The sequence below is a fragment of the Elgaria multicarinata genome, chromosome 1, assembly GCF_023053635.1.
Source record: "Elgaria multicarinata webbii isolate HBS135686 ecotype San Diego chromosome 1, rElgMul1.1.pri, whole genome shotgun sequence".
NCBI classification, from domain to species: Eukaryota; Metazoa; Chordata; class Lepidosauria; order Squamata; family Anguidae; genus Elgaria; species Elgaria multicarinata.
In genome coordinates this window covers 80997802-81060608 of record NC_086171.1, presented here as the reverse complement: position 1 = coordinate 81060608, position 62807 = coordinate 80997802, and the positions used below count along the sequence as shown (strand labels likewise).

The window sequence follows — 62807 nt, the reverse complement described above, 5'->3', positions numbered from 1 at the left end:
ACAATCCTATTCATGTCTACTCAGAAGTAAGTCTAGTTGAGTTCAATGGTGCTTAACCCAAGTAAGTGAACATAGGACTGCAACCTTAGGAAAGTTTGTGGAAGGATAATAAATAAAATACACTACTTGCAACTTAATCTGTAATATATCTAACAGTAGGCTTTTAAACCCCTTTTTGAGAAGCTTGCACACCAACTGGTAAGAAAAAATATGGAAGACGCAGTGGGTAACCCACATGATTACTAATGGAAGACAACAATGTTTTGGAACTCCTGTAAAATTCTCTCTTTAAGCACGGCAATATCAGCAGCAAATAGACCAATCCTCCTACTACTTACAAGTTTGAAAATTCCAAGCACTAAGTGGAAAATTGGCACATGTTGCAGATTTCCAAGTATTGTTGGTACCTGTCTGAAACCCATGCAAGCAAAATATTTTTTTGAAGAGGTTGGTAAAAACTCGCTTTAAAAAAAACCCTTTTAGTATCATCTGGACATTGTTTTAAAGGTGCAGGAGACATAACAAGGGGGAAAAACTAACCGTGAAGGAAGCAAATGTCAAGGAAAAAGTAGGGCAAAGTGCTTTTCTCAGGTGTGTTGAATGCTAGACATGACATAAGAATGGGGACTGAGTAATGGCTGCTGATGTCACAAAGGCTCTGCCTTTTCTGTAGTTAACATGGGTCACAGAGGTTGGCAGCAAATGGAGTAGGACTGAAGAGAAGACTTTTCAAGACTTTTCTCCCAGGTATTTTAACAGCATATGCTGAGTTTTTAACTGACCTGAAAATAGTTGTTTAAAATGGATATTGGGGTTTTTTATATACTTTTGGTGGTTTTAAATTTTGTATATCTGGTTTTAATGTTTGTTGTTTTTAACTTTTGTAAACTGCCCAGAGAGCTTCGGCTATGGGGCGGTATATAAATATAATAAATAAGAGAGGAAGGAGGCAAGGATCAGACATAAGAAAGCAAGCAACGAACAGAATTAAGGGCCCCAAAGGAACAGAGAACGAGGAAGCCAGGCCAAAGTGAAGGAAAAGTGTGGCACAATCATGTGAGACTAGAAGCTGGCCTGGCACTCCCATACCATTATTATTTTACCATATTCACATTCCCATCGTTAGAACTTAAAGAATGCAGTATTAGATTTGAATGCAGAAAGTAATGTTCCTTAAAAATGTACTCCTACCCACAGTACACACCTTTTTCTTGTACTGGGGACTGACCCAGTACAATGATTCACCTGGAGTAGGATTCAGCATTGTCCCCACAATTAGCCAGCACTTCTGAACAAAGACACCGGGACAGGTTCCAACTTCCAGATCTGCCCACCCCTCCATTGTCCAATGATAACAGTTAACATGTTACAGCATTTCAGACCACTGATACATGAAGGGCGAATTCACAGCAGCTGCTTCCCTAGCCAGTATGGGCCCCAAACATTTTGTTGCCTGAGGTAGAGTAAATCGCACCCACACCGCTTGAAGTGGAATTCCCATAGTGCCAATACTTTAAAAGTGTATCTATCCCCCATTATGGTGGGCACTGCTGCTTGGCAGACCTGGCCATGGTGAACTAATGCCAGAAAACCCCCGGTTCAAATCTCCCTGCAGCTCATCATCTCTCAGCCTGAAAACACCTCACAGAGTTATTGTGAGGACAAAAGTGAGAACAATGAATTCTGCCTTGAGCTCAATATTGGAAAGATGGGATGAAAAGTACCTTTCCTCCATTGCACTGTCAGCAATGGTAATTGATACATGCCATATGCAATTACTGGGCTTGTGGTCCAGTTGCAATAGTGTGTTAAGGTGCACAGTGGTGCTTTACAAATCCGGACTTTGGATTCGAATAATCGAATCACAACATCCATTTTATGATGGATCTGCCATTTTAATGCAGAGCCCTAGGCCCCCATACAGCCTACAACTCCCAGCATGCAGTGCCTGGGAGGGCTGTACTTACCAGTGCCCAGGAACACTCGCCACCACCATCACCTTCTACTCCATGCCATCACCAGTTTCCTGGTGCTATCAGCTGCTGCTGCCACAGTCAAAAATACTCCATTGACCCTGGAGGGGTCCCCTCCCTTTGTAAGGGAGGCCTAGGGCTCTACATTAAAATGGTGGATCCGTCATAAAATGGTTGTCATGATTCCATTATTCAAATCCAAGGCCTGGGTTTGCACAGTACTATTGCATAGTGCTATGGGTACTATAGAGCAGGAGTGGGGAACCTTTTTAGAGCCAAGGGTTGGATAGTCATCCAACAAACCACCCAAAGGCTGCATACCAACAGTGGGAGTTGCCAGCGTCCATTCGCACATACCCTTCCACACCATTTTCTCTCCCCTTCAGTTTTGCCCACCCATCCTCCTCTGCTCATCCATGCAGATCAGCAGGGTGGGGGGCTTAGGCTTTGCCCTGCTCAGCACTGAGAACGGCTTTCTTTCTCATCACTGAGGAAGAAGCTCTCATTTCTAACCACAGCTTCTCTTTGCCTGGAGAGAGGGAGTGGGGCTTGGGGAAGAAGCTGGCAGGCTGGATATGGAACCCTTGTGGGGGCCCAAGAGTCAGAGGTTCCCCATACCTGCAATAACAGATGTGTTGCATTTCTTGCTTTGAATGTTCAGTTAAGTTGAAATCCTATACACATGTACCTGGGAGTAATTACATCTGAACTTGATGAGACGTAGCTCTGAGTAGACATGTGAAGGTTTGTATTCTTAGGGCATTAGCCTATGCATGTTTAGACACAACTGCCAACATTCCCCAGCCTGGGGAATCCTGGGTACTCTAGAACCTTTTTTTAAAATCTAAACATACATAGGATTACACCCTTAATGTTCTTTATACTTTGGTACTAAGTTGGTATGGACCTGCTAGATAAGTACAGGATATTGACTAAGTTATGTTATGAAAAGCAGAGGTTAATTTATTAAAACATTTGTATCCCATCTTTGGGACTTCTAACAAAAATTAAATGCCCACAACAGAAAAGTAAACCCATTTTTTTAAAAACAAAACACAAACATGAAAATGAAAATGCAACAAGAAACTGATAACTGCTTTACAGGTCACATTATAATAGTAAATCGGAGTTAATCACTATATACATTGTTTAGAAAAACAAAGTAAACATTTTTTCCTATCTTTAAAGAGGAATAGAAATTGCTATTCAGAGGAGAAAAGAAAAATACTTTGAATTTGAAGTGTTGTCAACAATTTTGAGTACAAATTGCAGCCAGTATAAACCAAAAACAATAACACATATTGCTATTTCTTCAACTTGCGCTGGTCATCTTCTTTAAGGGTCCCACTCTCAGTTAGGATCTTTATCACATTTTGAACATCCAATCCTTGATTAAAGAGAAAAGAGGAGAGAAGTTATTTTCTGTTCAAACACTAAATTAAAAATACTGGGTTGGATCCAGATGTAGTCATACTTAGAGTAGACCCACTGGGAACAAGGGGTACTCAGGACTTACCACTGATTTCCGTAGATCTACTCTAAGCATGACTAAATTGGGATCTAATAATTTGTTTCAAATGATTTGTATGCAATTTCAATGCTATACTGAATTTTGGCAGTTGGGAGGAAAGTAATGGAACTTGTGCAAAGGCACGGGCCAGGTGACCTATAGAGGCTGTTCCATAGGCAGCAGCTCATGGTTGTGCCAATTTACAAAACCACTGATGGTAACTAAGGGCTTGGACAGCTATAGCCATGGTTAAGGAATGGGCCAAGGGTTAGTGTGTGCCCTCACATGCCAATTCCCCTATCTATCGTCCACTGGCACTGTTGGTACTACCATTAACTTCAAGGAAATAACTGAGTTTGAAATCAATTTCAGAAAACTGGTTAAAAGAAACTATGATTAAATGGTGAACCAACATAACTCTTAATTATATTTAAAGTTAGTGTGGGGACTTCAGAGGAGTACACCGGGAAGGAGAGGAGTATACAATCCAACAGCAAATGCCTGATCCATTAACTAGGATTAATGGATCAGGCATTCCAATTATCTAGGAATTGCCTTGGCCTATTTAGCAAAATGCAAGAACTGGCTGTATACTAAATCTTATGGCTTATTCCTACAAAGGTGGGGAGGGAAAAAACCTCACACAAAATACAATTAGTGCAGAAAATCAGATTACCATGGAATGATGGGTTTGAGGCAGATATCTTGTGTAAAGTGGCAGCAATGTCATCAATGCTCATATTTCTTATACTGCTGAAAAACCTTGAAATGACATCATTTTCAGAAATCGATGGGCCAGGGAGACTGGTACTGGGTGCATCTGGCTGATTTTGAGAAGAAGAGCTTTTGTCTGATGGAGGATTTGGTAAGCACTCCTCAGAAGAGGGGGTATCTTGTATTTCCACATCTGAAAAGACATCTTCACTAGGTACTTCTTGAAACGTGGACACAAAAGTCCCAAGTTTTTTATTTTTAGCATTGTCATTTGCGTTCAGCTGTGATGCTTTTCGCTTAAATGGTGGATTGATATTCATCTTTGTTACCTTATCTTCACAGGAATGTTTAACGGGAGGGTGTTTTTCTGAAAAACCAGAGGGAGAAAGACAACTTGATAAAAAATAATTGGAGAAGGATACTTGAAAAGGTTCATTTCTCATGCCCCATATTAACAGAAGTGCTTTCTTTCCATGTAAGGGGCGGGGGGACACAAGCAAACAGCCCATGTTCCCTTAGAAATGATTTACCAATCCAAAGCAGATACATTAGGATGTCAAATGTCTTTAGCCACCAAATATAGTACAATGTTATCCCATTATACAAGATCTCTTTAAAGATCACATAGTTGTGTTGAGAATTTAGACCAAACTTCCCCTAAGCTGGTGTCTTCCAGATGTGTAGGACTACCTCCTAGCAACCCCCAGCCAGCCATGGGGGAAGGCTGGTCTAGACCAATTGTGGTCAAGGGGTGGGAGGAAAGTCTACCCTTAATGACTGCTTGAAATATTCTACTTGTACAAAAACAGCGCTCCTCCTTCTGTTCCTCTTTGTTGGTGTTGGGTCACTAGTACTGTCCGTGTTTTGACCTCAAAAATCCTTACAAAAGTGGTGTTATATCTGTATCTCATTCAGGTTCAAGTACCTATATTTTTAACTAGTGATTAATTATTTGAGTTTTGTACATCAAAGCTACTATTCTAAAAGCAAGGAAAGAGTGGCTCGCCTTGTCTTGCCAATATCTATATGTAGTTATAACATCATCCCAAAGTTCTCACATCAGAACTGCTGCTCTCAAGGCAGGCATTTGCAGGTGATGGGAAAAGGTGTGAGCTGCACATCCTCCTGATACAATGCTTTTACTTTGTCTCCTTCCTGAAATCCTGCTTCAAGATGGAAGGAGCGCAAAATGTCCCTGCTCCTTCAAAGGACAGCCTATCCCCTCAAACCTTTCCCCTCACCAGTCCTCTGCATTTACCACTTGATAAATGTGTCTAGTTTCTGTCAATGATAGCAATGTTCTCTGCCACAACATTTCTAAGCATTGGACCCTCCTTCACAGCCCAAGTCACCATCTGCTCATTTCCTCAACTGTTCTTATCTCTCCACTGCAATCTCTCTTACCCGTGTTATATTCATCAATTTTCACAAAGGTCATCATTGACTGCTTGGATTGATCAACTCTTTCATTTGGATTCAGCTCAGAAGAGTTCTAAAAACAATTGCACATGATATGTAAGTTATTTAAGTAAATCCATAAAATACAGTAGGAGAGCAAACCTACAGCCCCTAGACAGCATTTGGGGAGCTATAGGATTATTCGCCCCGTCCCTCCCGCTCAGAGTCGGCACAGAGAGAATCATGCTGGCTACTTCTCTGCACATGGAAACATGAGCACAGAGACAGGGAAAAGGGGGTGGTCCCAGAGGCGGGGCAGACACTGGGGAAGCTGCCCTTTGCAGCTTGCTATGCTAGCCTCACCCTCCTTCCTTCCCACTCAAAGCACCACAGCTAGACAGGCGAAATTGCCCGTCTAGCAAAAATGCAGGGCAAAAAGAACATAAAGGCAAAAATATTCCATCATTCCTCCAAGGAGCTCACAGTGGAGTATATTAGTTTCCCCCCACTTTATATCCTCATAAGAACTCTATGAGGTAGGCTAGACTGAGGGATGTTTCTTGGCTGCATGGGGATTTGAACCCAGGTTTCCCCAATCCTAACCACTACACTTCTAACAATTCAAAGCTCTGACCAGTAATACTGGATTAGGCCATACTGCAAAACAGAAGAACCCTGTCGAAAGGGGGATTTGCAAGTTACATTTTCTCCCACCTTGCATGCAAATAGTTCAGTGCTGTAATGACAATATTTGGAGGTTAATTCCAGCACAAGCAGTACAAACAATAAAAGAATTACATTTCTTTCTGAAACCTTCTGACGATATGACACCAACGAATTCGTAAGTTTCTGGGTAACTTTCAGTATAAAGGAAGCATCTTCTTCATCCACTATTTCAAAGGTTTTCTGAAGAGAGATGAAATACACCCAAAATTGTTTTTGCAAAAGACTTGAGAAAAATTCAACTTTTTAGAGTCCTACACATTCAGTGGCATATTTCTTGTTGTGAGCCAAACTTCTTTTTTAAAAAATCTCAAGCTCAAACTTTAGAAAGAGCCTAAGTAAAATGGTTTAGTTTTGTACCATTAAAATTATCAAGACCAAACTGGCTTGAATGTAAAATATGCCAACTTAAATATTTTTCTCTTCAGAAGCCAGAGGCACACTAGCCATACAAATCTGTGCTAGTTTATTTGTCTGCACCAAAAGAAAGTCATCCCTGTTGTTTACCTTGGTGTACTAGCACAGCACTTCAAGGAGATATACTTTATACAGAACATTACATTTGATCTTGATTCACAGCATAATTTAATACCTACCAAACACATCAAGGAGATATACTTTATTTATACAGAACATTACATTTGATCTTGATTCATAGCATAATTTAATACCTACCAAGTATTTTAGTAGCTCTTCATTGTTAGTGAATTCTTCTGAATCTGAGTCACTTAACAATGCATTTTCTAGTTGCTCTGTGTTCTATAAAACATAAATAGATCTCTTTTGAAATCTATGGTGTACACTATGAAAGAAGATTATTTTTCAATCTGCAGAGTATTTTGAGGACCACTTAAATCAGAGAAAAGGCTTTATTATTATAACTCTTCACGCTATTTTATTTTATTTGATGTAATGGAATACACAAGAGAACGTCCCAGGTCACACACCATTTTAAAGAACGAACAAGTAAAGCAGCCCATTAATTGCTGAAACCTTTGAATAAGTTCAATAATTACCTGATTCTGTTGCTCATTGTTTTTAAGTCTGCTGCCATCATCACACCTTATGAAATAGAAAGGAAATAATATCTATGAGCCAACATCCAACTGTCTCATGAGAAAACAGCGACTGTAGAAGTTATGAATCCTACAAATTTCAACCAATTCATCCAAGGAGGCTGAGCAGGCAAGGCAGAGCTAGCTGGGTCCCTACTGCTCCTCCATCAGAGAAGCAAAGGGGAGCTCAGCCTGTTTGGCTTTGCTCTGTATGAGATTACCCTGACCAGGAAAGCCCACAGCCAGGAAAGCTGCAGTGCAGGAGAATCCCCACTGTTCCCTCCACTCTGTTTTCAATGGCAATTCTTTCCACCTCCTCAACCCCTGGCAAAGTTGGTGCATATGGAGGGGGTAGGGTTGCAGTGCCAAGGGGTAGGGGAAGCCTCTGCAGGTCAGATGCAGAGCCTCCATGGGCCAGATGAGACCCACAGCCAGAGATTCTGCCTCCCTGTTGTATAGGAAATGCAGAAGACTAAGGAAGAGATAGACTGGGTTCAGACAACATGATAACCAACGATGGGTTAAATAATCAATGGTTAGATATTGTGTTGTCAGGACTTTTTCACACCATGACTGGTTATTCAGCTGAAATAACCAACGCAAATAACCAACATTGTGGATAGTTGATTATTTGAACAACCGTTGGTTATTGTGCCATGTTGGGCAATGTTGACTATTTTGTCGCACAGTTATTTTCAGAGACTACAGAGTCCCCTGGCAAGAGTGACCAAAGCAGCAGCTGCTGCTCTAATCCAGCTGGCAGAACTCACAATGGTTGATGGGATACCAGCGGGAAGACTGGGGGCGGGGGAAGAGGGCAGGAGATGTGTCAATTGACTAATAGTCAACTTAACACGGGCCTTAATCCACACCACAGTTGATTAGAAGAATGTTGTGGGGGCAGTACCTCCTCAATAATCAATTGTAGTGTTGACTATTAACCCACCATTGACTATTGTGCTTTCCGAATGCAGCCATAGAGTTGGAATATGATTGCTTTACCTAAAGCCCAAATCCATAGAGGCAGAGTATTTTTTTCTGAAATTTTTTATCTAGACAACTCAGTGATAAGATGCACTAGTTCCTCTTCCAACTGTTGAAATCTTTATTGGTGTTAACTAAAGGTCACAATGGAATGAATTCTCAACAATAACAAATTATAGGCCAGTACACAAATCATATAAAATATGCAAAACAAATGTAATAGTCACAATATCCTTCATCTTCTGCATGCATCCATACACTTTTGTCTTGATATTAATGTAAGTGAGGCTGCATTCTCTATAATAGACCAATCGAATTAGAAAGCAATAAATATATGACTTTTTGCTGACCTGACCAAATATCAAAATCAGGATGGAATTGAATAATTTAATTTTGACCTCAGTGTTAATATGGCAGCAAAATAAACAGTGAAGGATATCCTTCAGAATGCCTGAACCACAGATGGAATGTCTGACATCTCATGCAATAATTCATCTAACCGTTATAAAGGAGCAGAGACTACTAAACTGGCTTAAAGTACTCTCAAAGCAACAAGAGGAAAAACATCTGACACAGCTGTCTATATTGTTTTGATTTGGGATTGACTTGTGTTCTGTCTTTTGAACTAAATGGCATACACACAAAAACTGAGTCTGGGGGTGTCAGGACAGAGCTAAATTGTTTCCTATCAATCCTCCATGCGTCATTTAAAGAACTCCACTGATGCTGTGAAAGCTACAGGCACAAGAAATCATGTGTATGCCCCCACCACATACACTAGTAATTGAAGTCTCATATATTATGAACTCCCATTTAGATAGTCTTCTTTGGGAAATTTTTAAAGGATATTTTCAAACATCTGTCTAAAAACCTACTGAGCATTCGCATCCTTCCTGGTTTCTTCAGCTTTCTTGGCACCTTCAGCATTATCCTTTTTAGCGTCTTCTTTTTTCTTTTCTTCTATACCTACATCATCTAAAAATAAATTAAGCTTATTTAATAACTCTTCAAAAAGTTGGCATTTTCTTGGCATTTCTTATATTAAAATACAAAAAGTCAACAGAAAGCAATTAGAAGTAGGAAGTATTATCCAAGACACTGATGGCAAGTCCATGAACCTTCTAAGCTACCTGTGAAATTTGAGCTGTTCCAAAAATACTATCTTCAGACTGGAGAGATCAAAGTCTGAAGACTTGTTTGTAGCAGAGATGTCCAAGTAAACAACTTGGACTGTAATATAACTAGATTTAGATCCAGTAGGTCAGAGACAGGCAACATATAGTCTGCATGCAAAAAAAATTTACCGGTGCAGTGGCAACAACAAAAAAGCCACATTTTCACTTTAAACACGGTGCATGGGGAGAGTAATCCTTTTTTAAAAATGCAAATTCGTGCTCACAAGGGTTTTCCAGAAGTGCAATTATGCATTAAAACAAGGTGCATATTCCCTTTACATCTCACTTTAAAGTAAAAATATGCCTTTTTTTACCACTACTGAATTTTGACAGTGACCATTTCAATGCAGGGGTGCAGCTGATGGTGAGTTCTGGGAGTGTGAAATTGACCACCAGCCCCTCTGAAGTTGCTTGCACCTGCAATAGGTGAAGGGACACTCACACAGCAGCCCGATTACAGGCCTGGTCCATCACATTCAGTGCTAATGACTCATTCTTATGAGCCTCCCAAGGAAAAGTGGGGAACAACACTAGATCAATGATCCCAGTAACTTTAGGAAAGTCTGGACTACAGTGAAGAGAAGAGAAGTTGAGGCAAGAGAAGACACAGAATTATTTGAAAGGAATTTATATTTTCCAAGTCCCAATTTGTAGGCAAAATTAAAAAGTACTTCATGTTCCTGAAAGTGTTCAGAGATTAAGACAAAAGTTCAAAGGAGACCTGTTCTCTGTTGTATTTTTATCTCACTTTGTTTAATGCAAGGCTGTTTCACTTGGGACAAAGATCTGGCCATAGTACTCCACCCAACTCTGTCAAAGTTTATGCTTAAGGTACTGAGAGTAATCATAGGAACGTACATATATTATATCTACTTTCTGAATGCAACTGTCCGTCTTTTAATCTCCTTGAAAGCAGTAGTTCTCCCACACGGTTTCATTAATCTCAGGATATAGCCCATACAAATGTATGTCACAATAAATATTAGTATTCTAAAGAACTACAGAACACCATTTTTAGAAAGCTCTATCTAGTTTAAATTAGAATGTACGATCAAAATGTATAAAAGTAAACTGCAAATGTACCAGCCTGCAGTTCATTCCTCAGACCACACTTAAGAGTATTCGTCGAAGTTAAAGTTGAAAAGAAACTCCTTCTGGCAGCCAACAACATTCATGCCATTGACAAAACAAGGTATCCACTGCTAGTTGCTGTCCATCCAACTACCAGCTGCTAATTAAACACTGATCCCTCCTCTACATTTGTTGTCAACTAACATAGAATTTGTAGCCTGGTCCCTCTGGGTTGAATCCAAACTTAAGTCATGCCTAGAGTAGAGCAGGTAAGTCATGACTAATTTAAGTACAATTGATTTCAATGGTTACACTAGTAGGACTAAATTTGGATCCAACTTTTTGTCTGCTGTTGATCTGCAAGTTAATTGTCTTTTGCTCCTGCGGTTATCGTTGCCTATCACAATTCTGTTGCCTATCATCATTCAGAGGAAATGGAGAGTAGCCAGATGCAGCATTGGAAGGGTATGCACAAAGAGGACCAGACATGTCTGTAGAACATTTTGGAACATGAAACTTTATGTCTTCTGGCTTACATGAAAGAACATTCCTTCATTCATGTAGATGACATTATGAACTGATCAAATGTGATTCCTAAAATTTACATACATATACACACACACACACATCTCACACACACGTGTGTATGTGTATTCAGGTCAACTAAATCTAATGGTTTTGAATGTAGGGACTTTTTTCAGTCTAACAGCTCACCTTCAGAAAACCAAGTGACAAGAGAATCTGTGACCTGAACTGCATATCTGTCATCTGTAAAATTAAGAAAAAGATGTGAAAGGATAAGCTGGAGAATATTTATTTATTTATTTGCTTACATTCAAAATTTCTTTTCTGTGAAACACCTCTAAAGAAAGTACTTCTGTTCAATAGCGAATTGAAATTGTAGTACTATGTTATACCTACCATACCATTTTATATTTCAATTAAAATGCACCTCGAACTCTTAGGATGTTACAATTTCCAGAGGAGTAGCAGCGTTAGTCTGTTGCAAAAACAACAAAGAGTCTTTGGGCACCTTAGAGACTTACACAGTTATTCTGGCATATGCTTTCGTGGGCACTGTCCACTTGATGAAATGAACAGTGCATCTGGTTAAGTGGACAGTGTCTGTGACAGGTTATGCCAGAACAAATTAGTTAGTCTTTAAATTGCCAAAAAGCTTTGTTTTCTTAGGATGTTAATTACTTCCACTGAAGAGTGTTTGGTGTAATATTCCTTCGAAAACTTTGTGAATTAAACCGTAACACACTGAATACTATCCAGTTTATGAACCTCTAGCAAACTTTGCAAATGTTTTCTCTAGGATGATGAAGGCTAAATGAAAGCCCTCATTTTGTAAATGAAAACAGGACCCTCAAACCATGACCTTAAATCAAGCACATATGTTGGGAACTAAGTGCTACTGATACCAACAGCACTGCTTTCCAAAAAAATGTCTAAACGGGCAAGGGAAGAAAATAGGGAATTCTACTCTAATACCACATTATTTTTATGTGTGGTGTATGCATGCCTAACTGTAAAGTGAAATCATACACTGTGCCAACTTACCTTTCGGACCAGGGAAATCCATCGTAACCTAGAGAAAAGGGAGCTTTTAGTCAATGAATGTTTGATACAAGATATATTTTTATGTCCTGCAATCATTGTAACATGGATGAGCAACCTACTCCAGATGTTTTGGCCTACAATTCTCATCAACCCTACCAGCATAAGTGATGGTGAGGAATGATGGAAGTTGTAGGCCAACGCATCTAAAGGGCCACAGGCTCTCCCACACTAGAGGCATTCAAGAGGCAGCTGGACAACCAACTGTCAGGTATGCTTTAAGGTGGATTTCTGCATTGAGCAGGGGGTTGGACTCGATGCCTTGTAGGCCCCTTCCAACTCTACAATGATTGTATGACACTCTCACCATATTCCCAAAGGTTAGATGATGCAAAACTATGCTTTACATAGGTGCAGGACAATCTGGGTACACATACATGTCTATTAGCCCTTGATGACACATTGAAAGATTCATGATCAACTCTAGTGATAGTAACTCCAACAGCGAAGACAAAATAGGGTTCCTGCTATCACAGGGTTTGGAACCTAATGTCTCAGGTGTTGCACTACCATTCCTGTAGTAGCCCACCGTGTTTCCATGTTGGGCATGGAGGAGGATGCTTTGCTCTTCCCTGCCCAGTATAGAAATCAAGCAGGCTGTTGGCAGAGGATGTCACCCTCCGCTTCCCACTATATTTTCATACTGGGTACAAAGAATAAGAACATAAGAGCCATGCTGAATCAGACCAAAGCCAAATCTAGTCTAGCATTATTTTCCCAAAGAGGCCAAACCAGATGCCTTAGGGAAGCCTATAAGGAAGACATGAATGCAACAGGGGGCCCCTCTTACGTTCCCTTGCAACTGCTATTCAAAGGCATACTGCTCTGATATTGAAGGTGTTATACAGCCATCATGACTAGTAGCCATTGATCAGCTTGTCCTCCATGATTTTGTCTAATCTCCTTTTAAAAGCCACTCATGTTGGTGGCCATCAGTTAGCGAATCCCATGGTTTGACTATGTTCTGTGTGAAGTAGTACTTCCTTTTGTCCTGAATCTCCCCCCATACAACTTCTTTGGATGACTCTACTATTTTGAGAGAAGGATTTAGTGCTCCCTCTTACACATTCAACTAAGGGTGCATCCAAATGAAGCTTTCATTATGCCATCATCCCGCCTCATTCACATAATTGTGTGTGTGTGTGTGTTCCAGATGTCTTCCCTTCTAACCGTCCTGTGTTTTCGCACTGCTCATTCTATATTTTTTCTTACTGCAAAAAATCTGTTAAGGAAAAAAAAAGACGGAATAGCTGCACAATGCCTTCTAACCAGGAGCTAGTAATATGAGGGGCTAATATACAAGGCCAAAGGCGCTATTAAAAGAGATCAAATTTTCAATGAATTGGGAGATGTACAATTTTGGAGTTATCCATTTAATTTAACTTTTATCCATTTAATTTTATTTTGTTACGTTTCTATACCGCCCAATGCTGCTCTCTATACCACTCATTCTCCCAGTGGTTCACAACAGTCAAATCATAAAATACAACGATGGGACAAAACACAGCATCAAACTTTTAAAAGTTTAAAATGACAATATAAAACCAAAGTAAAAACCAGCAGCAGTGATGGATCTCCAATTCTATTCTCTATAGGATGAAGGTACTATGTGAAGCAGGATACCATGCATTGAATTGAACGTGGACATGTCTGTCCTCTAGGCTCAGTATTGAAATTCATGCAGTTCACGGAGCATCTCTTCTCCATGGAGAAGGAAGTAGGGAAAGTATACATGGGCCTCGTGGCCACTTTAAATCTCTCCCCAGAAAAGAGTCCCATCTTTACTTCAAGAAAACCCTCTGAATAATGGCCACACAATAAACGATTTTGACACATTTTTAAAAAATACCAAATTATGAAAAAAGCTTTGCATTTTCTTACCATTATTTTTTTTCTTCCTTCATCCTGTTCAACTTTTTTAGCAATCTCTTTAAGCTTTTTATTCAAATTTGAACCTCGACCTTTAACATCAGCCATTTCAGGGTAATGTCTTTTCTAGAAACAAAAAATACCATGTTCATCATCACCATCATCTGCTAAATCTGGCAATAGCTAGCTAAAACAAGAGAAAGTTAATATTGTCCATCCCTTCCACATGTATCAAGTTAACCAGGCCTTTAGCTAGGGTGAATGTCACCATTTCTTGTATATACATTCACTGTGCAGCTGGGAAGGACACTCTAGATCAGTGGAAGAGTACATGCTTTACATGTCGAAGATCCAAGTTCACTCCCTGGCATTTCCAGGTAGGACTGGGAAATACACATCTGAAAGCCTGGAGAGTTACTGTCAGCTAGTGTAGTCTGTATAAGGTTGTTTCCTATGTCCCAGTATTTGACTGTAAAGGTAGAGTGAACTTCATACACATATAACAATTGCTGCTCAATTATTCCTGCTTGGCTCCTCCTGCCAATGGGAGTGGCTAAACAATCCATGGTTTGTTGAGTGTGATAAAAAATGTGAACTCTGGTTCGTTGCTTTCCTAATAAGCTAGAGTTATAAGCAAAGAACAAACCCAAGCTTATGACTTTGGCTTGTTAGGTGAGGAACAAGCCAGGCTTCACATTAACAAACCAGATGGCAAATCTATGTTTCGCTTAGCCACTCCTGCTGGCAGGAGGAGCCAGGCAAGAGTGATTGAGCAGTGCATACTAGCTTGCTTACTCCTTCATGGGAAGCCTGGCTTATCAATACATGAGAAGTAGGCAATAGAGTCTTGCATCCAAAGTGAACACATGAAGCTGCTTTATATTGTTGGGCTATTGGTCCATCTAGCCCAGTATTATCTACTCTGACCAACCACAACACTGCAGGACCCCAAGCAGAGACCTTTCCCAGCCATGCTGGTTGAGATCCTTTTAAATGGAGTCTGGACCCAGGACCTTCTGCAAGCAAAGCATGCGCTCTATCACTGAGCTATGGCACTTCCTAGAACACCTTTGGCTGGGGGGCGGAGCTTGGCAGCCATGGCGGTGGCAGGTTTCTTCTGAGGCTCTGAGCGGCGTTGCCGGAAAAAGCAATTATCTATTTTCTAATGGGCATAAATCTTTGAGCAAACGACAGGAAATGATTATAAAAGCTATCGGAGCTGGAAAGTGTTGAGAAGAGCCGATGGGATGAGGTGAGCTTGACGGAATGTCTTTATAAACTGCAGAGGCGAAACCGAAAGTAACATGATTGATGTCGCAGTTTGAAAAGAAAGAACTTATGCTTGTTAGACGTTGATCTGATTTACAGCGATCCTCACTTCTCATCCTTTATCTTAAGTTGGAAAGATTGAAATACTGGCTTTGAAGTTGTTTGCTGTAATCTTTGTAAAGTGGAAAGTGGAAGCTGTTTGCGGTGTGCCGAGAAGGGGGGGGTGAAGGGGAAGAAACAGCATTCTGTGAGGGAGATGTGGGATTTTGAGAAACTGTGAATGATTGGATCTGATCCCCTCTAGTGAATGCTGTTGTGAACTGAATATATTTCCTCCCCCTCGGGAAGAAGGTGGTGTGTTTGGCACATAGAAGAGAAGCCAGTAAAAGTTGCTAAGGAAGTGGGGGCTCTAAGATTTATGCCCTACTCAGAAGGGTCCTATGTCCAACATTAAAAAAAAGATTAAGAAGTGGGAAAAGTTGAATATACAAAAAAAAGAAACCTTCAAATCATAATTTAACCCACCTCTCCCACCTGGAAGATACAGCCCCTGGAACAGACCAGGAAGACGAAGTTATAGACCCAGTCTCTTTGGATACAGTACCAAATAAAGAAAAGAATATGGCTGAAGGGGGAAAAGCAATGGACAGCAACTTTCCCTCCCTAGCAGAAATTAAGGCAGTTATTGTAGAGAATAATATCATCATTTTTAAAAAAATGGATCTGCAAATGAATGAATTTAGACAACAAATGTGTGTTCTTTCGGATAAGACCGCAGAAAACTCGGATAAGATCAAAGAGATAGAGGCAAAAGCGGAATTGGACCAGAAGAAGCAAGAGGCCTTTGAAAAATCAACAAATATTCAATTTAAGGAATGGGAATTACGTCTGATCGCCTTGGAAGACCAATCTCGTAGATCTTCAATTCGAATAAAGCAGCTGAAGCAGATACAAGGAGAAGATCTTAGAGAAATCATTCTGAACTGGTTCAAAGAGCTGATGCCTGACATACCAATAGATGGATCGGATCTGGACCGAGTCCACCGCGTGGGGGGGCAAAACTACAAAGGGACTAGAGATATTTTGGTGAAATTTGGTAACTATTATAAAAAAGAGCAAATCATGAAAGAATTGAGATCTTTGACCCAGTTACAATATAAAGGCAAAGCAGTGCAAATTTATAATGATCTTTCTCAACATACATTAAATTGGAGACGGAGTATTAAACCAATAACTGGAATGTTAATGCAGAACAAAATTCCATACGCATGGGGTTACCCGGTTTTCTTAAGATTTACATATGGGAGGAGGGAACACAGAGTAACCTCATTGGATCAAGGTAAAGAATTGCTGAAGAGGCTGGGTCTGGATGGGGAAGCATATGGGGCTGGAGTGGGTGGGGGAGGGAATGAGGCTAGGACATCTGGAGAGTAAGAGAATTGTTAATTATGTTTGGAGATAATTGCAAATAGAAATGCTAATATAGAAACCTGCCGGCCAGGCGCAGCACTGCCTCCCCCCCCCCTTTAAAGTAGATGGCTGGAGTACTAGACTCACGGGGATATGGGGGGGGATTAGAGTGGGGGGGTGGGGAGGGGGGGAAGGTAGGAGAGGAGGGATTGGGGTAGGAGGGTGGGGGTTTTATGTATGGAGTTTGTTTTTTTATGTAAGCAAGTTTGAACTGCTGAGCACAAGGGATCGGAAGAGATTTCAAAAGGGTGATTATGGATAAAAAGATAAAGGTATCAACACTCAATGTTAAAGGTTTGGGGGCAGTCGTGAAAAGGAAGAGAATAGAACAAATGCTTAATAAAGAGGGATCAGATATTATAATGGTCCAAGAGACACACCAAGGCTCCGAGAATTCGAATATGATAAAATTAAAGTGGTTAGCCTATTATGAAAAGTCATTAGGGACATCGAAAAAAAATGGAGTGGCCACTTTGATTTCAAAAAAAAGTGGGTTTATATTAGAAGAAGTAAAAAAGGATGATAAGGGCAGATATCTTATGTTAAAAGGTAAAATTGAGGGAAAGGTCTATACTTTGATTAATGTTTATGCCCCAAATGAGAGGCATAGAGAGTTTTTTATAAAGTTGTTTAAAGAAATAGAAGAATTTAAGGAGGGGTATGTTATATTAGCTGGGGATTTTAATATGGTTATGGATAATAAACGGGACAGGTCAAATCCCACTAATGCTGAAAAGAGGAACAATATGACTATATTGAATAAATTAGTAAAAGAAAATGATTATTTAGATTCGTGGCGTTTACTTAACGGGAATAGGCCTGGATTTTCATACTTTTCCCCAGTTCATCATACATACTCCAGGATAGATTATATATTTGTTTCAAAAGATTTTGCAACGAGGATTTGTAAAATGGAAATGGGGGTAATAAAAGTAACTGATCATGCCTTGTTAAGTCTAGAATTTACAGTTAAGAAAGATTATAAAGAGGCATATAGATGGAAGCTGAATACAAAGATATTGAAATATAATAAAATAGTAGATAAAATTCGGAAGGAACTGTCGGAGTCATGGGAAATTAATGAAAAAGGAGGAACAGCTGGGTCAGTCATTTGGGACACCATGAAGGCTGTAGCAAGAGGAATCTGTATTAGAGAAACATGTAGTTTAAAAAGACAACAACGTGCAGAACAGGAAAAGTTAGAGATAGAAATTAAAAACTTGGAGGAAAGATATTGGCGAGTTAAAGATAAATATAAATTAGTGGAAATACAAGCTAAGAAGAAACAATTAGAAAATTTAAATATAGAAGAGATTCAAAAGAATTTAATGTATATGAAAAGGGAATATTTTGAAAACAGTGATAAGAACTCGAGGTTGCTTGCCAAGCTCACACAAAAAGAAAAAGGGAGGAATGGGATAGAAACGTTGAAAGATAGCCGAGGGAATTATTGTCATGCAATGAAAGCTAAAATAAAAATTTTTCAGGAATTCTATCAGGAATTGTATAAGGGTAAAGAAATTCAACAAGAAAAGGTGGAGGAGTATATTGGAAGGTTTATAAAGAAGGGAATAAAATTAGAATACAAGGAGTTAATGGAGTCAGTAATAACTCAAAGAGAAGTTGAAGAGGTTATTGATAAGTTAAAAGTTGGTAAATCACCGGGAGCAGATGGTTTGGGTCCAGAATATTATAAGGTCTTCAAAGACTGTTTAGTTCCAAAATTAATGGAACTTTATAATAGGATATTATCAGGAGAGAAGATACCTGAATCATGGGAACATTCAGTGATAATTCTGATCCCAAAACCAGATAAAGATTTGACTAATCCCGATTCTTATAGACCTATTTCTTTAATAAATCAGGATGCTAAAATTTTTACATCTATTATGGCCAAACGGCTAAATAAATTTTTGGCAGAATATATAGGAGCAGATCAATGTGGGTTTGTGGTAGGAAGGCATATGCATAATTTAGTGGGTAGAGTTTTAAATGTAATAAATGTAATAAAAAAAGCAAATATTAAGGCAGGTATTATGGCATTAGATATTTTTAAAGCTTTTGATTGTGTGAGCTGGCAGGCACTAAAGAGTATTATAGATAAATTGGGATTTGGAAATAAATTTAAAAATGTAATAGAACAGCTATATTCCCAAAATACGGCGGTAGTGGTGGTAAATGACGGACTTACTGAAAAGATACGACTAGCCAGAGGAACAAGACAAGGATGTCCGCTCTCGCCAGTCCTGTTTGTAATGGTTATGGAAGTTTTGGCGAAGGCACTAAGGGAGGATGAAGAGTTAGAAGGAATTGGAGAGGTAAGGGAAATAAAGTTAAACATGTTTGCGGATGACACTTTATTGACCATTAAGAATCCATTAAGAAAATTAGAAAGAATTAAATATCAGTTGAGGGAATTTGAGGAAATTACAGGGTTAAAAATAAATTGGTCTAAATCAGAGATGATGTTGTTTAACTATACCAAGAAGGAAGAAAAGGATTGGGAATTTAAGGGAATGGAATTGAAAGTTAAGAATGAGATTAAATATTTGGGAATTAAAATTACAAAAAATTTAGAGAATCTTGAAAAGGAAAATTTAACGAGGTTAAAGAAAGAGGTATTAGAGAAATTGGAGAAATATAAAAGATTAAATTTATCTTGGTTCGGAAGAATAGCCTTAATAAAAATGAAGATATTAGCTAAAATTAATTTTGTATTTAGAATGTTACCTATAAAAATATCAGAAACCGAGATAAAAAGTTGGCAAAATATTATTAATAAATATTGTAATGGAGAAAAGAGAGCAAGAGTGAATAAAAATAATTGGTACCTAAGCCAAAAAAAGGGGGGAATGGGTCTCCCAAACATAAAATTATACTACGTAGCAAATAGATTAAGACATGTTGTAGAAGCAATTATGGGAGTAGGAGATTTATATTGGATGGAAGAAAAAACCATAAATAAGGTAGAGATGAATTTGGAGAATGTTTTTTTTAAAGACGGAGGAAGAAAGTGGGTTGGAAGTATAGATAATCCACTCCTGAGGACTCAATGGGAAATTTGGAGTAAATTTAAAGGGAAGCTGCTTCCGAGCAACTCTCCCTTAGCACCGATAATAATGTTAAAGAATTTCCCAGAGGATCTAAAGGGTAGATTATGTAAAATATTAAAAGAGAAAAATAAAATAAGATTAAAGGATTGGGTAAGAGATATTAAAACAAGAGAGGATATGGAAAATTTGTTAAAGGAGAAGAAGCTATCTTGGCTAGAATATGGTCAATTAGAGCAATGGAATAAAAAGTGGATTAAAGATAATAGAATGTGCAGAAAGATGACGAGGTTTGAAGAATTAGTAGTAAGTAAGGAGGAAGGGAAAGGAGGGAGTATAGTTTCAAAAGGATTAATGAGTGAAATATATAAAATATTGTTAGAGAAGGAGTTTAGAGAGAATACAGAGAAAATGGTTTGGGAATCAGATTTGAAGATACAAATAGGGCGACAGAGCTGGGAGGGACTATGGAAACAAAGAGTGTTGAGAAGTTTATCAGTAAGAATAAAGGAGAATTATTTTAAAATCCTATGGAGGTGGTACCTAACCCCGGTTAGATTGAATAAGATAAGTGATCAACATTCAGCAAATTGTTGGAGAGGTTGTGGGGAAAAAGGAACGTATTTACATATGTGGTGGCAATGCAAATATGTACAAAGATTATGGAAGATGGTGTTCTCAGAAATTGAAGAAATAGTGGGAATGAAAATAGAACAAACACCAAAAATAGCATTGCTGTCACTATTTGAAGATATAAAGTGTGGAAAAGGAACTATAGAGCTGATATCGAATTTGTTGGTTGCAGCACGACTGATGGTAGCTAGGAACTGGAAGGTCCAAGGGGAATATTCTATTGAGGAATGGTACAAAGAAGTATGGGACATAGCCATTAATGATAAACTGACATGTAATATTAAGTGGAGAAAAGGCGTAACTAAAATAAATGAGTTCGAAGGAATTTGGAAACAGTTCCTAGTGTTTGTGTTTACTAAGGGAAGTGGGAAACCACCAGCAGAAGAAACGATTAGATTTTGGACTCAAGAATGATCCCGAGGTGGGGGGTGCACTTTTATGTTAAGAACGAAGATGTTGTAGTATGATAAGGTATATGTAATAGTTTTTGATATTTGTACTCAACAATCATTCAATATGTATGCAGCAGATATTTGATGTTTTTTTTTTCTTATTGTGTTTTGTTTCAGTTATATTTTGGTAATGTTTATCTATGTTTATATAGTGTTGAAAATGAATAAAAATTTAATAATAAAAAAAAAAGAACACCTTTGGCTATTTCTTCCTGGTTTCAAACCAGAGACCTTTAGCAAGCAAAGCCAGTGTGCAAAAGGCCTGTTCATACAACATGCTAAGTCATGGTTCACATGATATGCTAAGCCATAATGTTTAGCTCAAAATGCTTAACTGTGGCTTAGTGTGTCGTCTAAACATGGTTAAAATGTGCAATTTGGATAGAGGGTTTATTTTTCAACCACAATGACATGTAATAACAGCTGTTAAAGATAAGACATTATTTATATAGCGCCATCCATGTACACAAAGCTTTAGAAAAGAATGAGAGGACAGGCGCCTGCATATGACATAGTAATATTTAACATTTTGTATGAAGAGCCTTCTTGGTGAGGTTTACAAGCTGACAGATTTTTGCAAAACTGTATGAAAAATGGCTGTTTATAGGGTCTTTGTTTTCAAACATTTTTTTTTCTTTGCCTTAAAAGAAACATCTCAAAGTTGTAATTCTGGAGGCTGAAAGCATTTTAAAACTTCACCCTTACTGAACTTTAGAGACTGAAAAACTGTATTTATTTTTTTGGGCCAGAGCTTTGGGTTTTGAAATTGCATTTGGCTTTTGTTTTTGAAGAATGTTCTGTTTTCGTGATTGTGGTTTTATTGTACATTGCTTTGAGGACCCTAGTGAGCAGAAAAGCAATACAGAAATACTTTAAATAAATTAAATAATTAAATAACAACTATGCTACTTGGGTTCCCTTTTGTTTCTTCATAGAAAATCTGTTCTATACTTCTATAGTTTGGAGGTTTATAAGTCATCAAATCAATAGAGAGGTGTGGGCACTTCTGTAATGCAGATAATTTGTAACCAGCAGCGTCTGAAAGTGGGTCAGATGGGCAAGTGCTGGAAGCTGCGCGGACAACTTCACAAAACTAAACTATGAAAATTCTACATATCCTAAAATTGACATGTTTTGCCCTTATCAGTATGAAAGGAAAAGTTACAACACAAACTTCTGGAATCACTTTGAAGAGCACAGTGCTCGCTCAAGAATGTTTGATGCCTGAAGCGGAATGGGAAATAGTGCTCCCCTCTCTCATCATCACAAGTCAAACTGCAGGCTACCCAAAGCCGCCCACCCTATTTTGGCATCTGAGGCAGGAAACTCCACAAGCACTGTTTTAAAAATATTATTTGCTGTCCTCTCGTGACACCACAAATCGCCTGCCTGAGGTGGTGCCACACTCTTCCTAATGGTAGGGCAGTCCTCCTTATAGACCAGCGGTATAGAACCTCTTTCAGCCCAAGGGCTGAATTCCATTTCGGAGACGCTCTTGGGGGCTGCGTTCTAGTGATGGGCAGGGCCAAATGCAAAAGATGCAGGACTAAAAATCAAACACGCCTGCGACGTCACCAGCCCTTTCACTAGGCCCGTCACATAAACCCTTCTCAGGCCAAGCGCCACTGCTTGAAAACCTGAGGGAGGGTTAATTAAAACCTTTCCCCTAGCTATGAGGGAAACAGGTTTAATTCAGGATCTGCTCTAAATATACTGTGTGTATAATCTGGTGTGGGCATTTAATAACTGTAAGGCAGGTAAATAATGCCAAGCTGACACGTGGTATTTGGTAGCTAACAAAATAAGAAGAAGTTTATTTAAAAGCTTTAAATAAAAATAGAATACTTTCAATCCTGCCTAATCTAAACTCTCCATACACCAACCACCTCACTCTCTTCACACCGATCCTAAATCCCTAGAATCCAAACTCTTCTTACTCTACAAGTAAACAACTCTCCTCACACGCACTCAAACTCACACACCTCACAAACTCCCAACACTCTCCTTATATACTAGGGTGACCCTATGAAAAGGAGGACAGGGCTCCTGTATCTTTAACAGTTGCATAGAAAAGGGAATTCCAGCAGGTGTCATTTGTATATATGGGGAACCTGGTGAAATTCCCTCTTCATCACCACAGCTAAAGCTGCAGGAGCTATACTACAGTGACCAGATTTAAAAGAGGGCAGGGCACCTGCAGCTTTAACTGTTGTGATGAAGAGGAAATTTCACCAGGTTCCCCATATATACAAATGACACCTGCTGAAATTCCTTTTTCAATAGGACTGTTAAAGGTACAGGAGCCCTGTCCTCCTTTTCATATGGTCACCCTATATATACTCCTTCCCCCCACTTATTACATCATAAACCACACCCACTCAGTCCTAACATTCCAGACTTACCAGACATACTAATCTAGACATATACAAGATAACCAATTGTGGGGTAACACCACAACGCCAGCTTGCTGCCACTAACTAAGCCTTCAGAGAGGCACCTCAGCCTTTTAGAATTGGGGGGGGGGGGCGGAACTGCACAAAAGCCAGGAAACCATCAAATTATCAGCAGTTAAGGGAAAGGGGGCGTGGCCTTTTGGGGAACCCTGGAGGGCCAGATTGGGACCTGGGGTCCTGCATCCCTGCTGTAGATTATAGCAACACTGTCACAAGTAAAGGGCAGATTGTAGTTTAAGCATGTTAGCACTGGCTGCTAGCTCAGCCTTCTAGAAGTGCTAACGAACAAGAAAACAACTGCTACCAAACCCATGCAAACAGGGCTTAAATTTAAATATTATTGTTTGTTTATTTTATGTATATATCTGTTATATTTGCATTCCATAAAACAGTCTCTATTGTTTTAAGTCACCTTGAAAACACTTCTGGTAGAAAAATGGAATTATATCTCTAAAATTAGTCACTTATGAAACTGAAACATAATAATACAGATGAGGATGCCTTGCTCATGTGCAAGGGTGCCTTTTCTACACAAATGTTGAACCACAAACTATTTTCACACATTTGGGATCAGAGCTTTAGGATTTCCAGAGAAAGGGGTGTACCTCCAGGCAAGCCAGTGCCTATAATATTTTTTAAAAAGTGGTTCAACTGGTAGGACCATGGCACTGAAATTATGGAACTCCACCCCAAGGGAAGTTAGATTAACTCTTTGTTAACAGCTGGTAGTATATTTCTGTTCTGCTCACTGTTTGATAGTTTTTAAGGGCTGACAGATTTTATTTTTCTGGAAGTTCTTTAATTTTTGTTGTATTTTAAATGGATTTAATGTTTTGTACATCCTTTTGAGGGACTGATGGCCAAATGGTAGTCTATAAATACTTTAATAAAATAAATAAATGTGGGAATTTCTACAACCCTTAACTCTTCTTTCAAGGCAAAGGGCTTCTGTTCCTAGAATTATTGTTTTTCCAGAGGTGTCTGTATGCATGTAAAGAATGGCAATATGAAAGACTGCAAATTTCAGAGTGTTGCAGCTGTATAAAGTCTCCCTTAAATATTTACCTTCTTATAACCCCACAAAGAGCCTGCAATTTTTGAAAATAAAGCAGCCATAAGGACTGCAGGAATGAGATTTTTCACTTGTTTTTGTTATGTTACGCATATAATTCCATGCCTACCCTCATGTTTTGTGTAGCAATTATTCCTCTGTGTAAACTGCAGTATCAAGAAACATGCATGACCTTTTAGCCTTAGCAAAATGTATATTCTCTACTTCTTTCACCATAATTACTGCAAATGAATTCTAAAAATAGTCTTACGTAAGGTTAGTTATATATATAATTAGGTTTTAGCTTACATGTTATTGCTACTTATAATGGATAATCAGTGTTTATTTGAATGGAGAAATAGTGTTTTTGTTCTATCAATTACAGTATGATCTATATTACCTCTTGCAAACCAAAAATATGTCAAGAGAAGCATCAATATTGTAGTTAAAAGTAAGACAACTAAATTAGGAGTAGCATCCATTGGTGTTGGTCTACTAGTGCTACCAATGTTGCGCTTGTGTAAATGACAGGGTGGGATTTCCCTGTTCTTTCTTCTTTGATGCAGCCCAACGCATGTCCCCCAACCCTCCAAAGCTGATTTGGAGGGGGCACAGGGGGAGGGAAATCTGGTCCACCAGCAGTTCTCTTTCACTGGCAGAAAGACACCATTGGATACTATCCTAATGCTCCACATTTTGCTGTTTTAAAAGAGAGAGAGAGAGAGAACACAAACACTACTTACCAGATATGCCAGTCTGTGTTTAACACCCAAAACATGCATGAACATGTTAGTTAGCCCCGATTGACAGCCACACAGATTACACTCATAAATTAGGTTCTCTTTTGACTTGTATTCAGTTACATATTGGAGACCTACATTTTAAAGCAGAAATAATTTGAAAGAACTTCATTTACCAAGGTAACATAGACTTATGATGTATTGCTCAATTTTTACGCACTATTTTTAATTTAAAGAATCAAGGCAAACTGTTCGTTAAGGATACTTAAGACTTCTAGAATCTCCTTGTGTTCGTTGGCAAAAGGGATCTGACCTAGTTCTCACTGTGACTTTGGGCCCATTCAGAAGACATCTTAACCATGATGGTTAAGCCAGAAAGTCAGGCCATATTCAGAAGACACCTTAAACCATGGCTTTAACAACGATGAATAAGCCTTTTTGCTTTATTCACAATGGTTAAAGCCATAGTTTAAGGTGTCTTCTGAAGTAAGTCTGTGCCAACTCTTCAGGCTCCAGACAGGGGCTCACATGAATGCCTCTTCCTCCATTCATTACGGTTATACTCATTGTACATCACCCTGGTTTCCATAAAGTTGAAAAGAGGTTTAGAAATACTTTAAAGTATTTCTAATGTATTTCTATAGAAATACATCTATAGATAGATGTCAGGGAGAAGAGTTCTAGCATAACACACCATCGCCACTACCCACTTCAATGCCAGTTTTCAGTACAGAGGAGCATTCACTCCTGTAAGTGCTTACCTGCTGCCTGAAGTTGTACAGCTCAGACAAAAGTTTACTGCCATGGTGAAAACTAGGCCTCATAGGTGGCTTAAGATAGTCTCCCAAAACACTGATGCATTCCCAATAGTCACACTCCCACTCAACCCTCATACTTTTACCACCACATTTGCCCAAAACTTCATTTCAATTACTAAGGCAACCTCCAACCTATATTTAGTTTTGGAATCAACACAAGTAGGTAAACATTAAGGCTGATACTCTATGCAAACTTATTTCTGGGTAAGGGCTGTTGAAATTTACATCCAAGTAAACATAACAGGTTAACAGCCTGATCTCTAATCTTAAATTCAAACACCTTACAGAATTCACTCAGCAAATCTACACACTTAAAAGAACTTACCAATAGCAGGTTCAGTATATTTACATGAATTAAGTTGCTCTTCCAAAGTTTTTCCTAAATCTCTTTCAGGCTCAGTTTGAACTGTAAAACAAGCATATTATGCATTACAAACGGCCATATTCCATACATCGCAGAAAAAGACAGCCACGGAAGCTCAATTTGGCTCCTAGGAGCTCACAAGTACATTTTCCCCATTTCAATGGTGCCAACATGTACCATGACCACTGACTTCTCCCCAGTACTATCTACCATGCTATCTAGACAATGTGTGAAATTCGCAACCTTCTCATCTGGCAGGCAATTCCCCATGTGGTCTACACGCCTGTCATAAACCTAGTGGTTGCTGTCTCTAATGATTGAATCACCCACAATCACTAGCCCAACTGTGGGCATGTTCTTGGTGTGAGAAGGCATTTGTTCATCCCTGAAGAAATGGGCTCTCTTCTAAGGGATCATTTGCCTCTTCCTCTGAATGGTGATCTTCCTTGAGACTCTCATTCCTTGCCACCCTGGTACTTGTCCACTAATGTCCTTTTCTCTCTCAGCTTTTCCAGGTCAGCTACCTTGGTCTAAAGGGAACAAACACATTCCGAGAGCCAGGAGCTCATTGTACCAAGCACACACCCACAACGACTGTCCAACAGGCAGACAGTTGTTCATGTGACACTGGGTTAGCCCATACAACTCCACATGCTTTCTACCTTCATAGCAGTTTCTTGACTGAGGTGGGTTTACCTGGAAAGCTAAGGTATTTAGTATCAGAAAGTTGAACTGCCTCAGCCTCCTTGCCCACTTGCTAAAGTCACCTTTCTGTTTATCATCTTAATACTTAAATATGGGGAAATGTGAAACTGAATGAGGGAAAGATGATGACAGTTGTTCACTCACAAGTAGTGCCACTGCATTCAATGGGCTATATTTGGAAATATGCATCCACTGAACACAGTAAACATACATCCAGCCAGGCTGCATATGGATCAGACAAATGAGGCCAAGAACGCAGTGTTAAATAACATTACTCAAACTATCACCATCATATTAAAGTAAATAATCTTTAGTAAAACAAGAACTGTCATGACCTTAAGTCAGAATGTACTACTTCTATAATAAGCTTCTATTTTTTAAAAAAATAAATAGCAGTGACTGTAATGTAAAGTTGTTCACTTACTGTAATCTGGAAGGCTTTCTGGTGGTCTGATTGGTTCCCCTGAAGCACTCAGAGGCTTAACTGCAAAATTCAGTCAGCAATGGCAATAAGTAATTTCTTTAGAAGTCTAATATTTTGATTCTGAGTACATTTATATGAAAATAACTGCTCTAAATAAAATGAACTGTCCTCCCAGTGTGCATGCATGCTTTAGATTCCACCCAAATAAGAGTATGATTTTGCAGAAGGACCACACATACAAAATATATAGTACATTTCATAGAACCATAGAGTTGGAAGGGCCCTACAAGGCCATCAAGGCCAAGCCCCTGGCTCAATGCAGGAATCAATATACATGGGGTTCAAATGGAGTCACCCTTCCAGAAACTGACCATGCCTAGACCCACTTAGTTTCATCAAGGTTGCAGCCTCCCATGCCATCACATCAGAGATCCTATTCTTGGCTTGTAATGCACATGTGAAATACAGAGATGGTGGCAAAGCCCATCCTAAGTGTCAGTCATACAACTATCATTTAATCATTTCCCAACTTTACCACTAGCATTTCCAATGAGAAAACTATCACAAGCACAGAATAGTATCTGTTTTCATTTGTCTGCTACAACAGAAATTAGATCTACAATCCTGATAAGGGAAAATGTAGGTTTTTGGATGGCCTGGAAAGAGTAGCATGGGAGAAAGCACACTCCTCCTGTGTCTCCACTGCAACATTGCCTTCTGCCAGAACTGCTTTGTAGTGAAGATGTGGTCATTGGGGTTACAGTTACACACAGCTGTAAACGTAATATGTAGCTTAGCCCTCGGACCACTGACCCAATCCGCACCAATTAAGGTGCAACTCAAAAGCTCCTACAGGATTGATATACAATGTTCAATATCATGTAAGTTACTCATAAACCTTGAAAATCGTGTTAATTTCAAAGCCATCTCCCAAGAGTGATACTCTCTGTGCTACAGATGATTTTAATTGTGGCAACTAACATTTACTTAAAAGCTGGCTCAGATGCAACATTCCTGGCTTAATAAACCATAATTTATTAACTAGGAACAAGCATGAGATCTGTGCACAACATCCCCCACTCCTCATGCACTGGCTTTGGTGCTTTGCTCATGATCCAGTTGCCTGTTACATCCAAAACAGGGAACTATTAAGCTCAATTTACTAAGTACATTCTTAAACCAACTTCAAACCTAGGTTTAAGATCCCAGTTAGCAAACTAACATTTTCTAATATACCATTTCATACAAATTGGGAAACGATGGTATAAAGAGATTAGGATCAAAGCCAGCACACTGTGGGGGGGGGGGGGAGAGAAAGCATGATGGCCCGACACCCACTAAAGTTTAATAAGGTAAAAATGCTATGTCTGGACCAGGTCTCTTTTGGTACAACTTTTACTCCAGCCTTGCCCACTTTGGTGCTCTCCAGATCTGTTGGCCTACACTTCCAGGCACCCCCCAACCAGGTTGGGTAAGTCTGCTTTACTCAAATTACTAGTTCCCACTACCACCACTGTAATCCACTCTGAAGTCCTCTACTGAGCCTGTTCTCTTAATAATAATAATGATAATAATAATAATAATAATAATAATGAACAAAACAACTGCACCGGTTTCAGTTTACGGCCTTCTTTCAGATTAACCAAAAAGGTGTCCATTAGGAAGGGAAAGGGAAAGGAACCTGTTGTGCAAGTACTGAGTCATTACTGACTGTTGGAGGGACGCCAGCTTTCACTGACATTTTCTTGGCAGGCCTTATAGTGGGGAGGTTTGCCATTGCCTTCCCCGGTCCTTATTACCTTTCCCCCAGCTAACTGGGTACTCATTTCCATCGGGAGGATGGAAGGCTGAGTCGACCCGAGCCGGCTGCCTGAAACCAGCTTCCGCTGGGATCGAACTCAGGCCGTAGGGAGAGTTTCAGCTGCAGAAACTGCTGCTTTACCGCTCTGCGTCACACGAGGCTCGTCCATTAGGAACAGCAGCAGCTCTATTTGTTGGATTTCTATAGTTATTCTAGGGAGGTGAGAATGCTCTCTCTATTCACTTCAAGTGAATTCCAAATCACCTGTCAGTATTTTCATTCTATAAGAACTAGAGTATGTTGGCATCCAGGGCATCATTCATTCTGCACTTCGAGGCAACTCCAGAATACACTGCTAACATTATAAAGCATAACTTAAGTATCTATTATTTAAAACATCCATATATAGAATTATTGCCCTGTGTAGTAAAGATTTACATTCATATGGAGCTAGATTTCAACACTTACCAATGCCATGGGCTTTCAGAGCTTCTTCAACCTTGATTAGTTTTCACATTGCCAGGAAGGGGAAGGACAATGATGACATATATATAAAAATGAAATTTCAAAGTACATGGAAAAGAAAAAACACACAGGCCAATTAACAATTAGAGCAGAACTTTTGACTTGCCAAGCCAAACACAGGCCCAGGCAGACAACTCAGACAAGACATTAATTGAATCCCTGGTGCGCAGGAAGCTGCCTTACAGAGTCAGACCATTGGTTCATCTTATTGAACCAGTACTGTAGACACTGGCAATGGCTCTCCAAGGTTTCAGACAGGGTTCTTTCCCAGGCCTATCTGGAGATGCCGTCAACTGAACCCAGAAAGTTTGCATGCAAAGCATGTGCTCTACCACTGAGCTACAGCACTTCCCTGGGGTGGCTGCATTTGTTCTGATGGGTTACAAGTTCTATAGAGCTTGATTATTTAAAAAAAGGATAATTTACTTCCCCCATAGTACAATAAATATAAAACAGTGTTTAAATTAGTAAGTTTCTACACATACACAGGAACTTGATTTACTGCATTTCACAATTTACTGCAATTATAAGTTCAGAAATTCTTAATTCTAAGAAACCACAATTAAACAGTATACCATTTTTCAGAATTGCAGCAAGTAAAGCATAATTTAGATAACTAGCTTCTTCTCTGAAGTTCTGTATAGCTAACATTTCCTTGCCACATTATTCCAATTCTAGCTCGCTTGCAATGGCTGCCCGTATGTTTCTGGGCTTGATTCAAGGTGCTGGTTCTAACCTTATGAAGCCCTACACGGCTCAGGTCCACATTACCTGACGGAACACCTCTCCCGACATGAACCTATCCGTACACTATGCTCAACATCTAAGGTCCTCCTCCGGGTGCCTACTCCAAGGGAGGCTCAGAAGACAGCAGTGATCTCCCTGATGATGCCCTCCTGGCACCAACATTGTTATCTTTTTGGCGCCAGGTCAAGACTTTTCTCTTTTACCAGGCATTTAGCAGCATGTGATTAATTCTTTAATCGATCCCAGACATGTTTTAGGTTTGGCTGACAGCTCAATGGCTGTTTTTAGATATATTTTGTCTTTGTGTATTCGGTCTGATTTCTGATTTTATATCTTGTATATCTTTTTAATATTTTAACCTTTTGTAAACTGCCCAGAGAGCTTTGTCTATGGAGTGTAAATAAAGTAATATTCTTTCCAATAACCCATTGAGGTAGATTACTATACTTCCATTATATAGGAACAGAGACAGTAGCCAATACTGAATTCCTAAGTCCCTATGTAAAACAGGCTTATAAAAAACTACTTGCTTGAGATGAACAACCTATTGCAGGGGTGAGGAACCTTTTTCAGTCTGAGGGCCATATCCCAGTAGTGGGCAGGACCAAGGCAAAGTGAGTAAGGCCAAAGGAAAAAAAAACAGCATATTGTAGCTTAAAGTTCTCATTGCCAGTAACTAAGCCTTAGGGGAAGCATTTCAAGCTTTTAGCCTGTACAAAGGCTGGGAACTCATCAAACCATCAGGGGTTGGAAGAAACTGGCAGTGAAGTTTTAAGAAGTGTCCCCCCCTTTTAAGCCACAAATAACTAATATTTATATACACACTAGTAGATGTTTTAATAGAGTATAACATTTGTGCATTTATTTATTTTTGAAAAAAATGTCCTAATACATCAGATCACACATGCTTATCTTCATTTTTGCATTTTGATAAGCCAATAGAAGCAATGTAGCTAAGGTGAGCTCAAAGTATGGTCATTCACTCCTCCCCATAGAGAGGGGAAAGACAGGGAGGAAACACACAAGCCCAAGACCTGCTCTCAAGCTCACCACACACTTGACGTGATGTCTGCAACTTTAAAAAAATAGTTTTAGAACCTAGATGCTTCCTTGACCCATTTTGAACCTTAGTTGTATTTCATCAACTTGGAATCCTTTATCTGTAACTTAATGGAGTCGCTTCCATAAATTTAAGATGCAAATGGAAATGTTCTTACCGCTTTGTGTTTGTAACCAAGGAAATGGGTTTGCAGGTTTACAGGAGATGCACAATAGATTTTGCAAATCTGTAGGAAGGAGATATTTTTATAATGCAAAAGACAATACACATAAATATAATAGGTAAAAAATAGAATGTATTTTTAAATAATACAGAGGCAAGTGGACTCTGTTGGTTATTCAAACTGCACATGCTTCATTGGAGCTTGGCAACCCAGAGCAATGTTTTAAGTCAGTTAGGAAGACTGACAGTATTCTGTTTGAGTAATCTTTTCCCTTGTACCATCAAACATATAACCCCTTTGGAGATGACATGCTAAGGAAAGCTGATCTCACCCAGGGACTTGGTCACAATGAGATAAGAGCTCAGTATGCAGCAGCAGTGAAAAAGGGGAAATTGATGTTAGGAAAGAACAGAAGGTGGACTGAAAATAAAATGGCCACATTTGGAATACTGTATACAGTTCTGATATACCATCTCTCAAAAAGTACATCAAAGCATTGGGAAAGGAAGAGAAAAGAAAAACAACAACCCAAATTACAAAGAGCAGAGGCACCATCTACAAGGAAAGACTAACGTGATTGAGGCTTTTTAATTGAGGAAAAAAAGATGAAGGGTTTAGGGAAACGACAGAGTTTACAAAATTATGAATAGTGTGGAGAAGGTGGCTCAGGGTCAACAACACTGCTGTAGGTTTAAATCGGACCAATGAAAGTATTATTTCACTCAGCAATGTAACCTACAGAACTCAATGTATAAGATAAGCTGATGTCAATGAGTTTAGATGTTAAAAAAAAAGCTTATGGAGGCTAGATCTATCAACACCAATCAGCCATGATACCTTCTTATTTAGAGGCAGTATACATCTGAAATCCAGATGTTGGGTGATAAACAACTGGAGAAGTCTGATTCATGACCTAGTTTTTGGCTTCCTAAGGGTACCTGGCTAACCACTGTAGGAAACAAGTCTGCTGACTCAATGGACCCTTAACCCAATGCAGAAGGATTCTTCTTATGTAGGGATTCTAAACCCTGTCCAAGGGAGATTCGCTCCCTGTTGAAGGGAGATTAGCTGGAACTAGACCCTTCAAGATGTGGAAGTAATCCACATACAGCATCTTAGGCGGGGCCTCCTGGGAATGAAAAAGGGAGCAGATTAGGAGAGCAGTAGTAGGAGATGGTACTTCCATTATATATACTACTAATGCCCAGGGATAATGAAAAATAGAAACTAAATTTGAACACTGACATTTCTACAGTCAAGAACAGCACAGGTACTCCCATCAAGGGGTGAGGATTTTTATCTGTTTGGTGAAGTTTTTATAAAACTGCTATTTCTTTATATGTCTGACTCTATCCACTCCTCATATCATTGATGCTCTCACTGCTGTCTGTAAATTGTATGGGCTGACGGCAAGGAGAAACAGAGTACATTTAATAGGAAGAAGCTTGGTACCTCTTTGTCACAGTGTATGCCTCAGGAAATCTCAAATTAAAGCACCTAACCCTTTCTCTTAACTTCCTGCACTGTAGGACTGGAAGTTGCCTGTATCACAGTAGGATCACCCAAGTATTAACGAAAATATGAGCCAAAGACAACTGATACAGGCACAGTTCCCCACATACATTGACTCTCCACTTCATGTGCAAACAAGCGAACACCTTTGGGCATCTGTACATGGTATATAAATGTCTTTCATTATATCAGACAAGCAAAGATAATTTCCCCTTTTATTCAACTTGTAGAACACAGAAGTTGCACTCCAAATACACATCTGCTCTACAGACTTCAACTGGTTTAAAAGTAATTCTATCTCCACCTAAGAATCCTCTAATGGAGAATTCTCCAGCATCCTTTGGAAGAAACCACAATGCAGGTACATCCTAGAAACCATTCACAGATCTCATAATAATGAAAACACAATGCTTACATTGCAGTAGTAAGGGGTGGCATTGTATGGTTTGTAGTCTTCAGTTTCCATCCTGGAGAATTCAACAGGGAAGTTATCCACATACGACAACTATGACAATATATGAAGAAAGATTTTAGTTTGACAAAACATATTCGAGTTCTGTCTGAAGAGAGAGTTACTATATGCATCTCAAAAGTACGTCCATATATCAAATACATGCTGCTAAGGCTCTCTATCAGCATGTTATGAACACATATAGGTAGAACATAGACAAGGATTTGGTATTCCTACCTCAAGCTTTTAGAGTCCTGTCATACCAGAATCCTTTTGCTTGTTGAATGTTACAGTAACAGTCCAAATATATATGATCATCAGCATTATAATATGTTCTGAAGTGATTTGAAACCAACAAGTGGACCTATAACAGAAGCTGCAGTGTGAGTACCCCAGTTCAGCAACCTGCTTGTTCTCTCACTCTAGACCTGACAGCAATGGCGGTGATAAGGTGGAGCAGTATATGCTTTTGCCTACTTGTTCACTGGCTCTTTGCCCCTCAAGTAAGTGGTAGCAATGAAGAGAAAGAGAGAAGGAAGAGCAACAGCAGCGGGTGACAATGTCTGAGTTCAGACGACACGCTAATCAACGGGGGTGGGGGGAAAGTGGAGTGGAGGATAGGAACAAAATGGAAAACAACCGTTGATTAACGTGTCGTCCGAACTCAGCCAATGACTGTGAGAAGGTTGTCTGAGCTGGGAGTTGAAGGTCTGTGCTGCAGTAGTTCCAATCCTACATGGATGGCTGATTCCAGAAGGTGGTGCTGGGGGATTACTGCTCTGTGCCTTGTCAGCTATGCTTTGGGGTTCCACAGGGCTCTATCCCCCATGCTGTTCAACATCTACATGAAATCACTGGGGGACGATAACTGAAGGTGTGGGCTGAGTGTCGCCAATATGTGGATAATATCCTGCTGTATTTCATCAAATCCAGGTGAGACAGTGGCTGTTCTAAATCAGTGCCTGGGCACAATAATGGTTTGAATGAGTGCCAATAAACTGAGACACAATCTAGATAAGATGAAGGTATTGTTACAGGGTAGTTCGTCTACCTGGCTCAGTGATGTTCAACCTGTTCTGGAGGGGGCTGCACTTCCCCTAAAGGATCAGGTCGATAATTTGGGGGTGGTCTTGCATCCAGAACTGTCACCTGAAGCGCAGGTGGACTCGGTGGCATGGAACACCTTTTATCAGCTTACGCTAATATACCAACTACACTCTTATCTGGACAGAGATAGCCTAGCTACAGTTATCCATGCTCTAATACCCTCTCATCTGGATTACTGTGGCATGGAACACCTTTTATCAGCTCACGCTAATATACCAACTACACTCTTATCTGGACAGAGATAGCCTAGCTACAGTTATCCATGCTCTAATACCCTCTCATCTGGATTACTGCAATGCATTATATATGGGGCTGCCTTTAAAAACGTTCTGAAAACTACAGCTGGTCCAAAACAGGGCAGTGAGATTGTTAAAAAGACTGACCAATGAGATCGTATTATGCCAGCACCTTTCCAGCTGCACTACCAGTCCAAATCTGTCAAGAAATACTTTTGTAAGCCGCCATGAGAGCCTTCTTTGGCTGAATGGCGGCATAAAAATGCTTAAATAAAATAAAAAGCCCTAAACAGCTTAAGGCTAGATTATCTGAAGGATTGTCTCTTCCCACATGTACTTGCCCAGACCCTAAGGTATAGGGTCTGGGCAAGTACAGTTTATACTGTTTAAACAGTTTATACTGTTTTTTATGTTTTTTAAATTTTGTATACTTTTAATGCTTACCATTTTTTAATTGTTGCAAACCGCCCAGAGAGCTTCGGCTGTGGGGCGGTATATAAATGTAACAAAATAAATAAATAAATAAATAAGGTCATCTTCAGCACTCCTTCTCCAGAAGCCCCTGCCAAAGGAAGTGATTTGGGTAGCTACCAAGAAGAGGACCTTCAGGGCTGTGGCACCCCAGTTGTGGAATGAGCTTCCCAGAGAGGTTCGCCTGGTGCCTATCTTATGCTCTTTCCAACGTCAGGTGAAGACCTTTTTATTTTCCCAGGCATTTTTGTCTTTTAGCTCAATTTCTTTAAATCTTTGATTGTATTTTAAATTACTGCATTGCCACTTGTTTTTGTACTTTAAAACTATCGTATGAAACGTTTACATTTTATATTGTATGTTATTATGTATTCTGTTTTTAATTGTTCTGAATGGCCCAGAGAGGTTTAGCTATTAGGTAGTATTGAAATGTCATAAACAAATAAGTAAGGTACACTCACTGAGGGAGAAGAGCAATTGAGGTTGTTTTGCCCAAGGGCTCTCCAAAACCTGAAGCCAGCCCTGCAGCCAGCCATTGCCTTCCCTTAGGATACTGGATTCCATTCTTTACCATTTCCATCCTTCCTACCTCAGCAACACTCTGCATTCTGTGGCTCCTGGTGATGCTTTGTCTTCCTTAGGCTATTTTTGGGTCTCCTCCCCCCCCTTATTTTTTTCTCCCTAAAACATTTTTCAGCTTCTGCAATCCAAAGCATGACACCTCTCCCCTGTTTCTCAGTGCCCCCTTTTGGGTATGCAGCCATAATAATTCAGTACCTGGGTCCAGGTTACCTGCAGGATCGCCTTCTCCCATATAATCCGCCCCACACACTCAGGTCCTCTTTCGTGAACTTACTTCAGTCAGCTAAAACTAGTCTGACATCAGTTTCCCAAAGGACCTTTTCTTCTGTCGCCCCCAGATTGTGGAATGGCCTGCCAGAGGAGATTCGTAAAATTAACTCTGTGTGATTTTAAGGCAGCTTTAAAGAGTAGCCTTTTCCGGCAGACCTATCCAGATCAATGTAAAATCAAGAATTTTTAAGATGTATTGATTCCTGTTCTAATGTTGTTCCCCACCTTGATCCAAAGGAAGAGGTGGGTAAGAAATAAATGTATTATTATTATTATTATTATTACCTGAGTTTGCTGTCAGCATTTATGATTATGATGGGAGCCACAGAAAAGCTCTATTCTCATAGTCCTGCCCTGGATTTTGCTACTCAGTCACTGTGGGATATGACACAATGCTGGGAACTAGCTTTTATATAAGGAAATTTAGTTGTTCCACACACACTCAAATATAGACCAATTTCAAAGTTCCTACATGTATTCCTAAATGCCTACACAGAAGGAGCCTCCATCCATATAAACCACCTATATACAGCCAATCATAGCTTCCTGTTATGTGTGATAACTCACACATAACAGAAGCAATATGCTTCTTCTGACACTGAAGTATCTTCCATGTAATATGCAAAGCAGCCATAAACACACACACACACACACACACACACACACACACACACACACACACACAGAGCAGTTAAAAATTTCATACTACCCAACAATGAAGAAAACTAAGCTCCCAAGAGGCCAACAGCTGAACAGAATGCCTCCCAAAACAAGCAGGACTCCATTACAGACACATAATGTTGTAAGAACATAAGAACCAAGCTAGATCAGACCAAGAGACCACGTAGTCCAGCATTCTGTTCACACAGGAGCCAACCAGCTTCCCAAGGGACATGAGCACAAAAGCACCCTCCCGCCCATGTTCCCCATCAAATGGTGTACTGCCTCAGATACTTGGGACCTCGATACTTGAGAGAGCGCCTCTCCTTATATATGCCTGCCCGAGACCTTAGATCTGTTGGAGGAGCCCTTCTCCGCATCTCACCAATGCAACATATTCGTCATGATGGGACAAGGGAGAGGGCTTTCTCTGTGGTGGCACCCCGACTGTGGAATGCCCTTCCCTTGGAGGCCCGATTGGTGCCAACATTGATTGCATTTCGACGCCAAGTAAAAACATGGCTTTTTAACAAAGCCTTTGATGGTTAAACTCACTGGCACATTGTTTTAACTGTATCTATTGCTTTTAAATTATATATTGTTTTACCTTGGATTATGGTTTAATTTGTTTTTAACTGTGTATATTTATTGTTTTATACTGTATGTTTTTATCTGTACGCCGCCCTGAGATCTTAGTGATATAGGGCAGGATATAAATATTTTAAATAAATAAATAAAATGTATACATACCAGCCAAATACACCCCGGGGGGGGGGCACACAGGAGAATATGCTACCAAAAAAACAAATAAATAAAATTCTCAAATGGAATTTGTTACCCTAACATGTAACAAGGGCAGGGCCGGTGCTACCATAGAGGCCACTCAGGCGGCCGCCTAGAGCGCCAAGCTAAGAGGGGCACCAGGTGCCGTGCAGCACTCATGCGTGTTGCTGGCTGTGAGCTGGACCCCGCACCCGCCCAGCCGAAGCGAAGCCAGGGACACTGGGGTGGGGGGGCTCCACGTTTGGACTTCTGCCTGGAAGCTGCCCTCCCAGAGCCACTCTAGCCACCCAGAAGCCGCCCTCCCAGAGCTGGGAGGCTGCTGTCGCCAGAAGAAGAAAAAGCAAGCTCGACCCTGGCCCAAGCCAGCCTCTGCCTTACTCCCGAGGAAAGGGCACCAGGTCGCCTCGCTTCTCTTCTCAAACAGACCGCGATGTCCAGGCAGGCGGGCAGGCGGGACTCCCTCTCCCTTCCCCCAGGAAAGCTAGGGACTTGTGGACTCCTCATAAGGCAAACTCTCCTGCTTGGCGATCCTGCACGAGTGGATCAACGGGACTTGCATCCGAGAAAGCATTGCACCAGGAGGCACCAGTGCGGCCCGATCCGCCTATGCCTCCTGGAAGCCTTATTCCCCCGAGTAAATGTGAGGAGGGGATCAGGACACAAGGCTGCATAGCGGGTTGCGTTCACATGGAAGTAAGTCCCGGTGAATTACTGACAGCTGGGTCCCAAATCGAAGTGAGCCAGTCCCAGCTCTCCACTCGCCGCACACGTTCAGACTTCCGCGCAATTTGGGGCGGGGGGGGGGGCAAGTAGCTTGACTTGCCTAGGGCGCAAAATAGTCTGGCACCGGCCCTGAACAAGGGCTACGAGCTAGGTAGAGAAATTCAGGGAAAAGAGAAAAGCAGATCTAGCGTCATCAGCCATGAGAGCTAAATAGAGCCTCCATATTCAAAGGCAGTCTTGTTCGGCACTGTGGGCTTCCCAAAAGCATCTGGCTAACAGCTGCAAAAAACAACAACGTGCTGCCCCAGATCAGCCTTCCCCAACCTGGTCTCTTTCAGATGTTTTGGACTACAACTCCCGTCATGCAGCCCACAAGCCATGCTGGCTGGGGCTAATGGGAACTATAGTACAAAACATCTAGAGGCCATCGGCTAGAGATGTCTGAGCACGATGGGCTTTTGGTCCGAGCGATGATCCCCGCAGGCTTCCACCGAAGAGCGACCTCCACCCCGACCTTCTCCGGCTTAACCCTCGTGAGTAACTCACAGGCCGCAGCAGCCCTCCACCACCAGACTCCACCGCTGTCGGAGTGCGAGTAGCGCGCATGCGCAGGATGCGCCTTCTTCTCACGGTCGGACCTGCTACAGCGCTGCTAGACCGAAAACCAGGTCTGGATCATCGAAAGCGAGGGAATGGCGTTAACCAAGCCGCGTTCTATTCCTCTGACTAAAAGGCTTGTCGAAGGAATGACAGCGTGGAAGTGGGAGCAGGCGCGCCCGCCGATGCCTGCTGTTCCAAGCACGGAATTATGGGGTGCCGACCTCTGTGCTCTTGCCCATGAGCCACATCTGAGTTTGGGAAGAGCAGGAGGGGCGTGGTCAATGGGAGGGAGGGAGGCGGAAACAGGGACGAGCCAGCCTCCCAACCCAGTCACGGAGAGGAGCAAACGAGGTTGATAATGGTGGTTGGGGCTTTGTTAAGAGCCAGGGTTGCTGCTGTGCTTTGCAGTCTGAGGCTGCTGGGCGTCTAACGCGCAGGGAGGTCGCTTTCTTTGCTCCCCGGCCCCGGGGGCAACAACAACAACAACAACAACGATAACATGAACACTCCTCACTATTGTTTGGACCACGGTTTACGTGCCTGCATTTGTAAATCTGCAGTGGCGAGTGCGCAGGCAATAGGTGCTGGGGCGTCCTTTGTAACGCTAGGAGCTGTGCTTCCTTTTATCTGAAACAGACGAGGAAAACCGGCAGCATCGCGGGGAAAGAGGAAGCCTGAGAAGGCCTTGATGCACAAAAAAGCCTGGTAAAACAAAATATGTATTGTTTGTGTTTATTTCTAAAGAAGATTTCAGACAAGCACTTAAAAAAAAAACCCAACTAACCCCCCCTTCTGTGATCATTTGCTTTAGGAAAGGTTTGGGATGCCTTCCAGATGTGTAACAGGTTGGGAAATGTGTAATTTGACTGTTTGAGGGAGAATACGAAAAAGGGTCAGTGGATCACAGCTGATGGTTTTGTGCTCCCCTTGTGGCACCACTTCGTCATGGATAAATTAGGGTGCAATCCTATACACGCTTAACTAGGAGTAAGCCCTATTGAATATATTGGGATTTATTTCTGAGGAGATATGCATCAGATTGTGGTATTAGGATGCAATTATATTTGCACTTATGTAGGAATAAACCTCACCCGAACACAGTGGGACACTTCCGAGTAAAGGCGTAGTAGAGTTTATGAATATCTGTCATTCAGATTGATAGTACACATTTCATTATGTTTGTTTTAGTAACTTTAGTTTTAAAGTCCATGAAATTCTGATACAGGAATGAAATCCGTGCCTTTTCCCCCAGTTTTTACCCCTTTGTAACATATATATATGCAATGTTGCATTCATATTAGACTAGGGTTAACCCTCTTACTGCATTTATTGCTGATAATCTTTTGCCATGTGTGAACTTAACCAACGCTTCAATCTTATGCCCAGAGGCTACAGTATTGATATGCAGCACAGGTTTATGTGAGATGTAAACTTAAAGACTTGATTATTTGCTGATAGGTTCTTTAGCATTCGGAGGTACTTTGCTACCTCCAAATATAAGAGGCACTCCACTGATTTTTACGCTTGTGTTTCATTTATCTGCACTGTATTCTACACTTCAAGGTCTTAAGAGTTTTCTGAAACCCTATATTGTAAAGTGGCTGAGAAGAGCTACATACATCTCAGGGTTGTTATTGTGGAAGAAAAACTTCTAATTATCCCCCAGGGAAACACAGTGACTTTTCCATGGTGTTTACAGGTTACTTTCATGGCCAAGTACATGACTTACAGCTTGATCTAGAGTGCATGTTTTAGTTAGAGATAACATATTTCCAAGTAAACATGCATAGATTCAAAATGTATTGTGTATTTTCATCACTTATGCAGGGCAAGTGCTTCTGGTGCTAAATCTGCATTTGGAGAAGAAATGCAGTTTAGGATTAATTTTTCCTGGAGTTTATGAAGGGGTGTTGTTGTATGAGTTTGAAGGAGTTGAGAGAGACTGGTACTTCCCAGTGGCTGTGTCATCCTAAACTATTCACAATTTATGTTTGGGGAGGAGGTTGGGTTAAGAAGTATTTGAATACTTTTGGTATTTGAAAGCTAGTCAGTCTTGGAGCTAATTGTTCTGGCTTTTCAAATGCATATGGCCTAGAGTTGGATGTGCTGGATAGATATAGACGTACTATGAAGGTATTTGTGTTGGAGAGAAGACGAAACTCCAATAGTGTGCTCCCAAGTTTTTATTAGAGTGCAATCCAATGCATGTTTAGACAGAAAAAGTCTTACAATTCCCAGCATCCCCCAGCAAGCATGCCTGGCTGGTGAATGTTAGAAGCTGAAGAAGTTTTTTTCTGTTGAAATATGCATAGGATTGTGCTCTTAGTGAACTTTTGCAGTGCTATTTAAGAACATAAGACTATTTCAACAGGTGACATATTCACCAGAAGATCTACATTTTCACAATATTTCTTGTCTCCATTCTTACATCAGTTTAGTTGATTAGCATCCTAATCCTGTGCTAGTTTAGGAATACTTAAATAAAGCTGAGATATCTTGCCTTCGGTTCACCTGTATATAGGATCTGGGTGATTGATATGAGATCTTATAAGAGCTTGTCACACAGACTTATACACCTTTTGACTCAGCAAGCTAAACACAGGCCATTAGCCAGTATTGATTTTTTTTAAATGATAAGTTTCTTTTTATAACAATAATTTAAAAAGCCTGCTCAACAAAATCTGAACTTGACATTAATCTATAATAACTCCAAGACCATGAAACCTAGACATCTGAAACTTGGCATGCATACTATCGGGACCATGTAGGTGTGCACCTTGGGGTTATTTGGTGTTTTAAAATGCATTAATCAGTTATAATTATTGAAATGTGCCCTCAGCACAGACTTCAGTCACTTGATGGCAGACTTCCGAACCAGTGCATAGCTCTGCAGTCAACACAGTTTGAGACCCAGGGGGAGTAGTCCAAGGGACAATTATACGGCTGCCCCTCCTTGCTGTAGGTTAATCCGCTCCCACGGAAATATACAGGCTTCTCCCTCAGGGAGCTTTAGGAGTCACTATGGCAGGGACCATGCCTAGGGGTGCCACCAGGTGTGTCTTCACTCAGACAGAGCAGGCACTAGCTGTAAAGCTTTGCCTGATGGCTTCAGTGTATCAAACTAAGGGCCGTTCCATCCTATATGAAGCCAGGTCCATTCACTAGTATAAAATAAGAACAGAACTTAACACAAACATGTTAATGTAAAGCCTACCTTTATAATCCCTTAAAACTGAATCTGTGATGCTCTTTCTATTAAATACAGGAACCAGTATCAAACACTAAGTAAAAAAGCTTCTTTCCTATAAACAACAGGTTTTGATTTAAATCAGTTCATCTCGCCATCAGTTATGTATGGCAGCCCACAAGGTCTCGATAAACCTGTCCTTGCTGCCTACCAGGGACCGTAAAAAAAAAGACAGGCGTTCTCAAGCACCAGACAGGGCATTGTACACAACCATGGCCTGTGACTGAGTTCATAGATCATGTGGTGGCTTACCGTACTCACCTACATTCTTTAAGCATCTGGGATCTGTGTTTTAGAAGTCTGGTGTCTAAGTAACCATGACTGTAACTTGTCATGAATCTACAACAGAAGGAAGATATAAAAAGGAGGGGGAAAGTGGTTGATGGCTACAAGTTCAATCGCATTTTTTAAAGCTCAGCTAAAAACTTTTCTTTTTTCTAAAGCTTTTAAAACTTTATTTTGATCTGACTTTTATACTGTTAGTTTTACTCTACCCTGTGCCTGTTTGGTGCATTCTCTTCTCCTTCTTATTGTTTTATTATGATTTTATTAGAATGTAAGCCTATGCAGCAGGGTTTTGCTATTTTATTGTTTTACTCTGTACAGCACCATGTACATTGATGGTGCTATATAAATAAATAAATAAATAATAATAAGTCATGGAGTCTGTATTAGTGACATTAAAGATAGAATGTGGGAAGATGCTGCAGACATTCAAGTTAGGCTTTTTCAAATTGCACTTAAAACTCTCCCAAGGGCTGCTGGGATAAAATAATAATAATCAAACAACGGTTGATCCCTCCAGTTTCTGAAACTAGAAAATCCAGTAGTAAAAGTTGAGTAATAAAGCGACCACTCCTGAAGAAGCCCACCCTGGACCCGATGGTATTAGGCAACTACCGCCCAGTTGCTAACACTCCTTTTTTAGGGAAGGTACTTGAGAGGGTTGTGGCAGAGCAACTGCAGGCACTCTTGGAGGATACTGATTATCTAGATCCATTCCAGTCTGGGTTCCGATCTGGTTACGGGACTGAATCAGCCTTGGTCGCTCTGATGGATGACCTTTATCGAGAGAGGGACAGGGGGAATGCAACCCTGTTAATCCTGCTCAATCTCTCGGCGGCTTTTGATACCATTGACTATGGTATCCTCCTGGATCGACTCTGTGGGATGGGCCTCGGAGGCACTGTTTTACAGTGGTTCCGGTCCTACCTACGGGGTCGTTTTCAGAGAGTAGCATTGGGTGAACAGTCCTCGGTCTCCTGGCAATTGAGCTATGGAGTGCCGCAGGGCACCAACTTGTCCCCAATGTTATTTAACATCTATATGAAGCCGTTGGGAGCGGTCATTAGGGGATATGGAGCTAAATGCCATCAATACGCTGATGACACGCAGCTCTATCTCCCTGTGACAACTGAATCAGGTGAGGCTGTGCAAGTCCTGGACCAGTGCCTAGACTCAGTAATGGGCTGGATGAGGGCCAATAAACTGAGACTAAATCCTGGCAAGACGGAAGCCCTGTGGGTGAGTGGTTCCCGAGTCCAGGAGACCGGCTCGTTGCCTGTTCTGGATGGGGTTGCTCTGCCTCTGAAAGAACAGGTTCGTAGTTTGGGGGTACTCTTAGACCCATTTCTGTCGTTGGAGGCTCAAGTAGCCACCACGGCTCGGAGTGCCTTTTACCATCTTCGGTTGGTTCGCCAACTATGGCCTCTCCTGGACAGGGATAGCTTGACCACGGTGGTACAGGCATTGGTAACCTGAAGATTGGATTACTGCAACCCGCTCTATGTGGGGCTGCCCTTGAAGCTGCTCCGGAAGCTGGAGCTAGTGCAGAATGCTGCAGCTCGGCTGTTGTCTGGAGCTGCCCCTTTCCACCATGTAACTCCTCTGCTGAGGGAACTGCACTGCTGCCTAGTCGCTACCGGGCCAGGTTTAAGGTTCTTGTACTTGTGTACAAAGCCCTAAACAACTTGGGACCAGGATACCTGAGAGAGCGCCTTCTCCCTTACCAACCTGCCCGGTCACTGAGGTCATCCGAGGGCCTGCTCCTGGTGGTTCCACCTAGATCCATCCTCCGATTGGAATCCACCAGGGGAAGAGCCTTCAGCGTGGTGGCGCTCCTCCTGTGGAATTCCCTGCCTCTGGAGGTCAGGCAGGAACCAACCTTGTACTCCTTTCGGCACCTCCTGAAAACATCTTTATTTCATGAAGCCTTTCTCTAACATGCAGCCTTGGATTGCTGTTATTGCTTCTTTAAAATTTTGTTTTAACTGTTTTTATTCTGTTTTTATTAACATTTTGCCTTGTACACCGCTCTGAAATTTTTTCAATGAGGAGCGGTATATAAATATTCTAAATAAATAAATAATAAGAACTGACTTGGTGGATCAGACCAAACGCCCATCCAGGGCATGAAAAATGATAGCCATCCCTTGCAGTTTGTACTCCGTGTCTGGTATTCTGAGATACACTACCTCTGAACGCTAACCCTTCAATTAGCTGGCATGATGGCTAATAGAAATTGATAGATCTTAATCCTACATGCATTGTCTTTTAAAGTCATCTAATTTAGTGACCGTGACAACATCTTGTGGCGGTGAGATATAAATTGGGTGAAATTGCGCTGCCTTGAGTTTGTCCTGAACCATGCTGTCAATGTTTGCATAAACTAATTCATGCTTGCAAAAGTAACCCATCTCTGCTGGTTTCCCTAGATTGTCTTGGCACCCTGGAGAATCGACAGAAAATGCAAAACAGTGAAGTGATAAAGCCTGCCAAATACTTCTCTGAAGTAGAGAAAAGTGTGCTCCTTGCACTAGTTGAGAAGTACAAATATGTACTCGAGTGTAAGAAAAGTGACGCCAGGACTATTGCGCTGAAACAACGGACCTGGCAGGCACTTGCTCATGAGTATAATTCTCAACCAAGTGTATCCCTCCGAGACTTCAAGCAGCTAAAGAAATGCTGGGAGAACATCAAGGCACGGACCAAGAAAATAATGGCACATGAAAGACGAGACAAGGTAAAAAGGTGTATTAGTCCACTTATAAGTAATCACATCCTAGGAAAAGAGAAGATCACCAGCATGGTACCTGAGCAAGTGTACTTTTTGCAGAGTCCACCGGAAGAAGATTCTGAATATCAGCCCGAAGCTTCCAGCCAAGGTATTCAAGCTGCACCATTCTTGTAACTTTATATTCCAAAAGCTGATAAAAATGTTGTGATTTATTTATCCAGTGATATCTCTGTAATGATACCAGTTAGCTGATATAAGCAAATTAACATGGTCTAATCCACTGTTCTTTGGTTAGTGAGTTGTGACTCACAACAGGGTTGTGCCCTGTCCTGAGGGGTGTTATGGCAGCAGCAGCAGCAGCATTTTCTACCTTAAAGGTTTTTTTAAAAAGAGAAGGAGAAAGATGAAGAAAAGAATGAAATCTTTTTAAAATTTAAATAATATATATCTTGCCTTTTGACCCCATACGTGTGTGTACATGTTCTTAATCTGTTGGTTTTTTAGATAGTTTGCTCAGTTCATAGTGATTTTATTTTTAAGCCACTTTGTCAGAATCCAGGGTTGTGCAAGCAGAAGTCTGTTTGCATGACGGAACTTTCTCACTCTTTCATTTCTCCTGTAGCCCTCCATGACCCCTGCTCGAAATCTGCTCCTAAGACTCCTGCAACCCTCTGGAGCAGTTTTTGAGGGTGTGGGGGGGGTTGCAAGGGGGAGGGAGAAGCACACACCCCGATCAGATGACAGAAGCAGAAAATTCTGCCAGCAGAAAAATATCGATGTATTCCAGTTCATTCTAGCTATAAAAAGGAGTATAGATTTTTAAATATTTGTGAGTTTATATAATATTTTAAAATATGTGTATATATGAGTTTACAAAGAAATTCTTCAAAACCCATAAAGAATTATTAGTTTGCAGTTGAAGTTAAAACTGAGTCTTAGGTTGGACAACTGCCACATTTTGCTCCAATAATGTAGCCACGTGATGTTACTTACGTTATATACCTTATGTTACATACCTGTCATTCAAACCATTTTTAACTAGTACTTTGAAAACGTATGTGTGAAACAACATGTGAGAAGGCATGATCTGAGCTTCTCTGAACAGGTGTTAAAAGTCGGTGGCTCCCTAGAGTTTTCTCCTTGCCTTGAGTAGAAAGAGTACTTTTTGCAATTGGAAAGGGGTTGGGAACCTTTGTCAGCTCAAAGACCAAATTGACTCTGGACATGCATGTTGGGGGCTGAATGCTGGCATGTGGCCTCCATTGTGTTGCTTCCCCCACCCACATAATTGCCCAGACTCATTCTCTCTCTCTCTCTCTCTCTCTCTCTCTCTCTCTCTCTCTCTCTCTCTCTCTCTCTCTCTCTCTCTCTCTCTCTCACACACACACACACACACACACACACACACACACACACACACACACCACACATTCCCCCTTTGTGAAAATGCCCCCATCCCATCTACAATAAGGGGTTTTAAAAGCCTCCATTAGCATCAGTGGAGGCTTTTTAAAAGAAAGGTTGTAGCAGGGGTTGAGAGATGTTGAGGTGCTCATTGGGTAGGGGGAATTAGACCTCCCCTTCATAGCAGTGACCCCTCCTATGAAAATGCAGTGGGAGTTGAAAGCAGGGGAAATGTGTTATCTCTGATCCCTGTGGAGTTTGGAAATGAGAAATTTTGGTTTGGCGGGCAGAAGGGTGGGGGCTTGGGATTGGGGACAGGAGACTGGGTGTGGAAATGGGCCAGGACAAGCTTATGGGCTGTATCGGGGTGGGGGGACAGGGCAGAGTTTCTACATGCCTGCACTAGGATATGAACTGTTATTGTGTAAACTGGGAGGGGGGTTAGGGCTTGTCCAAGCACTTTAAAGGATGGTCAACATTTCAAAGTTGAGAACTTCAGGGGTCCACAAATCACCTTACCGTGGTGAGCATCTTCCCGTTCTAGTGAACTTGATGAACTCTAGCCGCCCCTCTTGAGCTTGGTGCTCAGGAGGGCGAAGATTTTCCCTCACAGCCACATGCTTCTGGGGTGTTTGGAGTTCCTCAAGAGTGCAATGCAAAGCAGACAGCCTCCAGCCCTCTTCCTGAACATGCAGCTAAGGGGCATGGGAGATTGTCTCTAACCTCCTGGTATGTTTTGGAGGTGCTCCAAGCGCCTCCAGAAGTTAACACAGTGTCACCCAGCCAAAACTTGCACAGCCCCTGAGATTTCCTAGCCTGAAGGGAAAGCTTCAAGACTGAGGGCAGACAATATAATTTTAAGAGTTGACAGTGGTTTGAGAGAAGCTTTACTTCCTCTAGCAGATGCAGGCACGTACACATCTTTCTTTCTTTTTTGCCCCTGGTCGCCTCTGGCCAAACAAGCTTTGCAGGTTTCTGAAATGATGCCAAGTTTACCAAGCCTATGTGCTAGAGGTAAAAGTGAGGTGCATGTGCACACCTTGAGCAACAATCCCAATTTCAAACTGCCTTCAGCCCTTGAAAAAAAGGACAACCCTAGCTTCTGCCTCCAGCCTATGATGATAGTTTTAGTTTTATGCTAGCACAGAGTGGCCCATGATGCCATCTAGTAGTATGCTGAATGTATTTCAGTGGCACATGGCATACTTTTAGTTGTGTTGTAGTTCACTACCATTCTTTAAGGAAAAAATAGCACATTGATATCCCACCCTTCTTGCAAGCACGTCAAGGTGATGCCCTTTTTGTTCTCACAATAACCACCCTGTTAGGTGGGTAAGTGAGAAATCATGACTTTTTCAAGGGCATTCAGTAAGCTTCATATAGCTGGGTGAAGTTGGGAATCCCGGTTTTGTAGGCACATGTCCATCAACCTGTCTAGTACACCACACTGGCTTTGGGTTGGGTGGGAATTGAAAATCACTTTGCATAAATGTTGGCTGTTTTCTTTTATTTCCCCAGAACCTTTCACTGTTATAAATAGAGAACTCTGTGATGAAGATAAAGAACTCGTACATTTCCAGGTATGCGAAGGTACCTCACAATCTGAGCCCTCCTGTTCGGCAGTCAGAATAACTGGCAATAAAAACTTCAGAAGTAAGGCTGCCCAAGAGAGCGATCTGAAAAAGATGCACGAGGAAGAACACCATCAGCAAATGTCTATCTTGCAGCTGCAGCTGATCCAGATGAATGAAGTCCACGTGGCAAAGATCCAGCAGATCGAGAGGGAATGTGAGATGGCCGAAGAGGAACACAGAATCAAGATGGAGGTGCTCAACAAAAAAAAAATGTACTGGGAGAGGAAACTCCAAACCGTTACAAAAGAGTGGCCTGTTTCGTCTTTTAACAGACCATTCCCCAATTCTCCCTAGAAAATGCAGTAGCAAGCAGTAAATTGGACCTAAGTCACTGGTGTATTAGAAGGTGATGGTGGGGGTGGGGGGAGATTTAAAATTAAATATTTTTAGTGTGAGAGAATGGCAGCCCAGTTGGCTGTGAACAAACATTAAGGAAGACCTAAAAAAAATAATTTGGTGTCTAACTTAAAACAAAACAATATCTCACTTTCCTTCAGGCAGATGGTATTTCAGCTTCTGATCGGACAGTCACATACACACAACAAGACTTTTTCAAAGTCTATTGGTCTTTTCTCTGGTGGCCGTGGCTGTTCTACAAAGTTCTTTCATGAGATTGGGAATTTTATGTATTTTATTTTCTGGTTGAAATTTCAGTTTGTTTTGAAGAAACAGGAAAACATCTTTGGGTTAAAAAGTGACGTTGGGTTTCTCTCTCTAAACTTAGAGAGAGAGCGGGGGGGCTGCTAGCAGTTGTGCAGTGACCCAGCTGTGTCATTCAGCAAGAGTGAAAAGAAGGGAGAAACGAATTCTCAGGATGCTGAACTTTTTATTGTAGGTTGTAAAGCCCAACGCGTTTAACAATCAGAGAAAGACATTCTGTTGATAAGATCTTTGCAGACATCTTCCTACGACCCCCTGAAGAAGGCCTTGAAAAGGTACAGGCCGAAACACGTCGGGCTTTACAGCCTACAATAAAAAAGTTCAGCATCCTGAGAATTCGTTTCTCCCTTCTTTTCACTTCATTGGATGCTTTTCTCCCCCTGCTTTTGCTTTCCTTCAGCAAGAAGAAATATATCCTTGCCTGGTTTTCCCTTTGGAACAGTTAGTGTCAGGTGGGGGAAACAGCAGTATCCCAGCAGTTACTGTGTAAGGAGAGGGAATACAAAGCTTTCAACCAACTGGCTGGTTGGCTCTTTGTTTGGCCACAGTTGCTGGGTATGAGGGAAGTGTGTCCTCCTCGCTCCTCCACCTCCCCAACATTACCACTTAGGCATGACCAGCCTGGCAGCTACAGAATTGAGACAAAAAACCAATTTTTCCGGCATCTTGCCTACAGCAGAGAAAGACATCTGTTTGTATGTCTTATAGCCTGGTCCTATGCATGTTTAGTCCAAAGTAAGTGCACACAGAATTGCAGTCTTAATGTGGTAATTGGCACAGGACCTTCTAGTTTGATTCAATTCTGGTTGTTCAACTTCACTTCATGTCAGTATCTGGTGCAAGTCAGGTCCTGTTGTTTGCGTAAGTGGGTGGGCCTCTTCATGCTGCCCATGTCTCTTAGTCCCTGTCCATAAATGCCAGATCTCTAAAGTGAGGCAGGGAGGGGCTGAGTGAATAAGCACAAACCAAAATATACAGGGTTAAAATGCAATTTTACTATGTAACTTAAGAGTTGTTTAATGCATTACATTTTTACATGTATATGTCTGTGTGTAAAAACATAATGAGCACACATGGCGAATACAGGTTCAGCTGGGGTTGGCTATGGCTCCCTGCTGCCACATGTCCACATACATGTGCCCATATGTACACAGGCTTACAGCCACATAATGTGTGAATCAGCCCTTGGAGAGCATTCACCTCTGAATACAGGTGTGTCGCAACTATCCCAACATCCTGTAGTCGCCACTTTCAACTCTTCCATCTGGATAGTTCAAGAGTGATGTATGAGTATGGCTTTTCCCTCCAATCTTTCAGTCCAGATCAGTGGGTAGAGTGTGGATTTTTAAGGAGCATTGGTGATTGTGAGCTCAGATTAATTCAGAGTAATTACCACCTGGGTTTTGGCAATACACAAATCCACTGCACAGAATTGGCAAATGTACTTGCTCTATGGTCTGTTGTCAGGCTAGTGTGAAGAAATGCATATTTGTGGGAAGAGCTGGAGATCCACCATCCATGGGTACAGATCTCTTGACCTGAAGACCTTACTGTGCCTCACTCCCCTCCAACAGGATCAAGCCCCAAGAAAACAGGACTGAGTCAAATCAGGTTTTCTTTTTTAGTTCATTCCATTGACCATAGTGGAAACGCTTAAAATAAGCCAGGTACAAACAGCTGTTCATTCTAACATTTATAATGGGAGGAAAGTAAACAAGACTGATGTATTATTTTAGTAGTGGATCTGTTCATTACAACTTACTATTAGACAATTCTGTTCAATCTATTTAAACATCTAATCCATATCTAAATTGTACACCGGTTGACAACTAAGGGTGCAATCCTATGCATGTTTAGACAGAGAAGATTTCCTACAACTCCCATCATGCCCCAGCCAGCTATGTTGTAGGACTTTGTGTCTAAATATGCATAGGATTGCATCCCAACTGATTTCCAGATTTAAAGAAGTGTACCAGACAGTTGGAGGAAGAAAATGGGAAAATAACTACAGAGAAGTGTAGTTATACATGTGAGATTTTCACAATTTATAATTGAGTTTATAACATTTATCTTCTTCCAAAGAAAAGGTCATGCAAGTTTAAAGGCCAATGCATGTTCTTCATTAGTTCTGAGTGAGTGGGTAATGATCACAGCTAGATAATACTTTACACGTAGTTACATAGAAAAGTGCCTGGTGGACCACAGTTAAAAGCCAATTCGTGTAGCGTTTTAAGTGACCAACATTGAATTCAGAAAAGTACAAAAATAAATGGTGCAGATTCCAAACTAATCCTAGAGAGAATGGGGGAGCAGTTGCAACCTTGGGCTTCAGGAAAACATGAATTGATTTTGAAAAAAAGCAAGATGTCGGAGAAGGCTGTTAGGCTACATTTCATTGGCCTGATCATTTTAGAATCAATGGTACCTGATGGAGTTATCTGACACAAAGAAAATTGGGGCTCCTATTGAAGAAGGAATTTCAGCATGTGCATGTGATCCCACCTATGCATGACAAGTTGCATCTGCTAAACTTCCCTCTTCTGTGCAACTAGTAAATGTATAGAGCCCTATTTCTTTCACATCTGGGCAGCCTAGTATACAGGCGACTAGATCACAAAGAACCCTATTACAAATTCTTCTGGAGTGTGACTGGCCTATGTGTCTTTGTCAAACCAATATATTGCAGTGCCACTGCTACTATCAGTTTAAACTTAAATGCGTCTTAAATTCTGATCTTCTAGGTCTGCCAGGTGGTGCTTATGCATTTTAATTCCCCATCGCAGCAGAAGACAAAATAACCACTGCTTTCTCCTACCTCTTCCTACCATGGCACTTTTTGTCTGCCCACCTGCTTTAACAATATGGAATAAAGGTCTGCTGAACAGCAGGCCGGGGAAGGGGTGGCCTCTGAAGAGATCATGGGAGGATCAGGTGGGAGAAGCTGTATCTGTCTTGTTCCCCACTTCATCAGGGAATTTAAAAGTACAGCACAGATCTCGTAAGTTGCAGCCTCCTATCTTCTCCCATATAAACGTCCACAGGGGTTACTGTAGTCTTCTGAGTATTAGTTGTTGTTGCTGCTATAACATTTAGTATGTTACATGCTTTTAAAAGTTGCGAAGTAGGCTTGATGATGATTTATTACATTTATATACCGCCCCATAGCTGAAGCTCTCTGGACGATTTACAAAAGTTAAAAACAGTGAACATTAAAAACAAATATACAAAATTTAAAACCATAAAAAGCATAAAATACAAACAAACACACAATATCTGTTTAAAACAACTATTCTGGGGTAGTTAAAAAACTCAACATATGCTGTTAAATGTTGATAAATGCCTGGGAGAAGAGAAAAGTCTGACCAGGCACTGAAAAAATAACAATGTTGATGCCAGGCGATCCTTCTCAGGGAGATCATTCATTCTATGATTAAGGGGCCACCACTAAAAAGGCCCTCTCCCTTGTTGCCATTCTTCGAGCTTCCCTCAGAGTAGGCACCCAGAGGAGGACCTATCGTAGCCTGAAGTTCTTCTTCGTGGTTATTTAGCTTGCTACAGAAGGAAACGGAGATTTAGCATATATATATATATATATATATATATATATATATATATATATATATATTACTATGGGACATTCTCCCACACACACTTCCCTTCTTTGAACCTTAATATGAAAAAAGGATAATCTTCCCAATTCTGTCATCTTTAAATCCTTTCCCTTAATATTTGAATTCTGTATTCCCCATACCCAAGTGTGTTACCGCTTTCAAACACCACTCTCAAAAGTTTAATGCCTTAACCAATTAGGTTATTACAAGACCACATAATTGTCATCAGTCATACAATAATTAATGGAGCATTTCGTTTTCTAATGCATGATGGGAAAGAGTGGTTTATTTACTCAACTAAATTTTAGGTTTAACCACCTCCCCTTTCTTCAACTGGATGTTTATAGGCCATACATTGAGCTTCAGTTTTTCAACAGTTTGGAGTGGAGTTTTATTCTACTGCCTTCCCTGTGTGTAATTCTGTTGGTGGAGAGGAACACAAATTGCAATACAGTTTTGGTACCAATTTGAGGTGCTTTCACATCTTCCGCCTTCTAGAATCTTAAATTTTTAAGTACTACTTTTATCATTTCTTTTCTTGTTTTATTCCCGTTTGGACTTCTATTCAGTGTTATCCCGTTAAGAGGTTTATGTTGGATATCCTTTTCTCTATGAATTCTCTTTCAGTCATTTAGGTAATATGAAGAACTTCACATTTCATCTTGTTTTCTCCAAATTAGTGAAGTAGGTTGCTGGTATATTGGAGACAGGAGTGTTATGTATTCCTCACTACAACTAAAAAAGAAGCATAATTCAAATTCTTCATTATGCAATCCTGAATTTTGTTATCTATATTAATTATGCCATGTATTTCCTTAGCTTGCACAATTTATTTTGGTTTTGCTGATCATGGGGAAAAATAATAAGCTATGCAGAGTACAAAAACTCTTCCCTCTGACTATCTGAATTTCTCACATACTTTAAAGTTGTATTTTCAGCCATAAAGGCAAGCAACTTCTTTTTTTTAAAAGGATGCTGAGATTTTTAGGATTTTTAACTCTTGTGTCTGATACTAAATTCTGAGTTTCCTGAACATGTGATGAATTACAGAATACACACAACCCTGATTAATCAATCTGCTATTATGAACAAGGGGAATTGTATTCTCATTCAATACAATTACTTGCATACCTACAAAAGAGCAGGATGCTAGATTAATGAAAATTTAATGAATTTCAATTTATGTCTCTCATCATTGCATAGTTTCAACATTCTGTTTCCAAAGGGTTGTGTGATGTTGCCATCAGTTCAACCGTACATCTTGTTGTCTAGTTCTGGTTGCTAGTATAGTAAGAAGATGGCTTTTGTTTTTCAGTACTTTCTGTTCTTTATTCTTAATGTTTGATTGCTGTGAAACAGTCAAGGCTTTCTTATCGGATGGGATTTCAGTTTGCTGACTCTGTTTTTCAATCTTGTTATTTTTTTAAATACATATAACTGAAAAATATTGCAGGTAATACAGTATATATTAGATTGGTGGTGGTGGGGAATAACCAAAGTATCATCAACATTCAGAGAAGTGGCTGGAAAAAAAACCAGAAAATTGGGACACAATATTGAAGAGAACTAGTAGTTGGCTGTCAAATGTACAAAAACAGGCTCCCGTGGGCTGCTTGATGATGCAAGTGTGGGAATGGTCTCCATCTCTTTGTTTGACCTTGGAGAAACGTAATTGAAATGGTGTCACTCTCGAAAATAGTGCATTTGAGTGTTGCACACGAGAAACAAAATGGCCGCCATTGCACACATTAGAGACATTTCCAGAACTAAGTCTACCATGTCTGAACCTAATATAGTAAAGTCAAGATCCAAAGAGCTATTTTAAGCACACTCAGGGGATGCGGCATGCACTGTGGGATATTTCTTTAAACATCAGGCCCAGTGCTGTACTGCAAACAGCTTTGGAAAGTCATTTCAAAAGTAGTTTGCCATGAGATATGGAGAAATACTGTTTGAGAAACATAAGCAAAAGGTCCTCTTAGGCACGTAGTACCGGTTTGGTTTTTTTGCATCCTGGCCATAGTAAGTTTCAGCAAATTGAGGCTATTCCAAATTGTTAACCAGTGTTTAATACGTGGGAGGGATTACAATTTGTAATTCTAAGCGGTGAGAGGTCTGGCAGAGGTTAACACTTTTGTTAACAAACTTTTTGTTTGGAATGTTCTTAAGTATATAACAATGACAGATTAGTCTGCTACTTTCTCCCCAACTCTTCTGATAAAGCTAAATACATATGGACGCTCATGCTGAATATTTGTTAAACGTGTATCCTTGTGAACTTCCCTAAGTTGCTCTTTGCACACTCATTTTCATTTTCTGTCGGTATTCATAATTATAATTCTGATTCAAGCCCCTGCAAATTTCACAGCAGACTACTTAACCATCTAGCAGCTTCCATCTCAGGCCTGTACAAACTTGTGATCCACCAAACTCAATGCAGTAGTAACAAGCCAGATATTATGGCCTGTCATGTAACAAGCCCTGCTGTTATTGTGGTCCTGGTAAGCAGCACAAGCAGAAGGTATATTGACTCACCACTGAGCTCTGTTTTGCTTTGATGGGTTCACACCTTAATTCGTGTTTATCACCATTTTAGTGAACGATGCTTAATACATAACACATCTTTCTGTTGAGACTGTCTTGATTTCTAGCATTTTTTTCGTAAAATGTCATAACAAACAGAAAACAACCTCAAACAAGCAATACCATTCAGAGCCACTGATTAGTCTTTTGTTGAGTCTCTTCTCCGCCCTCACCCCATGACTTGCTTGCCTGTGTAGGTTTATATGATGTGTTGTGTTTGAGCAGTGTGCCCTACCTTGTCTTAAATATAATTGGTTATCTTATACAAAAACTGGTAAGTACTGATCATAAACTACAGACTTCGCAATCCACCTCATAACTATGGGTAGCCCAGGATTTGCCAGTTATAGTGGTATTGTGGTTGGATTGCCAAAATAGGAGCAGTGAGGCATAAGGGTCTAAAGAGATGTTGCTTTCCAGATCCAATAGCAGAAGTGACAAAACTCCTGGATGGGGGTGGAAATGGTGGTATTCTACATCTTAAAGATTGGGAATAGATGTATTGAAAAGAAGCGGTGAATTGATATCCAATGTTGGTATCAAGCTGATTATAGTTTCATACCCAACTGCACACTAAAATGTCAAATGCAGGAAGGGTATATTGGGCACTGTGTGTGTATTCAAAGAAGCATTATCAGTGTAGGTTTTCCTGTGCCATGCGGTTTGCTACTGAGTTCTCTGCATTGTTCCATCGAGTTGGTTCGGTCCTATAGACACTTTCCTTGTGCCTCTTGTGAACTAGCAATGCCAATACTGAGAAATCCCCATCAATTAAGTTGTGTGTGTCTGCTGTTTCTGGGCCCAAGAAAATATAGCCTAAATGCAGGAACACTGAGTATGTGGCCTTCAAAAAGTTGCTATCACCAAAAAGCACTTGGTGCCCTCAGTGACTGAATGGATTGCGTTGTTTTCAAGACCCCTGTAGCATTATACTGGTATCCTAAACTTAGGCCCTTTCTACACCTAAGGATTATCCCAGGCAAATGGAGGGATCGTCCCAGCCTGCTCCCAGGATCCCCTGTGTGTCATTTACATGCACAGGGATGATCCCTGGAAAAAAGGCAGGTATAGAAACAGCCCAAGTGATGCTTGTGAGTGACACTTTCCCACCCCCCAGTACTCCACAATGTTTTGCTGGTACTTCAGACGTATTGGATTTTTGTCTACTTTCACCACTGGGTGCTCCCAAAATGTAGCTTATATTGTACACCTGATCATCATTATCATTGATGCTTAGGGCTACTGTTTATTACTTTGTTCAGTTGCAACATTTGCATTTGGAAGTGTTTGGCAACTCTATGGTACTTCTTAAAATATGTAAAATAACTGGGTCCGTTTACCGGGAAGCCTGTTCACACCTTTATGTGGAGGAGAGGGGTAGCTTGAATCATAATCTTGCTGTGCAGCCAGCCAGCCTAGGGGGCAGTATGGCCTCACTGTAGACTAGGAGTACCTCCTTGGGGCGATCAGCAGTGGCCTGTCTGAAGGGGAGTGATCCCTCTTTGTCCTGCTCCACAGGCCCCCATGTGGTATCGACAGTACTTCTTGAAAATATGTAAAATTATGTAACAAGATTTTGTGGCCTCTGCAGGATATGATCAGCAAAAACTAAAACTAATATTTCTTAATATGGTCTTTGAAGAGGTGTAATTCAATTTAATAGTAAGATGGGTCGCTTTGTGCCATCCAGGGCATTGGCAGATGGTGGGGAGGCCTGCATACATAGGGGAACCTCCAGATAAATAGTATTTTTAAAAAAGGGAAATGGGGAAATATAATATGGGAAGACTATGGTCTACGTTTCAGAGAAGACAGACCTGCACTGTCTTTATTCTGCCATGTTGCTGTTAATTCTGTAGGGGCCAGATTCTGTAAAAGCTTACCGCATCCTAAGTGCCAGGAGTAGAGGTAGATTAGGGGTGGGGATGCATGCCTGAAAGCATAACGTTTTGTTGTGGACTCCACCGTTGCTTTCTGACATTGTATTTATTGCACTCTTAAGGTGGTAACTATTGGTGTTTATAATCTGAAATGCAGGTTGCAACCGTGGAATATGCATTACGTTTAAGTATTATTTTTCTGCCGATATCAGGTAGGATACTCGCAAGTAAACTGCTTCGACATTGATACCCCAAGGACATTTTTAAAGTATGTGGCAAATTATTAACCCCTGTCCTCAAATATGATTGGAGCTCTGTGTGCCACACTTGCTTTTCACATACCTTCATTTTCTAGTTTTCTCCCTGCTGATTGTAAAATATCAAAGTCATTTCTGTGTTTCTCAAGTGCTGAGGAAGTCCCTAAGAAGGTGCAGGCTGTTGCTAGGGGAGATGTAGTTTGACCTAACAATACAAAGTAGGCAGCTGTGTGAGCTGGTGCTTTCTTCTCCCTCTGCCAGTATCAGCCTCTAGCTGTATTGAGATGACCATCTTGCCACATATCTGTATCTGAAATATGATTTAAAAATATCTTTATCAACAGGTACGACATTACAGATGACCAAGTGATTTGTCTGGGTGGGCTCAATATCTGGGCAAATAAGGACAATCTCTTCATTTGGCTCTTGGGTATTCATTCTTGAAAAAAACTAAAGCACATTTCATTACCAAGTGGTGTGAAATAAAACTTAACCTTCCTGTTTCATACTTGGGAACAAGAGTTAGCACTGCCAGTCAAGCTATCTTGTTTTCCAGGTGGTTCTAACTTGGGTTGGATCTATCTGACAGCGAATTTATATGGTGGAATCCTTCTGGAATTGTACCATTTCAAGAGTGCAGATTGGGGTTACCATTTCAGATTGTCCCTCACATGTTCCTGCAAATAGAAATCTAGGGCCTCTTCTAAATTAGTACCAAAGCTGTTTCTGCTTCTTGCAGAATTATTTTCTAAACTGCATCATGGAAAATACTGAAAACTTCCCTCCGCTTCAAATATGGATTATTGTCCCATTTACAGAACTGGGACCTTGTACTTCGATAGAGATGTATTTAAGGAATTCGAGGATCTTTATTATATTATTTTTCATCAAGAAAAGAGACTCTTAAAAGTCAAGCAAAGAATTCGTGATAAGGATGACTACTAGGTGTACATTTTAGTGCCTTGTCTATTGTATAATGTGTAATCAAAATGAAGGATTTCTGATAAAAAAAATGTATCTAAATATTGATAGTAGAAAAATTGTATATGCCCATGGTTGCTCCCAATAAATCATGAGTTATTAATGCATCTTCAAATCTCTCCTCTCTGAAAAGAGTTATTTTGGTATTGTCATTTTTTTTTAATTCGTTCTAAGGACCCATCCATAAGGCATGTGGTACATCAAGAAAGTATTAAGGGCATTACTGGTGATAAGGGTAGCTATGGTCAGGCACCTGCTGAGGGTCTGTACCCCAGCAGGGACCCACTGACAAAAGCCCCAGACCTGCTCCTCCACCATTGCCTCCTACTTGTTCACCACCTTCTAGCTCTGGCCCAAACTGCAGGGGTGGTGAAAAGGAGGAGCAGTAGATGTCGCTGCCTACTTGCTTACCAGCTCTATGTCTCTTAAGCAACCAAGTGGTAGCAATGATGAGAAAAAGGAAGAGGAGCTATAGCAGCTGCCAAGAATAGTGGTGAGAAGGTTCACACTGAGGGAGGGGCCCATTGAGGATGTCTTGCCCAAGGGCCCTCAAAAATCTAGAACTGGCACTGAGCTAGTAATATTGTGACAAAAGGGGATGGCATATTGATTAAAAAGAAGACAAAATTGACAAGAGGAAGAGGGTTTAAAGCGGGCCTTTAGAGGTGGTATTCTATATGGATGGTCCCTAATATAAAAATGGTGCTCGCCAGCTGCAAAGGAGCCATGGTGTGACAAAGGAATCGGGAACAGTTGTCACCTATTGGCATCAACTGTTACCTTTTCCATCCAAGCGTGTACTATGATTGGCTCACATAACTCCTAGAACACTTCATTGCCTTACTTAAATAACTCTGTTTGGTAGTATTGTGCTTTGCTCACATCCTGCTTTACTTCTGTATGTATGTGGTTGAACAGTGTCTTGACTCTCTTGAAGTTAGTTAGTTTTTTCTTGGTCCATTGTGAGTTTCTTTTGGCAATGCCATGTTAAACAATTTTTTCCAGCTCTTAGAACTTTCCAAATGACTTCTTATATTGCATATCTACTCTAGAAATGAAGCAGCACACATGGGAAGCTGCTCACAGGCAACTCTTGATAGTCTCCCAGTAGGTGGCATTATGCAAGAAGGCTAGTTTTTTTTAATCCTATGTTTGCAGATACAACGATAACAGCAACAACAAAAACAAATAAAAGGGGCGAGGTAAGAAAAACCATATCATAAAACATACCCATACACAGTAATCATTTACATCATTCTTGATATAGTTTGGTGGTGAGCAGTGGGGGAGAAAGAAAGAAAAGGAGGAAGGGGAAATAATTTAACACACCATAGATAGATAGATAGATAGATAGATAGATAGATAGAGTCCATATATCTAAATAAGCATCCATACAAAGTCAATGGCTGTGGCAAGAACGGTAGGATCTTCAGTCCAGTGAATGATAAATGATGGGTGCTTATCTTTCCAATAATAAAGTATCAGCCTTTTTGCAACTTTAAGGGCTCTCAGTATCAACTTTTGCTATGCAAGGAGGCTAGTTGTTCAAGATGGAATTAGTATTTGATTCCACTCTTGCCTAAACATATGTCTAGATTCTTTGTTAACTCCAAACCATGCAGGTATTAACAGGTTTGTTTGTTTGTTTGTTTGTTTGTTTATTTATTTTATTACATTTCTATACCGCCCAATAGCTAGAGCTCTCTGGGCGGTTCACAAAAATTAAAAAAATTCGAAGTATAAAACAACAGTATAAAACCATACTATAAAATACAATATAAAAGCTCAACCAGATAAAAACAGCAGCAATGCAAAATTACAAATTTAAAACACCAAGTTAAAATTTATTTATAGACTGTTAAAATGCTGGGAGAATAAAAAGGTTTTCACCTGGTGTCTAAAAGCATATAATGTAGGTGCCAAGCGAACCTCCTTAGGGAGCTCATTCCACAGCCGGGGTGCCACAGCAGAGAAGGCCCTCCTCCTGGTAGCCACCTGCCTCACTTCCTTTGGCAGGGGCTCGCGGAGAAGGACCTCTGAGGATGACCTTAGGGTCCGGGCAGGTACATACGGGAGGAGGCGTTCCTTCAGATAGCCTGGCCCCAAGCCGTTTAGGGCTTTAAATGTTAAGACCAGCACTTTGAATAGGGCCATGACCTGGACTGGCAGCCAATGAAGCTGGAAAAGGACTGGCGTGATGTGGTCGGCCAGTCCCTGTTAGTAACCGTGCTGCCCTGTTTTGTACTAGTTGGAGTTTCCGGACCGTTTTCAAAGGCAGCCCCACGTATAATGCATTGCAGTAATCCAAACGAGAGGTTATCAGAGCATGGATAACTGTAGCTAGGCTATCTCTGTCCAGATAAGAGCGCAGTTGGTATATCAGCCTAAGCTGATAAAAGGTGCTCTTTGCCACTGAGTTCACCTGAGCCTCAAGTGACAGTTCTGGATCCAAGAGCACCCTCAAACTACGGACCCGATCCTTTAGGGAGAGTGCAGCCCCATCCAGGACAGGGCAAACATCACCTCGCCGGACAGATGAACCACCCGCTAACAGTACCTCCACCTTGTCTGGATTGAGTCTCAGTTTATTAGCCCTCATCCAGTCCATTACCATGCCCAGGCACTGGTTCAGAACAGCTACTGCCTCACCTGGGTTTGATGAAAAGGAAAGGTAGAGCTGAGTATCATCCGCATATTGATGACACCTCAGTCCACATCTCCGGATAACCTCCCCCAGCGGCTCCATGTATATGTTAAACAGCATAGGGGATAAGATAGAGCCCTGTGGAACCCCATGGCTTAGGAGCCATGGCACAGAGCAATAATCCCCCAGCATCACCTTCTGGAATCAGCCATCCAAGTAGGAGCGGAACCACTGCAACGCAGTACCTCCAACTCCCAGCTCAGACAACCTATCCAGAAGGATACCATAGTCAATGGTATTGAAAGCCGCTGAGAGATCCAGGAGAACCAACAGGGTCACACTCCCCCTGTCTCTCTCCCGACAGAGGTCATCCCACAGGGCGACCAAGGCAGTTTCCGTTCCAAAACCAGGCCTGAAACCTGATTGAAATGGATCTAGATAATCCGTTTCATTCAAGAGTGCCTGGAGTTGTCTTGCAACCACCCGCTCAAGCACCTTGCCCAGGAAAGGGATGTTAGCCACCGGCCTGTAGTTGTTAACATCCTCCAGGTCCAGGTTAGGCTTCTTCAGGAGTGGTCTAATTACCACCTCTTTTAAAGAGGCCGGCACCACTCCCTCTCTCAAGGAGGCATTTACAACCTCCTGGACCCAGCCGGCGATCCCCTCCTTATTTGGTGTAATGAGCCATGAGGGGCAAGGGGCAAGCACACAGGTGGTCAACCGGACTTGGCCAAGCACCTTGTCCACATCCTCGGGCCTCACTAGCTGAAACTCATCCAATAAAACTGAACCGGACGGCACTCTGAACGCCTCTACTAGTGGAGCTGCATTAAGTGTGGTGTCCAATTCATTATGAAACAGAGACTTTATCTTCAAAGTGCCGTGCAAATTTGTCACAGCGTGCTACCGGGGGTTCCACCATCTCTCACCCTGGCCCAGAGTGTAACAGGGCACGAAACTTTTTAACAGGTCAACAGCATCAGGGTCCCCCAAGCCCTTCCTTGTTAAGATGGGTCTTGAGCCTAGATTTCCCATATCCAAATGCACCATGCTGTTTCTGAGGGCCACTTTAAGCTTATGTAGCAACCTGGGAATAGCTGTGTTCCACCCTTGTGGACAACTGTAAAAATGAAGGAGAGTCGCATATTTCCAAATGCAAATAACATATGCCAGAGACAGGACCTATTACATCTCTGTGGCAAGTGTATCCCTGTGTGTCTGGGAGTGCACCTCTCATTGGTAATGTTAGCCAAACATCAGGATTCCAGGCCTGCCACATAAAGTGTGTGGTAGCTCTAACTGGCTTAATCTTTCCTATGTGTCTTGCCATATCCACTTTCTGCTCTGGTTCCTGCTTCTGCAGTAACATTCTACACTACACAGGAACATATCACTAGTCCATCTAGGTCAGTATTGTCTGCACTGTCAGGAAGCAACTCTCTAGGGTTTCAGATAGGAGTCTTTTCCAACCCTACCTGGAGATGCCAGGGACGAAGCTTGGGACCTTCCGCCTGCAAAGCATGTGCTCTGCCTCTGAACTATGGCTTAATTATAGGCATCGGCTTGGCTCTTGTTCCACCCTGTTTTCTACTCTGGACATAATCGAATTTCCATCACTGTGTTGTGCTTATACTTGCCCACTTTCCTCCTTGCCTTCCACCTGACCTTGTAACAA

General features: G+C 41.0%; 2 protein-coding genes across 3 annotated transcripts; one reads left to right on the top strand and one right to left on the bottom strand.

Moving 5' to 3' along the window:
* Positions 1 to 2492: 2492 nt before the first annotated feature.
* Positions 2493 to 39221, bottom strand: LOC134397808 (uncharacterized). Its single transcript, XM_063124814.1, has 17 exons — positions 39162 to 39221; positions 33748 to 33837; positions 31815 to 31883; positions 29794 to 29824; positions 27525 to 27584; positions 26357 to 26437; positions 25217 to 25347; positions 14108 to 14221; positions 12170 to 12197; positions 11318 to 11371; positions 9233 to 9332; positions 7335 to 7380; positions 6994 to 7077; positions 6394 to 6501; positions 5602 to 5689; positions 4160 to 4564; positions 2493 to 3360 (listed from the first exon to the last, which is right to left on the bottom strand). Exons 1-17 carry the CDS (start codon positions 39219 to 39221, stop codon positions 3278 to 3280), a joined length of 1632 nt encoding a protein of 543 aa, XP_062980884.1. The 3' UTR covers positions 2493 to 3277.
* Positions 39222 to 39565: 344 nt separating this feature from the next.
* MSANTD3 (Myb/SANT DNA binding domain containing 3) lies at positions 39566 to 52009 on the top strand. 2 transcript variants are annotated; one of them, XR_010025672.1, is made up of 4 exons: positions 39566 to 39920; positions 45177 to 45626; positions 48401 to 48862; positions 49014 to 52009. XR_010025672.1 is itself a non-coding variant. In XM_063130816.1 (3 exons), exons 2-3 carry the CDS (start codon positions 45209 to 45211, stop codon positions 48808 to 48810), a joined length of 828 nt encoding a protein of 275 aa, XP_062986886.1. In that variant the 5' UTR covers positions 39566 to 39920; positions 45177 to 45208; the 3' UTR covers positions 48811 to 52009. The 2 variants fall into 2 exon arrangements, 1 of the variants encoding a protein (XP_062986886.1); XM_063130816.1 differs by having other exon boundaries at positions 48401 to 52009.
* Positions 52010 to 62807: the final 10798 nt, after the last annotated feature.

What these genes read in the sequence shown, in the direction of transcription:
- LOC134397808 (XM_063124814.1), bottom strand. Translation starts at nt 39,221, where the DNA reads ATGCGCGCTACTCGCACTCCGACAGCGGTGGAGTCTGGTGGTGGAGGG. An exon ending in AACACAGACTGGCATATCTG is followed by an intron (nt 14,222 to 25,216) that starts GTAAGTAGTGTT and finishes TTTTGTTTCTAG; the next exon opens with AAAAGACATTACCCTGAAAT. An exon ending in AGGAAGGATGCGAATGCTCA is followed by an intron (nt 7,381 to 9,232) that starts GTAGGTTTTTAG and finishes CTATTTCATAAG; the next exon opens with GTGTGATGATGGCAGCAGAC.
- MSANTD3 (XM_063130816.1), top strand. Translation starts at nt 45,209, where the DNA reads ATGCAAAACAGTGAAGTGATAAAGCCTGCCAAATACTTCTCTGAAGTA. An exon ending in GCCCGAAGCTTCCAGCCAAG is followed by an intron (nt 45,627 to 48,400) that starts GTATTCAAGCTG and finishes TTATTTCCCCAG; the next exon opens with AACCTTTCACTGTTATAAAT.